The following is a 72,089-nucleotide window of genomic DNA, read 5'->3' as shown; positions in this document are numbered from 1 at the left end:
GCTGGTGAGGAACTGCGTTCCTTTGGAGGAGAAGAGGCGCTCTGCTTTTTAGAGTTTCCAGTTTTTCTGCTTTGTTTTTTTCCCTATCTTTGTCGTTTTATCTACTTTTGGTCTTTGATGATGGTGATGTACAGATGGGTTTTTGGTGTGGATGTCCTTCCTGTTTGTTAGTTTTCCTTCTAACAGACAGGACCCTCAGCTGCAAGTCTGTTGGAATACCCTGCCATGTGAGGTGTCAGTGTGCCCTTGCTGGGGAGTGCCTCCCAGTTAGGCTGCTTGGGGGTCAGGGGTCAGGGACCCACTTGAGGAGGCTGTCTGCCCTTTCTCAGATCTCCAGCTGAGAGAGGGAGCTGAGAGAGGGGTACCGGGAGAACCACTGCTGTCTTCAAAGCTGTCTGACAGGGACATTTAAGTCTGCAGAGGTTACTGCTGTCTTTTTTTTTGTCTGTGCCCTGTCCCCAGAGATGGAGCCTACAGAGGCAGGCAGGCCTCCTTGAGCTGTGGTGGGCTCCACCACGTTCGAGCTTCCCAGCTGCTTTGTTTACCTAAGCAAGCCTGGCAATGGAGGGTGCCCCTCCCCCAGCCTTGATGCCACCTTGCAGTGTGATCTCAGACTGCTGCGCTAGCAATCAGCAAGACACCGTGGGCATAGGACCCTCCGAGCCAGGTGCGGGATATAATCTCATGCTGCACCGTTTTTTAAGCCTATCGGAAAGCGCAGTATTTGGGTGGGAGTGACCCAATTTTCCAGGTGTCGTCCATCACCCCTTTCTTTGACTAGGAAAGGGAACTTCCTGACCCCTTGCGCTTCCCAAGTGAGGCAATGCCTCGCCCTGCTTCACCTGGCGCACAGTGCATGCACCTACTGACCTGGGCCCACTGTCTGGCACTCCCTAGTGAGATGAACCCGGTACCTCACATGGAAATGCAGAAATCACCCGTCTTCTGTGTCACTCATGCTGGGAGCTGTAGACCAGACGTGTTCCTATTCAGCCATCTTGGCTCTTCCCCAGATCAGTTTTATTTAATCCTGTATATCATGACTTACTTTCCAGCCTAACTGGGGCATAACATTACAAAACAAGGAATCAAATAAAAATATTTTACTCTAAAGTATGCTTCTTTGCCATATCTTCAAATGGACCTGCAAACCTGTCCTTTGTAAGGGAAGATGTACATCTGTAAAGAATATCTATGAACATACCTAGATCTTTTTTTTTCATGTCCTCCCAATCCTGAAGAGATTAAGTCAGTCTAGCACCTTTTAAAGGTCTGCATAGGAAACATTTGTCATCTATTGTCTCTGAGGGCAGCCACTATAAGACTTCAAAAAAATCTTGGTCTCCACAATCTTTTGTCTTAACCTGAACATTTCCTTTACATCAATCCCAGGTTTTTAGGCAAACTCAACCAATTACCAATCAGAAAATGTTTAAGTTTACCTATAGCCAGGAAGCTCCCCACAACGCCACCCTGCACCACCAACACCTATGCCCACCCACCCTGTTTTGAGTTGCCCCACCTTTCTGGACCAAACCAATGTAGCTCTTAAATGTATTTGATTGATGTCTCATGCCTCTCTAAAATGTGAAGAACCAAGCTGTGCTCCAACCACCATGGAAACATGTTCTCAGGACCTCTTGAGAGCTGTGTCACAGGCCATGGTCATTGATATTTGGCTCAGAATTAATCTCTTCAAATATTTTACAGAGTTGACTCTTTTTATTGACAGCAGTACACGTGATACAGATGAGAAAATGAAGGCTCAAAGGCAAAAGACATGAGAGGTCTAGAAAGCAGCTACCTCCCCCTCAGGACTCTAACCACATCACAGGTTGGTGTCATCTGTGGCCACATTAACCAATACCCCATAGCAGGATAATATGATGTTGGGAAGAGAGGTGGTGAATATGCACCACAAAGACCCTTGAAAGGCTATCTAAGGAGTTTCAAATTTTGATAAACTTTGCTAATTGATGTAACCAATGCAAGAATATAACTAATATCCCTTCACTCTCACGCCAAAGGATTCTGGAAAGATAGTAATTCAACTGGCATTTATTCATCTCTTTTCTGTTCTCTTTGTGGCCATTCAGTTCTTCATCAGCTCAACACACACACACACACACAGAAACACACACACACAAACACACACACATTAAATACTTAGCAGGAGCTAGGTCTTATCTTTCCACTTTTTGCATTCAGCTAAAACAAAGATGAACTTTAAAAAAGAGAGATTTGTCTGTAAGGACCAAGAATCCATTCCTAGTTACAGTGGTGGTTTATCATCACTTTAGCTAATACTAGTGCTGATAAAAAGAGTCAAACTTTATAAAATGTTTGAAGAGATTTATTCTGAGTCAAATATGAGTGATCATGACACAGCCCTCAGCAGGTCTTGAGCATATGTGCCCAAGGTGGTTGGGGCACAGCTTGGTTTTATATATTTTAGAGAGGTATGAGACATCAACCAAATGCATTTAAGAAATACATTGGGTTTGTTTAGAAAGGCAGTACAACTCAAAATGGGGGCTTCCAGGCTATAGATAAATGTAAGCATTTTCTTGTGACAATTGGTTGAGTTTATCTGAAGAGCTGGGATCAAAAGAAATATTCATGTTAAGATGAAGGATTTTGGAGGCCAAGTTTTATTGTTTAGAGGAGTCTGAACTACAAACTCTGCAACAGTCATCCACAGGCAATCAACTCTTCATCCGTTTCTGCCAGCTTTCCTTGATTTTCTCCTCTGTACCAACTCAGAACCAACCAGGGAAAGTGAAATATGCACCCCAAACCAATGACATGAGAAGCCCCACTTTCAGACAGCTCACCTGAAGTTCCCCTATGCCAGCAAACTCCAAACACAGCACACCTACAGCCTTCTCCTTTTGTTCCTCAAAAGAAAGAATTTGACTTAGGAGCATAAAGCAGATAAAGAGACCAAGGCAAGTTCTAGAGCAGGAGTGGAAGTGTATTAAAAAGGCTTTAGAACAGGAAAGAAAGGAAAGAACCCTTGGAAGAGACCCAAGTGGGCGCCTGAAGTTCAAAGAGAAAAGAGGAGAAATTTTAATCGTGAACCTGGACTTTATAGGCTCCTGTCTTTCCCATGATTCTACCCTGAGGGTGGGCCTTCCACCTGCACGGTGTTCTCCTTACCTTTGGGAAATGAGCATGCGCAGTGTTTTTAGGGAATTGAATGCATGGCCATCTGAGGATTTCTTCCTTCTTCCAGTGGAGTATACCTGGAAGGTCATACTTCACCATTTTTGTCTCTTAATGTGCATGCCCAGAAAGTTGCTTCGACCTGGGGCCTGTCTTTAGTTAACTCTTTAATGTTAACAGGTATTGACCACCAGCAAATTGCCTCTTCCTGGTATTGGCTAAAAACTACCACTTTTAGATTGGCAATGCCATTATTGCCAAACCATCACCTGACTCTAATGGCGGGGGCTGGGTGGGGGGTAGGTGGCAGGGAGAGTCCTCTCCTGTCCAGCTCATGCCTAACTACCTGTAACATGTTTTCACCGTAAAGTATTTCCACTGGCCTTTGAGTCTTTCCTAAATGCAAGTGATAGCGCCAGACTCCCTTGTTGGAGCAAGCTCTCACTAAAAAGTCTGTTTGCTCTCATTTGTGAAAGAGGAAGGAAGTCTTTATTTATTTCCACAAACTTTACATTGTTTTTGATACAGATGTATATAGTGTACAGGCTGAATGCTTCACTATAGTTATTTTTGAAATGGACTAATTTTCATATTGCACTATAGCTTCGATTTAGGGGGAATAGAGAATAATCACAGTTAAGTTCTCAAAGAATAAAAGACTAATGTTTGATGATTGTTTGTTTTTACTAAAAATTCACTTTTTAATGTGTGCGATCACTTTTGCCGAAGCTCCAGTCTTGTCAATTGTTGTTGTTTTCTCTGGTATATCTAAATAGTTGTAGCAGAAGCTGTAGTCAGCAAGACAAAGAGTGAGCATGGGTGTAAAACTCAGGAAGTTGAAGAAGTAGGCAGTGAATAGTTAGCCATTTTAACAGCCATTCAGGAAGTGAACCGTCAGCCATGGTAACAGTTGATTTTGTATAGAAACAAGGTCTGAGGTTGATGTATATAGTACCTTCCCAGAGGAAATTTAATCAATTGGAAGGTAATTTATCAGATGGTTTTGGGTAAAGATGAGATTCAGGGAAACTATACACAGCTGAATAGGAGCTTTTCTCTGTGCAATATGCTATATCTCAGTGGTGCCCACACATGATCAAGTGGTTAACTTCAGGAGTTATTCGTTTAGGGTTATTTTGTCTGGGTTTTTTTATGCTGCTGCATTATGCAATCCCAGGCATCAACCTCTGAAGGCTTGTACTCTTGTAATGTGGTGTGTTACCTGTGGGCATTTGTAAGAGAATGAATAGAAGATGAAGTACTCTACTTAGACATGTGTGACGTCTTTCTCCACCTAGGTTTCTGTGAGAAAACTAATGAAGACCTTTTGGTTCTGTCGGTTCTAAGAGACAATCCTTGCTCTCTCCAGGAATTTCACTAAAACAGGATGTGGGTGCTTTGAAGAAGCCAGTAATTGTACAGTTTAATGCACAAGCAATTTAGGCAAAAGAGTCAAGAACAAGTTGTGAATTTGACCCCTTGGAAAGGAAAAGACAGACAATGTTTCTGAAAATAAAAGCTTTTGAACATGAAGTAGATAAATTTCATGGAAGCAATCTTCTACGTTTCATGGTAATTTTCATTTCTGTTTCAACTTCTCCTTCAGATAAAATTACAGTGGAGCTTGCCTTTCTATTTAACCAGTTTCTGGATACAAAGTCCCTGAAATCTTCAAGTATTGACAGCCTTGGAAATCTCACTTACAGAAAAGGCACCTCTAAACCATATGTGTCTTGTGTTTCTTTATAAAAAGAAATCCAGTAGGCCATTAGGCCAGTATATACATGGCTAGTCATCCTACCATTTGACATTAACATGGATAAAAAAGAAAGGGCTTTGCTCAACTGCTGTTACAAAAGTCCATTGACATACTTTTGGTAAAAAATTTTGGTAAACAAGTATAGGAAGTCAGGATAATTGCTCACTGGTTTCCATCTCCTATTGGTTGGGATACACATGCAGTTTTGTTACATGAGTATATTGCAAAATGTTGGGATTTGGGCTTCTATTGAATCTATCACTCAAAGAGATACTACTCACACTATTCAGTAGGTAGTTTCTCTTTATCTCCTTCCCTCTGTCACTCTCCCTTTATAAAAGTTTTTAGTATCTGTTGTTTTCATCATCTGTGTTCATGCATACCCATTGTATACCTCGTGCTTGTAAGCGAAAACATGCAGTATTTGAATTTCTGTTTCTGCACTAATTCACTTAGACCAATGACCTCTAGCACTATTCCGTAGAACTCCACTCTACAGAGAAGCTGCTCTTGGAACTGTTCTGCTCTCTGAAGACATCCCATGATGGATTGGCAATAACCTGGAGCTTTGTCTGACTTTATTCTTCTCTTTCCTATGTCCAATTTATTTCAGTTTCACTGAGTAAGTTATTTTCCCTAACTCCTTTTCTAGACCAATCCTTCTGTTACAAATCATGACTGCATAATTCATAGCAGCTTAGCACTGATCATTTTTGGAGACCCAGAAGGTGATTATGCATTGCAATAATTGTACTGCATTTTGCAAATACATATGGTTAATGCATTGCAGGATACCATGCATAAACCAAGGTGAATTTCCAAACATCACACAAGGACCTTTAGAAATTCACCTGATGCAAGAGCAATTATGTGCTAATAACAGCAAAAACAAAATAAAAACAAAAACACACCTGTATAGTGAAAAGTCTTCATGGAAAACAAGTACTCCTGATACTAAGTTGGTAGTTTTATAGTGTAGTTCACAGACCCCTGAGAGTCTCTGAACCATTTCAGGGGTTAAGCAAAAACTATTTGGATAACAATGCGGAGATAACATTTTTCTTTTTCCCACTGGGTTTCCTTTGCATGGACAGTGCCAAAACAGTGCAGGGTGAAGCTGCAAGTACCTTAGCACAAATCGATTCAGTCATACCAAACTGTGCTAATTGCCATAGTATTGTTTCCTGCTATGCACTCATGGTATATAAAAAGCCAGTACTACCGAAGAATGTCCCTGATGCAGCACAAAATAATCTTAATTGTCTTCAACCTTAATCCTGGGGCATAGATTCAACATTTGATGTGACAAGATAAGAACTGTGCACAAAGTAGTTCTCTAGATACCAAAGTGCAATTTTGTGTGAAGGAAAGCACTGTACAGATGTGGGAAGTGTGTGCTAAATTGGCCACTTTTTAAAAGATGCACAATCTTCACTTGAAATAATGACTTTTAGATAAAATATTGTCTTTTGGACTTGAGGATTTGGTAGACATTTTCTTAAAAGTGACCAAAGTGAGTCACTCTGGTCTCTTTCAATGTATTCTAAACATATATTCCAAAGATAAATCCCAGACAGTAATTGTCAATGATAATCTTGGACAGCTTTCCAATACTTAAAGACTTTTCTGAGGAGATGTGTGGGATATTGACCAGTAAGATATTTTTAATACTACCTAATAAATTGTGCGAATATTTGGATGACCTAAATAAATTTACTGAAACAATATTTTGTAAATAAATAAGGCATCATGATACAAAATTATGCATAGCTAAAAGACCAAGTTTTCAATATATATTTATTGTTTTATGCTGTTCAACTGAAGCTAAGACACCCATTTGAAGCACATGATATATTCATGGATTTTAACACAACAGTGTTTTAAAAAATAATGAATACTGATGACAGATTCCAAATTTCAAGTAATGTTTAATAAACTTCTCTTTCTAGATTTTGGGCATAGTATCAAAGAAGAATATCCACAATCATCTGAAAAGTTATTTAAAGATTCCTCCCTTTTCCAAATACATATCTGCACAAGACTGGGTTTCATTCATAGGGTGTAACCAAAACAACAAATGACAGAAGTTCTGTGCAGAAGCAGTTATTAGAATCCCACCATTTTCTATTATGCTATTCTATTAAAAAGATTTGCAAGAGTGTGAACCAATAGCACCCTTCTAATTTTTTTAATTTATTTTGTAAAATGTGTTTATTTTTCCGCATATCTGTTACTTATGCCATGACATAGCATTACTCAATCTATATTACAGAAATGTCTAAGTTTCAATTTCCAAGATGGTAAATAACAATAAATAAAATCTCTGAGCATCTTGCAAAGCTCTTCAGGCTTCTTGATGCTCCTTAGGTATATAAAGGGGTTCTGAGATTAATACCTTCAAGCTTTAAAATAGTAATCCTGAAACAGAGAGGATCATTAAAATCAACATGGTAGCTTTATATGTATGTTACCTCTGGCCCCAAGTTTTGAAAATTCTCACCCTGGGGAGTGATTGAAGCCATATGTCACTGCCCTTGCTGTGTTAAATTTAGTCACCATAGTATTTACAGGCATGATTCATGGGATAAGCTTTACAAATAAAATAGGAATTTCATAGTGTATCATCCTTTATTAAAATATCAGAGAAGTCACTAATTTATGTTTTTTACACTACTGGTTTTTAAATTTACTAACATAAGTGGACATGGGTATTGTTTGGAAAACTATAAATAATCTTTTGTTGCTGTTTCTTCATGGAACTTGGTTGCTATTTTATGTTTTTAACAGGACAGGGATCCGTCTTTTGTGTAATAGCACAAGTGGGCCTAGAGTCATTTTACTTGGATCCAGTGCTCAGAATATTATGTGTTCTTTTTCCTTTTTGTCTGTACTTGATTTACTTGGTCAGGCATAAAACTCAAATGTTGTTTATTAAGCTAGTTATAACTAAACAAGAACAGCTTGTTAAGTGCTGTCTATACAATTAAAGAAAAAAGAGTACATTTAAAAGATATCATTTCTCTTTTTATTATTATACTTGAAGATTTGCGTTACATGTGCACAATGTAGAGGTTAGTTACATATGTATACATGTGCAATGTTAGTGTGCTGCACCCAGTAACTCATCATTTAACATTAGATATATCTCCAAATGCTATCCCTCCCTCGTTCCCCCACCCCACAACAGGCCTCGGTGTGTGATGTTTCCCTTCCTGTGTCCATGTGTTCTCATTGTTCATTTCTTTATAATTCCTGTGTTATTCATCTTCTTGTGTGAAATTAAATAAATTGAGGAATAACATGAGCATTTTTTGTTCATAATCTAGAAAAATCACTTAAAAATAACAGTGGCAAGGAGAGAAGGTAAAATGATTTAGGATAGATTTACAAAGGAAAGGATTTACAATAAGTGTCTTGACAAAACAGAAATGCATTCTGGAAAAGAATTCACCAAGATTCAATTTGATTGAAAAATCTTTGTGCACCTGTGATGTATTCTACCACAGGTAGACTATGATTGAGAGATGCATAGAATATGGTAGTTTTCTTTTTTTTTGCAAGAATTTCAAGTCTAGAGTAAGGATTAGGAAGTTGGAGACTATTGCACATAATTTGAAATATTCTAGAAGTTTTTCCATAACATGACTAGAGGAGCATTGCCCTATGGAAATCAGTAGAAAGGGTGTTAGACAAGATTAGCAGCAACAAAAAATAAACAGGTAGTAAACACCATAGGAAATGAAACTTTGTGAAGGAAGGAGTAATATCATCTCAGCAGTGATTGCAGGGAACCATGAGCATTGTAAGGAAGAGGGAAAGTGAGTAAAGTTGGTCTATAATTTTCAGGAGACACTCTGAAGAGGCAGAAACAGAAGAGATACTTGGGTCTTAGAATAGATTTTGAGGGTATCACACATGTTAATCTTTGATATCAGGATTCATAAAGGCTCCCGAATCACTTTTATATTTTAAGCAATTTCGACCAATATCCAATTACAAACCTGCAAAGCACTTTAAGTCTACCTGCTTTTCATCAATAGGAAATGCAATTCCTGTGGCATGTTCTTGGCCTGACAGTTGTTGGTGGGTAAGAAAGACCCCTGAAATCTTCTTAAAGAAGATGGGTGATCTTCCCTGAGAGGCCATTTCCATGGTCACTCGTGGCATTTTATTATAAAAGAGTATGGCTTTCAACAATCACAGAGTGTATACCCAGTAATGGGATGGCTAGGTCAAATGGTATTTCTAGTTCTAGATCTTTGAGGAATCCCACACCAACTTCCACAATGGTTGAACTAGTTTACAGTCCCACCAACAGTGTAAAAGTGTTCCTATTTCTCCACATCCTCTCCAGCACCTGTTGTTTCCTGACTTTTTAATGATTGCCATTCTAACTGGTGTGAGATGGTATCTTATTGTGGTTTTGATTTGCATTTCTCTGATGGCCAGTGATGATGAGCATTTTTTCATGTGTTTTATGGCTGCATAAATGTCTTCTTTTAAGAAGCTTCTGTTCATATCCTTCACCCACTTTTCGATGGGGATGTTTGTCTTTTTCTTGTAAATTAGTTTGAGTTCATTGTAGATTCTGGATATTAGCCATTTGTCAGGTGAGTAGACTGCAAAAATTTTCTCCCATTCTGTAGGTTGCCTGTTCACTCTGATGGTGGTTTCTTCTGCTGTGCAGAAGCTCTTTAGTTTAATTAGATCCCATTTGTCAATTTTGGCTTTTGTTGCCATTGCTTTTGGCGTTTTAGACATGAAGTCTTTGCCCATGCCTATGTCCTGAATGGTATTGCCTAGGTTTTCTTCTAGGGTTTTTATGGTTTTAGGTCTAACATGTAAGTCTTTAATCCATCTTGAATTAATTGCTGTTTAAGGTGTAAGGAAGGGATCTAGTTTCAGCTTTCTACATATGGCTAGCCAGTTTTCTCAGCACGATTTATTAAACAGGGAATCCTTTCCCCATTGCTTGTTTTTCTCAGTTTTGTCAAAGATCAGATAGTTGTAGATATGTGGCATTATTTCTGAGGGCTCTGTTCTGTTCCATTGGTCTATATCTCTGTTTTGGTAGCAGTACCATGCTGTTTTGGTTACTATCGTCTTGTAGTATAGTTTGAAGTCAGGTAGTGTGATGCCTCCAGCTTTGTTCTTTTGGCTTAGGACTGACTTGGCAATGTGGACTCTTTTTTGGTTCCATATATACTTTAAAGTAGTTTTTTCCAATTCTATGAAGAAAGTCATTGGTAGCTTGATGGGGATAGCATTGAATCTGTAAATTACCTTGGGCAGTATGGCCATTTTCAAGATATTGATTCTTCCTACCCATGAGCATGGAATGTTCTACCATCTGTTTGTATTGTATACTCTTTTATTTCATTGAGCAGTGGGTATATACCCAAAGGATTATAAATCATATTCCTATAAAGACACATGCAATGCACATGTATGTTTGTTGCGACACTATTCACAATAGCAAAGACTTGGAACCAACCCAAATGTCCAACAATGATAGACTGGATTAAGAAAATGTGGCACATATACACCATGGAATACTATGCAGCCATAAAACATGATGAGTTCATGTCATTTGTAGGGACATGGATGAAGCTGGAAACCATCATTCTCAGCGAACTATCGCAAGGACAAAAAACCAGACACCGCTTGTTCTCACTTGTAGGTGGGAATTGACCAATGAGAACACATGTACACAGGAAGGTGACCATCACACACCAGGGACTGTTGTGGGGTGGGGGGCATATGGAAAGCATTAGGAGATATACCTAATGCTAATTGAAGAGTTAATAGGTGCAGCACACCAACATGGCACATGTATACATATGTAACAAACCTGCACGTTGTGCACATGTACCCTAAAACTTAAAGTATAATAATAATAATAAAGACAATCACAGAGAGTGGAATGTTGACAAGAGTTACAAAACCAATTTCCATCCAGTTTTTACCTGGAGGAACTTCGTGGAATATGGTTAATTGTGATGAGGTTGTCTATCAAGTCCAGAAAACCCATCTACTCTTGCCAGGTGAATTGGTGAACTTCAGATTCAGAGCCAGGGTTTCTATTGGTGCCGTCATTCCAGAAAGTCATTATAGCTAAACTCGCCTCGGGTTTTGGCGGGTAGACTCTGCCAGTGAAAAAGTCTCAAAGATGATATTTTTATGCCTCAGAATCACAAGGATTTTATAGTGTCCTGCCATTCTTTTAGATGTGATATTCCAGACCGGGAATCTGCAGCACAGACACATGGGATTTTTTTGTTTATGATTTGCTGGATTTTATTAAGTTGATGCAAAAGTTATTTCAGTTTTTACCATTAGAAGTAATGACCAAAACCGCAATCAATTTTCCACAAGCTTATTACTCATCGATTTATATTATAATTATGTTGTCATTTTTGGGACAGAAAACATACTTTATAAAAATAAAGGATTGCTATTTTCTAATTAACTGTAAGGAATATCTCATTTTTTCTTGGGTTTGATACACATTGTTCTATAATAAATGATATTATTGTTTGGAAGATATAGCCTTTATCATTGAAAGAGACAAAACAATATAAAATAAAACACACACATATACACACACACAAACACACTCCCCAAAATAAAGTATAATCTACCTCACAAAATGTTTAGAAAGTCAGGCTAATGCAGATATTCCTTTAATTCAAAGTTTTTAAAAAACTTTAGGGAAGAATAATAAAAGAAAAGTACCCAATGTGCCAACAAATTTATTTATAAAGGGGAAATGAATTATTTCTTAGGAATGTATAAACTTCCAAAATTAATCTACACAATATAGAAAATTTTAATAAGCTTAAAAAGTCTGTCATTATAAACGCCAGTGAACGGGTTTATGGGCGGGTTTGTCGCTGATTTACCGGTGTCCTTATTTGATTCCTAATTCTAGTTCAATATATACTAGTATTTCTGAAAGTACCACAGAGTGCTGGTCGACCAGCAGTATCAGCCTCACCGGGGAGCATGTTAGAAATGACGGCCCCCAGGACCCATTTGGTGATGATTGAGTTGAAGAGCATTGGTGATGGGAGCAGAAATCTATAATTTTAAAAACTTTCTAGGTGCCTTGTGCATGCTAAAGTTTGAGAAGCGGTGATTTTAAATATTCTAGAAATAGAAAATATTTAAATTATCCAAATTCATTTTAAACATGAGTATAACATTAATGAAAATTGAATGGTTAAGATTTAAAAAAACTAAAGTAATTTTTATTATGAACACACATGAAAAATTCTGAATAAAATACTCGCAGTCATTATGCAGGTCTAGCTCCAAAGAATAATGTATTACAATCAAGTAAAATTTATTCCATAAATGATAAGAGTCTCAACATGAGAAATTACAACAGTATAACTGATGATTAAAAAAATTGAAAGAGAAAAAACACATAACTATATTAATAGGTGTCAGACAAGTGTTTGATAGTTAAAACAGCCTGTAAAAATAAAAAATCTAAGTGAAACAGATACAGAAAGCAGCTGTGTAAATATGATAAATATTATTTAACCATAACAATCATCAGTCTAATAGGAAGATTCTAGAAAATTTATTTTACAGTTAAATACAGAAATGAGATATTAGCTGTCATCACTATTATCAATATTTAGAAAACAAAACACAAAAGAAGAAGGTAAAATTTATGTCAAGATTAGAACATGAGTCAAAATTATTCAGTCAGAATATTTTTGGAAACTAATATAAAGTAACTAGAATTAAGTAAACCTTGTCACGTTGAATTAGCAACATCAGCACAAATTAAATACATAAGTCAATAGTTTTTATCCCATGATGATAATAATATCTTTTAAATATTAAAAAATACCAACTCATAATGTTGAAAATGATTAATTCATGGAAAGTATTCTAATAAAAAATATTTAGAATTTATATTCAAAAAACTGTACAATCTTGTTAAGTACAAAATATAAAACCTGAACGTCTGTAGAAATAGTTCATTATCCTGGGTTTGAATATGACATTGAAGAAGACATTGATTACATATTCTTAATGTTTCACTAAGAATCTTAATTAGCTTAATCTCAATAGCAAAATATCTTGTGAAAAATAATAGTGTCTGTACAACGATATATGTGGGTGTGTGCTGCTGTACCTGTCTACATGTGTGTAATTCACCAGAAATGGACACTTACCATGAAGTCCCTGCTAATTAAAGCAGATAATATTCGTGAAGAAATGGATAAATATATTAATTAAACTACAGAGATTACTGATCTATGTGTGTGTTTACACATTCATACAGGTATAAACTTATGAAATAAACAAAAATACATCTTAAATATACATATATATAACCAAGGTAACAGTATAATTCATTGGAAACAAGCTGTTATGATTGATTTCTTTGATAACTACCTCTATTATGAAAAAAATTCTTTATGTCTGCATTGTTACAGGCAATCATATTTACAAGCAAATTACACAAGGGTTTGATTATAAATGAAAATATATATACTATTATGAGAAAATTGAACAGATAAATTGTTGACTCTGGAGACACCTTTTCACCTTTCCTTTTGTTATGTAAACTAATTTGTAGTCACTTTTCTTATATTTATAGTCATTTTGTTTTGGGCCTTTTGTTGTTAGCGGAAGGTGTTTTTACTGCTACATTGGACAAGAAAAGATGTCTACTAAGCTACCAACACCACAGGATTTCAAGCCCTCAATTTTGTACTCAACAAGCTGTATATTATATTTTGAGAAGTCAGAAATGCAAGTTATTGACATGTAGTTACTTACATACACATTTGTGGTGGCTGGCAACTGTAGTCTCAGATCCTGCAGAGGCTGAGGCAGGAGAAAGGCATGAACCCGGGAGGTGGAGCTTGCAGTGAGCCGAGATCGCGGCACTGCACTCCACCCTGAGCGACAGAGCGAGACTCCGTCCCACACACACATAAAAAAAAAAAAAGAATATTAAAGAGAGACAACACTTTAATAGCAATTGATGCACGAAAAACACGGTAAAAAGAACGTTCAATTTTTCTTGCTCTCTGAAAAGGTCCAGGCCATGTGATTTGTGCCTGTTGCATAAAACAGCACAAAATAAAGAAGTCATGGGGATAGAGTCTAATAAAACGATATGTAATCAGCACAAAAAAACAAACAAACAAAAAACAAGCAGCAGGAAAAACAATTACAACTTTACATAATAAAATAAATACAACTTTACATAATAAAATTTACAACTTTGCATAATTAAAAAAAGTGTTCAGATAACTATAAAATGCAGACATGTTAGATTTGCTGCCAGGAGAAGGGAAGGTGAATAAAAGAATGAGAAATTAAAAGGAAAAAAGAGGCCGGGCGCGGTGGCTCACACAACTAATACTTATAGGATTAGGAATAGCCACTGCTACAGAAACCGGAATAGTTAGTTTATCTACTTCATTATCCTACTACCATACACTCTCAAAGGACTTCTCAGACAGTTTTCAAGAAATAAAATCTGTCCTTACTCTACAATCTCAAATAGGCTCTTTGGCAGCAGTGACTCTTCAAATCCATTGAGGCCTAGACCTCACTGCTGAAAAAAGCTGAAAAAAGGAGGACTCTGTCTTCTTGAGGGAAGAGTGTCATTTTTACACTAACCAGTTCAGGGATAGTACAAGATGCTGCCTGGCATTTACAGGAAAAGGCTTCTGAAAACAGACAACACCTTTCAAACTCTTTTTTAAATTATTATTTTACTTTAAGTTCCAGGGTACATGTGCACCTCGTGCAGGTTTATTACATATGCACACATGTGCCATGTTGGTGTGCTGCACCGATTAACTCGTCATTTACTTTAGTTATATCTCCTAATGCTTTCCATAACCCCTCCCCCCACCCCATGACAGGCCCGGTGTGTGATGTTCTCCTTCCTGTGTCCAAGTCTTCTCATTGTTCAATTCCCACCTATGAGTGAGAACATGTGGTGTTTGGTTTTATGTCCTTGCAATAGTTTGCTGAGAATTATGGTTTCCAGCTTCATCCATGTCCCTACAAATGACATAAACTCATCATTTTTTATGGCTGCATAGTATTCCATGGTGTATATGTGCCACATTTTCTTAACCCAGTGTATCATTGACGGACATTTGGGTTGGGTCCAAGTCTTTGCTATTGTGAATAGTGCCCCAATAAACATACATGTGCATGTGTCTTTATAGCAACATGATTTATAATCCTTTGGGTATATACCCAGTAATGGGATGGCTGGGTCAAATGGTATTTCTAGTTCTAGATCCCTGAGGAATTGCCATACTGACTTCCACAATGGTTGAACTAGTTTACAGTCACATCAACAGTGTAAAATTGTTCCTATTTCTCCAGAACCTCTCCAGCACTTGTTGTTTCCTTTTTCATGATCGCCATTCTAACTGCTGTGAGATGGTATCTCATTGTGGTTTTGAGTTGCATTTCTCTGATGGCCAGTGATGAGCTTTTTTCATGTGTCTGTTGCCTGCATAAATGTCTTCTTTTGAGAAGTGTCTGTTCATATCCTTCGCCCACTTTTTGATGGGATTGCTTGATTTTTTTCTTGTAAATTTGTTCGGGTTCATTGTAGATTCTGGATATTAGCCCTTTGTCAGATGAGTAGATTGCAAAAATGTTCTCCCATTCTATAGGTTGCCTGTTCTCTGATGGTAGTTTCTTTTGCTATGCAGAAGCTTTTTAGTTAGATTAGATCCCATTTGTCAATGTTGTCTTTTGTTGCCATTGCTTTTGGTGTTTTAGACATGAAGTCCTTGCCCATGACTATGTCCTGAATGGTATTGCGTAGGTTTTCTTCTAGGGTTTTTATGGCTTTAGGTCTAACATTTAAATCTTTAATTAATCTTGAATTAATTGTAGTGTAAGGCATAAGGAAGGGATCCAGTTTCAGCTTTCTACATATGGATAACAAGTTTTCCCAGCATCATTTATTAGATAGGGAATCTTTTCCCCATTTCTTGTTTTTGTCAGGTTTGTCAAAGTTCAGATGGTTGTAGATGTGTGGCATTATCTCTGAGGGTTCTATTCTGTTCCATCGGTCTATATCTCTGTTTTGGTACCAGTACCATGCTGTTTTGTTTACTGTAGCCCCTTGTAGTACACTTTGAAGTCAGGTAGTGTGATGCCTCCAGCTTTGTTCTTCTGGCTTAAGATTGTCTTGGCAATGTGAGCTCTTTTTTGGTTCTATATGAATTTCAAAGTAGTTTTTTCCAATTCTATGAAGAAAGTCTTTGGTAGCTTGATGGGGATGGCATTGAATCTATAAATTACTTTGGGCATTATGGCCATTTTCATGATATTGATTCTTCCTATCCATGAGCATGTAATCTTCTTCCATTTGTTTGTGTCCTCATTTGTTTCATTGAGCAGTGGTTAGTAGTTCTCCTTGAAGAGGTCATTCACATCCCTTGTAAGATGCTAGATAATCTATTCTCTTTGAAGCAATTGTGAATTTGAATTCACTCATAATTTCACTGTTTGTCTGTTATTGGTGTATAAGAAGGCTTGTGATTTTTTCACATTGATTTTGTATCCTGAGTCTTTGCTGAAGTTGCTTATCTGCTTAAGGAGATTTTGGGCTGAGATGATGGGGTTTTCTAAATATACAACCATGTCATCTACAAATAGGGACAATTTGACTTCCTTTTTTCCTAATTGATCACCTTTTATTTCTTTCTCCTTCTTGATTGCCCTGTCCAGAACTTCCACCACTATGTTGAAAAGGAGTGGTGAGAGATGGCATCACTGTCTTGTGCCAGTTTTCAAAGGGAATGCTTCCAGTGTTTGCCCATGCAGTATCATATTGGCTGTGGGTTTGTCGTAAATAGCTCTTGTTATTTTGAGATACATCCCATGAATACCTAATTTATCGACAGTTTTTGGCATGAAGGGCTGTTGAATTTTGTCAAAGGCCTTTTCTGCATCTATTGAGATAATCACGTGGTTTTTGTCTTTGGTTCTGTTTATATGCTGGATTACATTTATTGATTTGCATATGTTGAACCAGCCTTGCATCCCAGGGGTGAAGTCCACTTGATCACGGTGGATAAGCTTTTTGATGTGCTCCTGGATTTGGTTTGCCAGTATTTTATTGAGGATGTTTGCATCAAGATTCATCAGGGATATTGTTCTAATATTGTTTTATTTTGTTGTGTCTCTGATAGGCTTTGGTATCAGGATGATGCTGGCATCATAAAATGAGTTAGAGAGGATTCCCTGTTTTTCTATTGATTGGAATGGTTTCAGGAGGAATGGTTCCAGCTCCTCTTTGTACCTCTGGTGGAATTTGGCTGTGAATCCAACTGGTCCTGGACTTTTTTGGTTGGTAACTTATTAATTATTGCCTCAATTTCAGAGCCTGTTATTGGTCTATTCAGGTATTCAACTTCTTCCTGGTTTAGTCTTGGGAGGGTGTATGTGTCGAGGAATTTATCCATTTCTTCTAGATTTTCTAGTTTATTTATGCAGAGGTGTTTATTGTGTTCTCTGATGGTAGTTTGTATTTCTGTGGGATTGGTGGCGATATACCCTTTATCATTTTTTATTGCGTCTATTTGATTCCTCTCTCTTGTCTTCTTTATTAGTCTTGCTAGAAGTCTATTAATTTTGTTGATCTTTTCAAAAAACCAGCTCCTGGATTCATTGAGTATTTGAAGGATTTTTGGTGTCTCTATTTCCTTCAGTTCTGCTCTGATCTTAGTTATTTCTCACCTTCTGCTAGCTTTTGAATGTGTTTGCTCTTGCTTCTCTAGGTCTTTTAATTGTGATGTTAGGATGTGAATTTTAGATCTTTCCTACTTTCTTTATCGGCATTTAGTGCTACAAATTTCCCTCTTCACACTGCTTTAATTTCAGATATTCTGGTATGTTGTGCCTTGGTTCTCATTGGTTTCAAAGAACATATTTATTTCTGCCTTCAGTTCATTAGGTACTCAGTAGTCATTGAGGAGCAGGTTGTTCTGTTTCCATGTAGTTGAACGGCTTTTAGTGAGTTTCTTAATCCTGAGTTCTAGTTTGATTACACTGTGGTCTGAGAGATAGTTTCTTATAATTTCTCTTCTATTACATTTGCTGAGGAGTGCTTCACTTCCAACTATGTGGTCAATTTTGGAATAAGTCCAATGTGGTGCTGGGAAGAATGTATATTCTGTTGATTTGGGGTGGAGAGTTCTATAGATGTCTATTAGGTCTGCTTGATGCGGAGCTGAGTTCAATTCCTGGATATCCTTGTTAACTTTCTGTCTTGTTGATCTGTCTAATGTTGAGAGTGGGGTGATAATGTCTCCCATTATTATTGTGTGGGAGTCTAAGTCTCTTTGTAGGTCTCTAAGGACTTTATGTATCTGGGTGCTCCTGTATTGGGTGCATATATATTTAGGATAGTTAATCCTTCTTGTTGAATTTATCCTTTTACCATTATGCAATGGACTCTTTGTCCTTTTGATCTTTGTTTGTTTAAAGTCTGTTTTATTAGAGACTGGGATTGCAACCTCTGCCTTTCTTTGTTTTCCATTTGCTTGGTGGATCTTCCTCCATCCCTTTATTGTGAGCCTATGTTTGTCTCTGCATGTGAGATGGATTTCCTGAATACAGCACACTGATGGGTCTTGACTCTTTATCCAATTTGCCAGTCTGTGTCTTCTAATAGGAGCATTTAGCCCATTTACATTTAAGGTTAATATTGTTATGTGTGAATTTGTTCCTGTCATTATGATGTTAGCTGGTTATTTTCCTCATTAGTTGATGCGCTTTCTTCCTACCATCAATGGTCTTTACAATTTGTCATGTGTTTTCAGTGGCTGGTACAACTTGTTCTTTTTCATGTTTAGTGCTTCCTTCAGGGGCTCTTTTAGGCAGGCCTGGTGGTGACAAAATCTCTCAGCATTTACTTATCTGTAAAGGATTTGGTTTCTCCTTCACTTATGAAGCTGAGTTTGGCTGGATATGAAATTCTGGGTTGAAAATTCTTTGCTTTAGGAATGTTGAATATTGGCCCCCACTCTCTTCTGGTTTGTAGAGTTTCTGTCAAGAGGTCTGCTGTTAGTTTGATTGGCTTCCCTTTGTGGGTAACCTGACCTTTCTCTCTGGCTACCCTTAACATTTTTTCCTTCATTTCAAATTTGGTGAATCTGACAATTATGTGTCTTGGAGTTGCTCTTCTTGAGGAGTATCTTTGTGGTGTTCTCTGTATTTCCTGAATTTGAATGTTGGCCTGCCTTGCTAGGTTGGGGAAGTTCTCCTGGAGAACTTCCTGCAGAGAGTTTTCAAGCTTGGTTCCATTGTCCCCATCACTTTCAGGTACATCAATCAGATGTACGTTTGGTCTTTTCATATAGTTCCATATTTCTTGTAGGCTTTGTTCATTTATTTTTACTCTTTTTTTCTCTAAACTTCTCTTCTCACTTCATTTCATTCATTTGATCTTCAATCCCTGATACCCTTTCTTCCAGTTGATTGAATCGGCTACTGAAACTTATGCATTCATCATGTACTTCTCATGCCATGGTTTTCAGCTCCATCAGGTCATTTAAGGACTTCTCTACACTGGTTATTCTAGTTAGCCATTCATCTAATCTTTTTTCCAGGTTTTTAGCTTATTTGTGATGGGTTTGAACTTCCTCCTTTAGCTCAGAGAAGTTTGATTGTCTGAAGTCTTCTCCTCTCAACTCATTGAAGTCATTCTCCTTCCAGCTTTGTTCCATTGCTGGCAAGGAGCTGCATTCCTTTGGAGGGGGAGAGGTGCTCTAATCTTTATTATTTTCAGCTTTTCTGCTCTGTTTTTTTGCCATCTTTGCAGTTTTATCTACCTTTGGTCTTTGATGATGGTGATGTACAGATGTGGTTTTGGTGTGGATGTCCCTTCTGTTTGTTAGTTTTCCTTCTAATAGTCAGGACCCTCAGCTGCAGGTCTGTTGGATTTGCTGGAAGTCCATTCCAGACGCTGTTTGCCTGGGTATCAGCAGCAGAGGCTGCAGAACAGTGAATATTGCTGAAGAGAAAATGTTGCTGCCTGATCGTTCCTCTGGAAGGTTCATCTCAGGAGGGTATCTGGCTGTGTGAGGTGTCATTCTGCCCCTACTGATGGGTGCCTCCCAGTTAGCATTCTCGGGGGTCAGGGGCCCACTTGAAGATGCAGTCTGTCCATTCTCAGATCTCAAACTCCATGCTGGGAGAACAACTACTCTCTTCAAAGCTGTCAAACAGGAATATTTAAGTCTACCGAGGTTTCTGCTGCCTTTTGTTTGGCTATGCCCTGCCCCCAGAGGTGGAGTCTACAGAGGTAGGCAGGCCTCCTTGAGCTGCTGTAGGCTCCAACAAGTTCAAGCTTCCTGGCCACTTCGTTTATCTACTCAAGCTTCAGCAATGGCGGACACTCCTCCCCCAGACTCACTGCCACCTTGCTGTTCGATCTCAGACTGCTGTGCTAGCAATGACTAGGCTCTGTGGGCTTGGGAACCTCCAAGCCATGCATGGTATATAATCTCCTGGTGTGCCATTTGCTAAGACCATTGGAAAAGTACAGTATTAGGGTGGGAGTGAACCGATTTTCCAGGTGCCATCTGTAACCCCTTCTCTTGGCCGAGAAAGGGAATTCCCTGACCCCTTGCACTTCCTGGGTAAGGCAATGCCTTGCTTTGCTTTGGCTCATGCTTGGTGGGCTGTACCCACTGTCCTGCCCCCACTGTCTGACAAGCCCCAGTGAGATGAACCCAGTACCTCAGTTGGAAATGCAGAAATCACCCATCTTCTGCATTGCTCATGCTGGTTGCTGTAGACTGGAGCTGTTCCTATTCAGCTACCTTGGAACCACCTCCCCTGAAACTCTTATACCAACCTCTGGAGTTGAGTGATATGGCTTCTCCCCTTTCTAGGTCCTATGACAGCTGTCTTGGTATTACTTGCCTTAGGGACCTCTATTTTTAATCTCATTGTCAAATTTGTTTCTTCCAGGATTGATGCCGTCCATCTACAAGATGGTCTTACAAATGGAACCCCAAATGAGTTCAATTCATAACTTCTACCAAGGACCCCTGGACAGGTCTGACCTGCTGGCTCTTTGAGTGGCCTAGGGAGTTCCCATCTGGAGGATGCTACAATTGCAGGGACCCTTTTTCACCCTTGTCCAGCAGGAAGTAGTTACAGCTCTCATCACCAGTCCCCAACAGCAGTTGTGGTGTCCTATGAAGAGGGGATATTGAGAGAAGGGGCCAGCTGGACTTCCTGGGTCGACTGGGGACTTGGGGAAATTTTCTGTTTTACAAGAGGATTGTAAAATACACCATTTAGGAGCTTTCCTGTCTTTCAGGAGGATTGCAAAATGCACCAATCAGCACTCTGTAAAATGCACTAATCAGCATGCTGTAAAAGTCACCAATCAGCGCTCTGTAAAATACACCAATCAGTAGGATTCTAAAAGTAGCCAATTGTGGGGAGGATCAAAAAAAGAGCACTCTGATAGGATGGAAATGGAATATGGGAAGGGCCAGTAAGGGAATAATAGCTGAGCACCCCAGCCATCGGTGACAACCCACTAGGGTCCCCTTTCATGCTATGGAAGCTTTGTCCTTTTGCTCTTCACAATAAACCTTGCTACTGCTCACTCTTTGGGTCTGTGCCATCTCTAAGAACTGTAACACTCACCTCAAAGGTCTGTGGCTCCATTCTTGAAGTCAGGGAGACCACGAACCCACCAGCAGCAACCAACTCCAGACACACTGTCATCCCTTAATCTACCGTTTTCCTTGGAGTGACATCATTCACTGTTTTCCCTGGACATCTCCCTGTCATATCATCATCATTTTTTTTTTAACCTAGATTGACTCAGTCACCTTTTACTGTTTTCCCTGAAGTGATTTTTTGGTCAACTGTTTTCCTTGAACTTATTTGGTCATGGACTCTTTTGCCTAGACTGACTGTGTCATAGACTGTTTTCCCTGGCATGATTCAGCACTCAACTGTTTACCCTGGACAGATTGCTCATCAACTCTTTTTCCTGGATTAACTCAGCATTGCCTGAGTTCCCTGAATTGACTCAGTACTCAGTTCCTTTTCCTGGTTTGACTATGTACTCATTTCCCTAGACTGACTCAGTGCTCAACTCATTTCCCTGGACTAACTCAGCATGTCCTCAACTGTGTGCCCTGGACTGTGTGGTACTGGACTACTGCTTGGATTGAGTCAGTCGTGGACTGTGTTTCCCAGACCATGGGCATCCTTGGCTGTCATCCACCCTCATCAACTGTTTTCCTTGGAGAGACTATGTCTTTCACTATTTTCCACAGTGAGGGCATCTTCATGCCATCCTGTTATCAGTGCTTTCCGTAGACTGGTTCTGGATCTCTGGAAATGTTTTACTGATCTCTGGAATGACTCACGAGCACTATTTTCACTGGTATGATGTGGTCACTGCTTTTTTTTCCTTTTCTTTCCTTTTCTTTTTTTTTAATGAACTGAGGAGACCACACGCTGCCACTTAATCAGCTATTTACCTTGTTGTGACCTTGTCAGAGGTTGTGTTCCCTGGGATGAAGTCATCAACCTGTGTTTTCCTCATCAGTGTTTTCCCTGGAGTGACCTGGTCATCTACTTTTTCCCTGAACTGATGAAGTAATAGGCTCTTTTTCCTGGAATCACTGAGTCATCAACTGTTTTCCCTGGACTGACTCAGTTGTTGACTATGTTACCTGGGGTGACTCAGTCATTGATTGTTTTTCCGGAACTACTCCCTTTCACCACCTCAGTCATCTTAGAAGGCAGATTGTTGGAAATAAAAACATATTTTTCTCTTCATAAATATATACATAAAAATGTATTTACACATATCCATATACACATGTTTATCTAAGCCTCCTTCTGGAAGATTTTGGTTTCAGACTATCTAAGGATGCATAACAATGTCTCCCAAAGCTCACGTGTGGCAAAACTTTTCATTTTTCCCCCAATATGATAGGGGAGGAATGGTGTCTGTGTTTCTTGTTATGCTCGATTTTTTGTTTGTTTGTTTTGTGTGTGTGTGTGTGTGCGCGTGTGTGTGTGTGTGTGTGTGTGTTTCTTGAGATGGAGTCTCCTGTCATGCAGGCTGGAGTGCAGTGGTGTGGTCTTGGCTCATTGCAACCTCTGCCCCCTGGGTTCAAGCATTCTCCAGCCTCAGCCTCTGAAGTAGCTGGGATTAACTGCATGGGCCACCATGCCCAGCTAATTTTTGAATTTTTCATAGAGACAGGGTTTCTCCATGTTGGTCTGGCTGGTCTTGAACTCTTGACTTCAGGTGATCCACCTTCCTTGGCCTCCCCAAGTGCCGGGATTACTGGCATGAGCCACTGTGCCAGGCCATTGTGTTCATTTTTACAATCTTTTTGTTTTTTTTGGACTTGTTCTTCTTGAAGGTTTTGAAGAGTTTTCCTTCTATTTTCGGTGTTTTTTAATGCATGAACATTAGCCCGTCTATCTATGAGGCTACTTATGCAATTCTGTGCTGAGAACACTTACTGAGGAATGCATCCTTAGGTCATTTGGTCCTTGTGAAATCATCCTAGAGTGCACAAACCCACGCCCACAAGGCCCAGCTCACAGTGCACCTGGGCTGTATTGTGTAGCCTGTTGTTCCTGGCTACCCTGTCATCACCCTGAATACTCTAGGAAACTGTATCACATGTTACACATGATATTTGTATACCTAAACATATCCACAACTAGGTAAGTTGTGCTATAAATATGGTATTATAATCTCATGGGACCGCCATCAAATATGTGGACTGTCATTGACTGAAATATTCTTATGTGGAGCAACTCTGTATTTCTCATAACTTTTTAATTGCATTTTTTGCTTAGCAAATTTTTAGAAAATTATATATTAAAGTTTTTTTTGTTTGTTTGTTTTGTTTTGTTTTGTTTTTTGAGATGGAGTTTCATTTTTCTTGCCTATGCTAGAGGGCAATAGCATGACCTCAACTCACTGCAACCTCTGCCACCCAGGTTCAAGTGATTCTCCTGCCTCAGCCTCCTGAGTAGCTGGGATTAAAGGCACGCACCACCATGCCTGGCTATTTTTTTTTTTTTAGCAGAGATGGGGTTTTACTATGCTGGCCAGGCTGGTCTCAAATTCCTGACCCCAGTTGATCTGCCCACCTCGGCCTTCCTATATTCAAGGTTTATATATACTTGATTGCATTTGGATTTTGTGTGGTAATTAGCAGCCTTTTCCCCACACTGAGATTATAGAAGAATTATTTCATTTTTCTTCTAATACTTACATGGCTGTATGTATGCTTTTATTCATACACCTAAGCATGTATGTGCATGTATCTTTAGACACTTCATTTAGAGTTTATTGCTGTGTACAAATGAAGTATGGATCTAAATTTATCATTTTCCATGTTGTCCCAATATTTATTTTAAAATCCATTATTCCAGACACTGTTGTGCACCTGTAGTCCCAGCTACTTAGGAGGCTGAGGCAGCAGAATGGCTTGAGCCCAGGAGTTCAAGACCCATTTAAGCAACATATTTAGACCCCATTTCTAAATTTAAAAAAATAAAATAAAGTAGCCAGATGTAGTGGCACATGTCTATAGTCTCAAATACTTGAGAGGCTGAGAGACAGGAGGATTACTTGAGTCTGGAAACCAAGGCTTCAGTGAGCCGTGATGGAGCCACTGCACTCCAGCCTGGGAAAAACCGTGAGATCCTGTCTCAAAAAATAAATAAACAAATAAATAAATAAATAAATAAATAAACAAACCAACCCATTATTGCCCAATAGTTTGAGATACCACCTTAAATATATACTAAACTTCCTTCTGTACTTCTACATGCTTCTAGATGTTCTTTTATATTCCTCTAGTCTTTTTGTGGGTGTGTGTGTTTTCATGCATCTGTAACATATTATTTTCATTATAGATGGTTAATAATGTCTTTAAAATATGAACGGGCTTGACCCTACTAAGGATTTTTCTGGCTATTCTTGCCTTCTGGTTATGCCACATGAACTTAAATGTCAACCAGTCTTAAGACAATTTGTAATTTTCAAAAACTTTGATAACATTAATTTTGTAAATTTATCCAAGTAGAATTTACTTCTTTATATTTTTGAGCCATCATATTCTATGATGTTTTTCCTTTTTTCAAACTGCTTTTATTTCTTCCAGAGGACTTTAAATGTTTTTAAAATTATAGAGTTTGCACAGTTCTTATTATGTCTATTCCTAAGTAGTACATGATCTTCTTTGGTGCAATTCTACATGAGCTTTTCTCTAATATTAAATACTCTGTAAGTTTTTTTTTCAGGTGTATGTTGATGACTTATATATGCTACATATGTTGCTAATTTTACTAAATTATTTTATTTTGTGAAATAATTTGAACATTAATTCTTTAAAGCTTTCCAGATATCTGAAAAATAATCGCAATTAATTTTTTTCTAGATCTTCTGCCTCTAATTGGTTTATTTTATTTCCTTGTTTAGAAAACACCTTCAGCGTAATGTTGAATGGCAGTGGAGATATGTTACATTCTTGCTTGCATTTCTAGCATGAATCCCACTTGGTCGTGGCATTTTTTTTTTTTTTTCAGTGTAGTCTTGGAGTCTGACAATATTTTATTGGCCATGTGTGGTTGTTCAGGCCTGTAACTTCAGCATTTTGGGAGGCTGAGGTGAGTGAATCACCTGAGGTCAGGAGTTCAAGACCAGCCTGGCCAACATGATGAAACTCCTTCTCTACAAAAAATACAAAAATTAGCTGGGTGTGGTGGCAGGCACCTGTAATCCCATCTACTTGGGAGGCTGAGGCACAGAAATCACTTGAATGCAGGAGGCGGAGTTTGCAGTCAGCCAAGATTGTGACACTGCACTGCAGCCTGGGTGACAGAGGGAGACTCTGACTTGAAAAAGAAAAAAAAAAAATGAAAAAAGAAACTATTTTATTTAGTACTTAAGCATCAGTATTTATAACTGATATTGATCTGGAATATTCTCTCATTATTCACACACATACATTTTGAGTTAGCATTTAAGTTTAATATTATGAATTTTAAATGTTTGAAAACAATACAGTTTTCAGTTGTGTATAAGTTTGACATATTAAAAATTCTTAAATTATTCATATAAATGTACCTGTGTTTTCATGTCATACTGACATTAAAGCTATTATCCATTTAATAGTATATGATAGAATTTTTCTTCAGGAATTAAGAATTTTACATTCTTGTTCCCTCCTCCCTGAATTATTAGTTATATTTCATATGTGTCAAAGATTTTTAGCCTCAATGTAATAGATTTTTTGAAACTATATTAATTATAATAATATTGTTTACTATATTCATGATATGTAGAAATTAAAATTAACTTTTTGATTATGAAAATAGTAGCACAATTTTTAACATTTTTATGTTAACATTTTTTATTCTGTTTTCATTGTATTTCTATTAATTATAATTTATCAAAAAATATGTCACATATTTATAAGCAAAAATATGTCACATATTTATAAGCAATAAATATGTCTTGAAACATAATATTTTATAGGGGACAATTAAGAGCAAAAACAATAGCAAGAAACTGTATGTAAATCTTTAAACATCCAGTTGTGCACAAATTATTTGTGTGACTACAGGACTCAGTGGCACTGTCCCAGCCAGCCACAGACTCACAGCTTCCACCATTGTTATTTAATCTGGAGTAAAATCACTATTCACAGATGGCAAATCACCATCAGGAATGGAAAGGCTATAGAACCTTTTTCTAAAACTTAACACATTAGGAACTCACACTTGCCTGGGACATTATTTAAGCTCTGAAGAACATGCTTATCACACAGACATTCCATTCATATGAGATTTTAAAAATGTAATTGCATCATAGAGGGATTTTATTGACTCTTAGGAATAACTATACATATAAACAAAGTACACTTCACAAATACAAAAATGTAGCTTATTAGAATGGAATTTAAATAATGGAATTATTCCAATCACTAGACGATTATTAAATTAAACATACTTACTGCAAATATATTACTATCAGAGAAAAGGGACTGCAAGGCAGATCTCATTAATAGGGGCAGAGAGGCACTACATAACACATGAAAAGGCATTTTATTCCTCAGGAAATTATAAAAAGATTCTTAACTTGTATGTAAATTTAATGTTTTTCAAAAGAAATAAATTACAAGAACAAGAAGATATTTTACAAATTCACAACTCAAAGGACATGGAGTCAAAAAATTAAATAATGCAAGAAGGAAAGAGGCAATATAAATGAAGTTTTGTTATACTATTGAAAATAAAAAATTCTGTTTTAAAAAATGTATGCCCTGGTGGGATGTACTGAGGACACAACATCACATGCATAACTTCAAGCTAATCATGAGAACTCTTAAGTCAACACAAACTGAAAGACATTCTACAAAATACCTAACCACTACTCACCAAAAGTATCAAGGACATGAATGACAAAGAAATAAATCAGAGTAAAATAAGGAAACACAAATTGTAGGGGAATAAAGATATACAAAAATAAAATGCAATAAGGGATTAGATCCTAGAAATTAAGAAACCATTAGGGGAAAACTAGTGAAATGTTAAAGTCTGTGGTTTAATTAATAAATAGTGTCCATTGTCAAAAATCAGGACATTATTGTTAGTGTCATGATTTTGACAATTATTCTATGGTTATATAATTTGTTACTATTCAGGGAAGTTAGATGAGGAGTATATGTGAACTTTCTGTAGTTTCAAACTTTTTCAAAATGCAGTGTTTTTAAAAGATATTGATGATTTTAATATAAAAATGAATATATTTGCTATGGCAAATCTTGACACTGTAAAGTTGCAAGAATCATAAAGATAACATTCTCTACCACAATAAAATAAAATTTGAAATCAAATGAAAATATAATTAAAATACCTTATTTTTCAAAATTAAAATATAATGATAAATATTTATGGATAAAAAGGAATAAGTAGTGAGAATGAGAAAATAATTAGGACTAAGTAAATGTATTGCATATGAAAATTAGTAAATTTAAATAAAACAAAATTAGAGGGAAATGTATAGACAAAAATGATTATGTTAGAAAAAGAAAAGCAAAGGAAAGAAAGAAAGGAAAGAAGGAAAGAAAACAAAACTTAATGAAATAACGATCCCACTTAAGAGTATAGAAAATGAACAGTAAAATCATGAAGGTAAGATTAGAAATTAAGGGAATATGAAAACCCTCTCCATTCCCTCAGAGACCTCACAGGAAATGAGAGACCAATGTACAATCAAATTACTTCACTAAATGGTGATTTGTACCACCTCTGATGTCTACATACATGAAGGATGTGAATAGTCCCAACTTTTAACTCAGGGTCGTGTAATGTGAGGTGTTTATGTGGTCATGTAATCAGTCCATGGGAACTCCAGGAACCACCTTTTTTTTTTTTTTCTTTTTTGACATGTAGGTCACCAAAACATGAATTAGAACACTTTTGGCTTCAAGAGATAGACATAAATTTTTGCTATCTGAAGACCCAAGTGGAAACTTATTGGAAAGATTATTAGGTTTCTCATTAGAAACTGAAAAAGTTGAAGGAAAAGAAAACCAAACATGAACAACCAAGAGTCTCAGGAACAAGGATAACTCTGAGACCTCACCGGAAGAAGATTGAGCACCTCCTAAAAATTAGCCACAAACAAAACTCAGCTTCTAAAAATCCCAGCCTTGGGATCTCAATCCCAAAAGTCTATTTCCTGAATGCATGTGACAGTGGTCCAACCTGAATGACCTCTGCAGCCTTGGGTCTATCGGCTATAGCCAAGAGACCAAGTGCTCATGCAATTCGAGTGTAGCCACTTAGGCCAACCTTTCTAATAAGCCATGTCCAGAGAAGAGGAAAGGAGGAGACTAAACCCAGTGACCCTGAATATTGTTTCTGCCAGTTTCAGATGCCAACAGCAACATGGTCATCAGAGTGCTCATTGACATTTACGAGAAAGGCACTTGTATGTCTTCCAGTCAGCTGTAGAAATTAAAGCATTCATGTAAGCCATAGAGAATTGGAAATGTGAGAACTTCTTAATGTAAACTAAAGAGGGTGATAAGGAAGAGATATTTACAGTCAATCCACCCCTTGCTTTCATACTATTACTGCTTCTAAAATATTATATGTGAGCAATGGTAAGAGAGAAAATGAGGAAACACAAAGAAGGTTGGAGATATTTGCTATGAAGGATGATTCAGTAATTGTCATCAAGTAAGTGAGGGTTTACTGTGAGGAGAAGGCTGGCCAACTTAATCTTCTTAGAACAAGAATAAATGGATTTAAATAACAACAAGGTAAGGTTAGGTTAGAAATTTTAAAAGATGTCTTGGCAATAAAAGTTATTAAGCATTAACCAAGGATTCTTCGTCATAAAAGGTGGGAATACTTCATTTTAAAAATCACTTAAGTCATCATTTTTTATATAAAATTGATTGTTATCAGAAGGTATTTAGATAGAAAAGAATCACCAAGGGAAACAAACCATTTTTACAGTTGTGTTTGAGAGCTTGGGAATTAGGCAATCTCATAGTGTCCAAAGAATGATAAACAATTGATAAGATCAGTTTTAAGTCATCTGTTTTTTTAAATAGAATTGAAAGATAATGAAGTTCACTAAAGTTGATCACTTTATGTCTTGGAATTTATGTCATGGGTCTGCTCCTAGATAAGAAAACACTCTTAATGAAGTGCCTTGGGTTGTTGAAATCACTTGGAGGAATTTCAAGTCAGATATGCTTACCTATTTACTGGAGGACCCTGAATATTGTTTCTGCCAGTTTCAAATATCAACAGAAACATGGTCATCAGAGCCCTCATTAACATTTACTAGAAAGGCATTTGTATTTCTTCCAATCAGCCGTAGAAATTTAAGCATGCATGCAAGCTTTAGAAAACAGGAAATATGAGAAGTTCTTAATGGAAACTAAAGAAAAATAAAAACAAATAAAGTATTATCATGTACTGGCAACATGTTAGTAATGACAGATATAAAAATGCTTGTACTTAAGTATTCAATTTTTTCAGTTTATCGTCATCAAACTCCTTTTATGAAAGCATTAGGTATTGATTTTTTAAAACCCTATCACTCATAACCTTTATGGTCATCAATTGTTAATTTTACTTAAGTAAACTTAAGTAAACTTAAGAAATTTTTAAGTAAACTTAAGAAATTTTACTTAAGCAAACAAGAAAAATTCATTTTCAAAGGGGATACTCTATGGAATACCATCTTTTATTGGTTATTGGAGTAATATAGGTTAAAATAGAGTGAAAGATGTTGATAAGGCAGCATTGGTGTTGTCAGAATAAATTCATCTGTTTCCAAACTGTGTTCTTTACATAGAGATCTCTACATGGCAATATTTTAAAATAATTCTTCCCAATTAAGCACAGTACAAAAGTACATGTTCATTACTTTTTGTGTCTTTGTGTTGCTGCTATTATTATTGCTAGGAAAATGGGAAAAGTTATTTTGTATTATATCATTAGAACCAAGTAAAACAAAGTGTATGTACAATGGAGTAACTGGGGACTAGTGAAAAGTTACCATGTGGAATAAAACACACACACACACACCACGCACACATATACACACACACACAATCCATTCTCTCTTTCTGTGGAACCATCTATTTTCCATTGACTGTCACCCATGTACAAGGAGCTTTCCAAGTCGCAACTACAAACAAACACACAATTAAAATGAAATATACATTTAAAAAAATAAAAAACATATAAAAAGAGATAACTGATGTTGGCAAGGATGCGAAGAAAAGGAAACCCTTGTATGCCACTGGCAGGAATGTAAATTAGCACAGACATTATGGAGAACAGTGTGGATATTTCTAAAAAATATTAAAAATAGAAATACTAATCTGACATTAGAGCAGTAATCCCACTTCTGGGTATACATCCAAAGGAAAGGAAATCAGATTCATATACAGACCTCTAGATGGCAATGCCTTTTCAATAATACTCCTCAATTTAATAGAGTACAAAAGCACATGTTCATTATGTTTTAAGTTTTGTTGCTACTACAATTATTGCTAGAGAAGTGGGGTAAGAGATAGCTGCACTTCCATGTTCATTGCAATATTATTCACAATAGATTAGATGTGAAAACACAAGTGTCTATCAATGGATGAATAGACTTAAAATGTGGCATATACACACAATGCAATACTCTCCAACCTTAAAAAAATAAGGGAATTCTGTCACTTGCAGCAATATGTATAATCCTAGAGGATATTTTGTTGAGTGGAATAAACCAGAAACAGGACAAATACTGCATGTTCTCATCTGTATGTGAACTCATTAAAGCAAGAGTAGAATTGTGGTTACCAGGGCCTGGAGATGAGGAGGAGTTGAAGAGATGCTGGTCAAATAATACAAAATTTCAGTTAGACAACAGGAATAAGTTCAAGAGATCTATTGTAGTCGGGCTGACGGTAGTTAATAACACTGTATTGTCTGCTTGAAAACTGTTAAATAGATTTTAGGTGTTCTCTTTATTTTAAAAAGTGATGTGTATGTGAGGTAACGGATATGTTAATTAGCTTGATTTAGCCATTCCACAATGTCTATACATATATTGAAACATCATAACGGATACCATAAATTCATGCAATTTTTATTTGTTAATTTAAAGGAATAAGTAATGGATAAGTAGAGGAAGTTCAGTTTGATGTTAAAAATCCAGACCTGTAGCCTGGCTGTGTAGTATACTGGCCGAATTTGAGTGTGTTATTTGTTTCCTGACAGGCTAAACTGTGATATTTACTATGTTCTCTAAATATCTATACTCACAAAATGGCTTTTCCCAATCTACATTGAATGTCATGCCATATATTGAATGTCTCCTGCTGGACTCTGCAGGAAATTGAGTCTGGGAGGCAGATTTTTTCTTATTCTCTCAATTTCCAAGCCACTGTTTTTGGTGCCATAATTGCTAAGGTTCACTTGTTTCCTATCTGTAAATCTCATCTTACCAAGAACTTCAGCTGAAGACCCAGGGGAGATCCTGAACTTTGGCTGTGTAGCACTCACAGTGCAGGGTTAGAAGAATGAGTGATATCCTTGCACCGTTCCAGCTAGCTGATTCATGGAGGCTAAGAGATGCTGTGAACATCTTCCCCAAGTCTGGAAACAGCTAGATGCACATAGGAAAGCAGAATCCCAGTGGGTTTTGTGAGGTTTCTTGATGAAGTACCTTAGCACAGCCAACTTTTAGGAGCTGTGGTCCAAAGAAGTTTCGTTGAAACTCAGAACATGGATCACCTTTGCTTGGTTCATAGAATCAGAACAATTAATACTGCAGCCCAGATTAAGCTTTCAGCCCACTATTTTCTCAACAAATATGTGACACCTGAAGTTAGATGACACAGTTGCTGCTCCATGGATCAAAGTAGATATGTATATCTACATATAGATAATATGTATTTGTGTGTGTGTGTTTTAACTTCCCTGAAAGAAGCCATTACCCATGACTCTGAGGCAAGGCTTAGAATGCACATCATTTATCTAAGAGGTGATTCTTCCCAAGGAGAACTTGGAGAGATGACACTAGGAAGGGAGAAAAGACAGTAAATCAGTAAATGTGATGTCTAAAAGCGGGCACCTTTGCAGAGGACAAGGGTCCAGTCTCTCAAGAGACTGTAGAACATGCCTCAAAGTTGACCAAAGTTGAGGGGCTGCAGAGCTGGGATATGCTATGCCAACTCCAGCCCTCATTGACTGAGGTTCAGTGGCAAACTGACTGCCTAGTGTTTCTAGTCCGTGCCTCCCGGAGTCAGAAAATGCCCATGAAGAATGATGACATTATTAAGTAGGCAATACTAATAACTGCTACACTCTTTTTTTTTTTTTTTTGACAAGTTCTCAGTCTGTCACCCAGGCTGGAGTGCAGTGGCATGATCATAGCTCACTGCAGCCTCCACCTCCTGGGCTCAGATGATCCTCCCACCTCCAACATTATTAGGGGAGCTTATACAATCAGGTCATATCCTTCCAAACCTGGGCATATTTGGACCCAGGGTTTGAAATACTACATTATTTCTCCTAGTATGAAATGTTTGCTTCAAACCAGCTTGAGTTTCTTGTGTTACATCTTTTGATGGATAAAATTCCTTGCAGTCACTCATTATTCTTTCCGGTGCAAGTCTGGGTAAAATGGCTGGGTGAGAGCAGACCCTCAAATTGGCAGCAATTGGTGTGTGCACATCCCCACAGCTGGATTCTTCCAACTTAGATGGGAATGCTTAATTTTTGCTCTAGTTTGTACAAAATCTATAATAGCTGTAAAGCTCAAACGGAAGTGATCTAAGTCTGATGTCTGATGTTCTTTTCTTTTATGGCTACATGAATTTATGACATATCTATATACATAAATGCATGCATAGGAGAGTTCTACCAAAGAACAGCAGTAAGAATCTCCATGTCTTTTCATTAAATTTAAAAAAAAAAAATGTGTTCAGTTCACCACCCCACTCCCTTGAATGATTCTCCCCAGAAAAGTGACAATACATGGTAATTGTCTAATATGTACAGGACTAAAGGCATTATGCAATGACACTTCCCTAACTCTAGAGCCAAAAAACTTTCAGCATCTCTGGACTGATCGTTCTCCAGCTTTGCACTAAAGTGATAAAAGGATTGCAGTCTCCATCAGATGTCACATCCCATATGTAACGAACAAAAGACTAAACTTCTCATAACACAAACCAACCTGAAAGACAAACCAAGATGAATGCATGTAAGAAAAATCTGTGCAAAAGCCTGTTTTTTCTTAACACCTGGATTATAGCATGTGACCTGTTTTGGGGCATTTTAATAATGGAAATTTTTCCCAAATTCCAGAGAAGAATTTTAATTTTGGAAATGCAAAAGAAATGTAGTAAAATTCAACAATAGTAATGATTTCAAACTTTGAAACTTCATCAATATTTATGAAATTGGATTACAGTCATTTACAGATGATACAATCATCATTTGAAGCTACCATCTGTGAATTAATTTCAAAGATTAAAGGTATGTGATAGTCATGATGTTTTGGTATTTAATTATCTCTTACCTGGGTCTAAATGCCAGAGTTATAATCACATTGCAAAATGAATCCTAAAATAATAAACTGGCATTTATTTCATATCATATTCACACTTTAAGTTGTGAGTTAATTGAAAGTATGTGAAGTTAACATATTTGACAATTTGATATGTATGTTAAAATATAACTCTAAAATGCATTTTGCTGAAGCAATGTTGAACACATAATGTGGAGATTTTCAAAATCTTGATATTTAAATCAAAGTGCTCACCATGGCTTCTGAACACGGCAGAGTGAATGGTTAATGATTTTACTACACTTGGTATAATAACAAAACTGGATACAGTAGCTTATCAAATACATTTTAGCACAGCCCAAATAAATAAAAAGAATATTTTCAATGTTAATCACTTGTGTGTGAGAGAACAGAAGACATATTTGTTTCTGTATGGCCAGCCACAATGTGTAGCATACACAGTGAATACTTAATACATGATTGTGAAGTGGAGAAAAAAGGCTTACATGTATATTTAAGCAGTGAATTTGATGATCAGAGGCAATTATTTGAAAAGCATTATACCAAAACTTTCAATCAAGATGTAAAATGATAATAATTATAGCCTTCTCTCTCCATTCCAAACATGGACCTGTCCTGTTATTCCATTATACATGTTGAGAATTGAGGAGAGATCACTGAATTTAGTCATCAGGCAGTTGTTGGTGACACTAGGAAGAGTTTCATGGGCTAGAACAAGAAAGCAGATGTCTGAGGGTGGCAGAGTAAACATTAATTGGAGAGCTTTAGCATTTTGGGTCTGGTGGAATTCAACAACTTTTGGGCAAAGATGGTTAAAAAACATTTTCAAAAAATATATAAAAACAATATATTTTTATGAAATAAATAAGGAAGAATGACTATCTCATTAAGTAAATCTAAATAATATTTTAGTTTTATGAGAAAAGTCATCACCCTAATGAATCATTGAGCTGTCCCTTTGGCATTCTTGAATGCAAGTATAGGGATTCCCAACTCAATATAATGAGTTTTCTGTGTTATCCCATATGGGATTTATCTTTCCCAAACCTGACTCTCAGTACATAATAATCCTCATGCTCCCAACCCCAAACACAGACAAAGATATTTTTATAGTCTGAATACACAGAACAACACAGGAGGTAAATATTCAGAACATACACAGAATGCACAGTTCTTCTGAATTGTCCAGAGCCCTACAACACTAGGGGCTGGATGCAGGTTTCTGAGGGCACCTGTTCACCTTAGACACTGGTCATGGTCTCTAGAATGAGGGTCAGAAATTGCATCTACCTGGCCCTGCTTCGTATATATACACATATATATATATGTCTATGCCTCAAGCTTTTTGGATCACAGCCACATCCATTGGTTTCAATGTTGCCTACATCTGTTCGTATACTTCAGAGGCAGGGCTCAGTAGGCAAATCTGAGACTATATGGCCCACAAAGCCAAAATATATTTACTATCTGACCCTTTACAGAAATGGTTGCCGATGTCTGGTCCAGATTCTTGAATGTTTTAGATTAAGTGTTTTTGTTTGTTTGTTTCTAAAAAATAAGATATATCAGGTAAAGTTATCTCATTTTATTCTTTAATATTTTATAGTACAAATATTTGAAAATGCTCACTATTAAATGATTAGAATAAAGGTAATCTCACACCACTAGGAATTCACTAGGAAGTTAAAATAAGTCACGTGCATCTTCCAGAAATACAAGGATATGAAGAAAGATTTGATTCTAAGGATATTTGTTGCAATATTATTGATAATAAAAGATTAGAAACAACAGTATATTTAAGCTAACTAAAATATAGTTTGTTCCTTATACCCTCCTGTTCCTGTCACCAAGTCCCAGGTAAGAGAAAAGATTGTCCTGTTTGCCACTCTGTGGCAGGGGATAGGCCCTTTCTAAGTTCAAAATGGAGCCACTGAGACAAGGCTGAGATCATTAGCAGGAAGTGAATGAAGTTTTCAGTAATAATAGAAGGAATTTACATAATAGAAAACATCTTATAATCACTGACTGTGCTAACACTCACCTGTCCAAAGCCAAAGGCCCCTTGCTGGCCCAATGCCTTATCAATAACCTTGCCTGTATCCCAATAGCAAGAAGTTCCTCATTTTCCAACAACTGAAAATATTTCATGCAGTTGTTATTACTTAGAGTGTGACTGAGACTGAACTCTTGTGCCAAAGAAAAATGTTTTCCCTTACCTCATCTCAGACCATTTCCGTGAGTCTTTTTTTAAAATTTTTATTTATTATTATTATTTTTGAGATGGAGTCTCGTTCTGTCGCCCAGGCTGGAGTACAGTGATGCGATCTTGGCTCACTGCAAGCTCCGCCTCCTGGGTTCACATCATTTTCCTGCCTCAACCTCCTGAGTAGCTGGGACTACAGGTACCCACCACCATGCCCCATCCTGGCCTAATTTTTCGTATTTTTAGTAGAGACGGGTTTCACCGTGTTAGCCAGGATGGTCTCGATGTCCTGACCTCATGATCCGCCCACGCGGGCCTCCTAAGGTGCTTGGATTACAGGCTTGAGCCAGCATGCCCGGCCGAGTTTTTTTTGTTGTTTGTTTTTGTTTTTGTTTTGTTTTGTTTTGAGGCAGAGACTCACTCTGTTGCCCAGGCTGGAGTGCAGTGGCACGATCTCAGCTCACTTCAACTTTCACCATCCAAATTCAAGTAACTCTCCTTCCTTAACTCCTCAAATAGCCGGGATAACAGGCATGTGACACCACATCTGGCTAATTTTTATATTTTTAGTAGAGACGGGATTTTGCCATGTTGGCCAGACTGGTCTCAAACTCCTGACCTCAAGTGAGGTCACCCATATTGCTGGGGCAATTGGGGTGTAAATTGACACAACTATTTGAACAACAATGTGTCTCTTGTAAAGTTGAATAGTCACAAACAAATGACTCCATAATACTTTACTCGTAAGAGGAATACACCTCACTTAAATGCTTGCACAGGTGCAATATGTAAAACAATGTTTAAACCAGCATTGCTTATAATAGCTAAAACTTCGAAAAACTCAAATGTTTGTCAAGAGGAATAGGATAAATAAAATACATATGTATGGGGTGAAATATTTTACAGCAATGAAAATAAGTGAACTGTCCCTACATGAACAAGATAGATGACTGTAAAACTGACAAATGCAAAAAGAAAATCATAGAAGAGTACATGTTATATGATATTTTCACAAAACTCACCTGCCTCGGCTCCCCAGAGTGCTTGGATTACAGGCATGAGGCACTGCAACCAGCCTCCCTTGAGTCTTAATTCATGGTTCAGGAGGAACCACTTCTCAGAATGATTGAGAATGGATATAACTATTGCCTTCAGGGTTAGCTCTACATCTTTGTGAAAGTATGTGGTCATGCTCAAAGCCAGTTGCAACATTCCATCTGTAGATAGCCCTTTCTCAATATCTGGACCATAAAGCTTTAGAAATGCTCTGCCTAAAATATCAACCCAGGTCTGGGTTGGGTGGTATTAAGTCCAGTGTAGTTATTTATCAAAGATTAAAATACATGGATGTTCAGTTTTATAGTGACCACCTTGCTTTAGAGACAAAAACACTCATAACAGAGTTGGATTTTAGGTTAAATTTTAAAAAAAATGAATTAAACTTTAGAAAATCTGGTTTTAGGAGAAGTGATGTTGGGCAGAGTTATTGGTTACCTTTGTTGCTGCTGTTACCTAAAAGCTGATGATGACAGTCTCCATGTATTTTTCTCACTTCCACCCCTTAATGTGGTATCTATCCTAAAGCTGGCATAGCTCAGAGGACATACAGCATTATCCCTATTCTCTATTTACTCTTTGTTTCCTTGAAGTATTGAGATTAACTCCCCTCTATGAAGAAATCTACTCAAAGCCATATGCAGTATTCCATCCATGCCCACAATACCTTTCTCCTGGAGGGCAGACACTTCTAGTGGTGTCATTCAAACTGGACAAATATTGGTTCAAGGTTACTTGACTGGTGCAAGGTCAAGCGATGAGTGAAACAGGGTTTTGGAAGATTAGGTGGTATGGCTAAAATCAAGAGATAACTGCAGGTCATAATTTTTTAAAGGTAACTTGGTAAATTTTCAGTTATAAAATAATAAATGTTTAATGTAAGTAATGTCTTTTTTTACCATATAGCTTTGGTGGTTCATTCTCCTTCCCATGTCCCTCCCCTTCTCTCCCTCTTCCTTCTCTTATTCTTCCTCTTCCTCCTCCTTCCTCTTCCCATCTTTACTTGTCCTTCTTCTTCTTGTCCTTTTCTGTCCTCTTCTCTTCCTCCTCCTTCTTCTTCCTAATATTATTTTAATATTTTTAAAATCAAGTAGTAGTAGTTTCAGATTTTTACCTTAGGCATCAAAGACAATAGAGATGTTGATAAATTTAAACAATTTATTACCAAAAAAGAATTTACCACCAAACGCAAATTATCAGCAAAAACCCAACCTGCATAGAAAAGGGATTAAGATGATCATGGTCTGGCAGAAAGAAAGCTATAAAGAAACTTAATGATCTTCAAATCCACGTAGAACTGTGCTCAGCTATATTTTTATCTCAGCTGAAAACAGTGTGTGTGGGGTGAGGGAAGGGAAGTGGCCTAAGACACCAACTAGCTGAAAGAGGAAGAAAAGTTTCTTTTGATACAGTTAGTTTTAATATTCTGAAACAGACTCCTGCTGAAGCTGATAGAACTGCCTTCCCTGAATATCTTTAAGAACAAGCTGACAATTTTCTGTCTCCTTGAAAGGGTTCTAAAAGTAAAATGCTGGAAAAATGAAAGTGAAATAGGAAATCTCCAAGGATTCAGAACTGCGATTCATTTCTGGAAATGTTTGAAGATCCTCAAATTAATTGTGCAGACTCATAAGTATTTTTGAAGTATGTGCTGTGCCCACTGTGCTGCTGGTTATGAATTGCACTAGACACTGTGGAAAGAGGAAGGATGAGTAACTATTAATACATCTCCTTGGACATTATAAAACAGGCGGGAGAGAGATTTATGTACATAAGAAGGCGTCATTTAAGGCAGAAGACATGGAGTACCAAAGGAGAAGGGCCAATAAAAGTCAAGTGAAGCGGGAGTGTTTATACGAGATGTACTGGTGTAGTATCACATATAGTAGCAGACACAGGAATTACAGATGCCAACCCGGTGAACAATACAACAGTTAAATAAGCAAAAGCTCTGGGCTATCCTACAAGAGATTTTGTGGGATGTATAAGATCCACTCTGGAATAGGAGGACATTCTGAGGACATCTGATGGAAGCTGCTGTTTGCAGAAAACATTTATTATTTTTAAAATCACATTGGTAGTTTATTAGTCTGTTTTCATGCTGCTAATTAATACATACCTGAGACTGGGTAATTTATAAAGAAAGAGAGACTCACAGTTCCACATGGCTGAGAAGGCCTCACAATCATGGCACAAGGCGAAAGGTACTTACATGGCAGCAGGGAAGAGAGAAAATGGGAGCCAAGCAAAATGTTCCCATCAAATTTCATGAGACTTATTCACCACCATAAGATTGGTATGGGAGAAACCATCACTATGATTCAATTATCTCCAACCAAGTCCCTCCTACAACATGTGGGAGTTATGGGACCTACAATTCAAGATGAGATTTGGGTGGAGACACAGCCAAACCATGTCAGACAGCATACAACTTCTTAAATCTTTTTAAATAAACTTTCAACTCATTTTGATAATTTTTAAAATAAATTTTCAAATAGTTTTAGATTTACAGAAATATTGTGAATATATTACAGAGAGTTTCCATGTTCCCCACACTCAATTCCCCTTATTATTAACATCTTCCACTGGTACAGTAAATTTGTCACACTTAGTAAACCAAGGTAGCTATGTTATTATTAACACAAGTCCATAGTTTCTTCCATATTTCCGTATTTTTATCTAATGCCCCATTCAGAATACCGCATTACATTTAGCTTTTATGTCTCCTCGGCTGTGACAGTGTCTCCTTCTATTTATTTTTCATATTTTTGACAGTTTTGAGAAATACTGAGTATTTTGCAGAATGTCTGTTAATTTGAGTTTGTCTGATGTTTTCATTATGATTCAACAATGGCTGTAGGTTTTGGAGAGGAAGACCATAAACGTACAATGCCATGTTGATCACATCTCATCAAAGGTACATGCTGTCAACATGACTTATCACTGTGGAGGTTGACCTTAATCAGTCTCAGGTTTCTCCACTCTGAAGTTACTTTTCCCACCTTCTCCTACTTTACTAAGTTACTAAGCACAGCTGACGCTTAATGTGTGGGAAGCAATTTTTCACCTTCCTGAGGATGGAGTTTCTACATCAATTACTGGAATTCTTCTGCACAGGAGATTTGCGCTTCTCTCTCTACACATTTGCTTATTTATTCAATAATTTATTTATATCAGTACAGATTCACAACATATAACTTTGATACTCAAAACTTGATGTGAGCGTCTCTCCATTCTGATATCCAAAATAACTGTCACATGTCTTTTGGATACAAACCTTCAAAAAACTTTCCAAATATTATATCGGTAGACTGTTTTGTCTATGGTGTTTATTTGGTGGATCGGTCACCTTAATAAGTTTATATGTGCATACGATGGAAACAATCCCATTCTACCCATGGAAGCATGTTTTATTAAGAGCGAATGCCTCACTCATTTTTCTGAAATTTTCAAGTTTCAGCTTCATAAGTTTCTAATTTGGTGAGAATGCCTTCTGGATGCTGCTAAGAAATTTGGTAAATTGAGTTTCCAAAGGGGACCCTGAGTTCCTTCAAAGAATTGGGTCCTGATGAATGAACAGTAATAAAGCATTTGCATCAGTACTGTGTTCATCTAAAATTATTAAAGCTTAAAATTGCACGTGGCCCTACAGATGGGATGTGGTTAAAATGGAGCATTTCCCTAGTATGTATCTGGTGAAACAAAAGGCTTTTGTTTGTAATTGTTAATGTGGAGGATGGGAAAGTTTCTCTTAGCAATTAAACCATTAGGAACATGAAAAACCCTCCCAAATCATCACATGTTTAAGCTGAATACTGAAAGAAGTCTCTAAGTGTGATGGCTTATTTTCTTACCCCAGGTATGCATTTTTAAAGGGCATCCTAGGGAAGAAATCTGTGTGATAGCATGATATGCAGAGACAAATGGCTGCGTTTCCAAATTTCTGTAACCCTATGTTTTTACATGAGACAGATCTCTCCTAACACCAATAGAAGCAAGATATTTCATTTTAGTAAAACTCTCCAGCAAAAATGTATTTTTTAATATTGCAACTCTAAGTGTGTTCTCTGATACTTAGCACAGTGATGTTTTTGTTGTTAGACTATGTGGGAGACTCATTGCCCAGAGCTAGCTGAAAGACCTAAGGATAAACTAGTACACATAGTTCAGAAAGATTTACTATTCTTTACTTAGCCTGGAAAAAAACCATTTCTGTGGATTTCTTGAGGGTCATCCTTCTTCCCCTGAATGCTTTATTGAAAAAGCAATTTTGTGGACTCATATTTTGCATAAAGTGTCAGAAAGTGATATGAGGGCCTTGCCTTCTGTTTTAGTAGGGTTCCATTGAAAATGGTCTCATCCTATACACAGATGCACAAAAATATGCTTTTTATATGTTTAAAAGTAAATCTAATCTTACTTTTTTTTAGCATTGAGGTCTTGCTCTGTTATCCAGGCTGGAGTGCAGTGGCACGATCATGGCTTGCTGCAGCCTTGACCTTCAGGGCTCAAGTGATTCTCCCACTTTAGCCTCCTAAGTAGCCACCACACCCGGCTAATTTTTCTCACTTCATTAGGAGTAAGGAATACCATAAATTTTCAACCCACCAATTCAGAGTATGACAATTTCTTCCACTTAGTCTCTTGAGTGACTTGACTCCTGGATCAATACTCAGTTATTCATTTTTTATTGCCATATACTTCTCACCCTGTTAATATCCATGTGTATAGGCAATATACAATGACCTTAGGATGCTAGGAAGAAAGGAGTCTTAAAATCCTGTGGGTGCTATGAATCCTTACTGTTCTATGCCACAGAGGGACCTGTAGAGTCTGGTTCCTGGACTGGCTTAGATCTTTCCAATCTATCCTGCTGGGGGAATGTGCCAGTATTCTATCCTGAAGCTCACAGCACCAGCCAAGTATCACTGGTTTCCAAATTTGCATATAGCAACTTTCCCTTCCATATTGATCTCCTAATCATCATTCCTGTGTCTCCACATTCACATATACATCAAGTTTCCAGTCCACTACATGTCATAGAATAGCTCAAGTGAGGTATAATTCCCACCCTCCAACCCAACAAGCCCTCAGATAACATGTACCCACTCCTCTCAAACTACGAGAGATCATAAGCCTTTGCAAGACTTGGTTTTCTCTTCGAGCCTTATCATCTCCCCAACAGAAATAAGAGACACAGGTGCTAATTTTTTTTACAGCATCTTCATGCCATTCTAATGTTTATGTATCCCTAACCCATAGCAACTGGGGAAAATAAGGATCCTGCTCCGTAATCACCACACTGTCTCTCCATCTTCCCATTCTTGACTCAGTGTGCACCATGAGAGAAGTTACAGGCTTTCCACTTCATTTACTCTCTGGCGTAGACTTCAGCCACATTCCATCTTCCTTCAAGATGGTGCCAGGAAGCCAATTCAGCCTTTGTAGAACTGGAGACAATTGAAAACAAAACTATTGTGCTTATTACTCCTATTTGACCTAGTAAGAGTCCAAAGAGAGTCACTGCATGAAGTAACAATCCTCAGCTTTCTAACCAATTTTATCTTCTCTTCCCTCTTTCTTTTGCATTTAATAAGAGCATTGTCATAGCAATTTGCACCAACTGGCACAATGGAATGATATTCCATGCTGTTCCTAACACCTGCAGAAGAAACTCTTCCCATGACAGCAGTCAAATAGGCTTGCATCACAGGTTAATTCAAGTCAAAGGATTTGATTCAAGACCAAGGTTGGTAGCAGATTATTTGTTCCATTTTCAGGGGCCTGTGGCTTATTCTATTCTGATCAGCCACAATATCTCAGTTTAGGGGCAGCTGGGCATGGATGTTTTGTATAGAAGCACAGAAGGATTTCTGACAGAATTATAGACCACTCTCTGAGTCAGCCCAATATTACAGTGTGATAAAAAGAAAAATGAATCAGAAAGCTTCCTGATAGAAAGGCAATGACACTCTGTGGGTCTATCAAGCAGAGGATGGTGCATTGAGTTCTGCAACTCCTATCCAGATGTACAGTCCATTTGATGGCATGTAAATGTTTTAAAGACTCTAGCCTGCCACAGTCATCACATCTACCTTCTTGATAATGCCTATAAGCAGCACCGTGATGTTGGACAGAAAAAAGAGGAAGTAGAGCCTGGCCATCTCATTCTCATTACAACTCTCTGAATCTGCCAGAGGACAGATGGATGACTGCAGGGTCACAAAGCAATTAGTAATTGCTTTGTTAAATTGTTTTCTTTTTTGCAAAATCAGAGAGGGTGCCTAAAAGGAAAAGACAAGCTGTAGCTGCTCACAGGGAAACACATCTGAATCATCCTCAGAGCAGAGCTGGTGAAGAGTGATGGGGATGGGTAATTAAGTAGCCCTGAGGCATGGCACGTGGATGATTGACTACTGAGAGTGAGGTGCATTATCTGCATGAAAAGGGTTGAGGTGAGAGGGAAGAGATGGTTTCATGGAGCTCAAACATAGGGTGAGAGGGAGGGGAGTGGAAAACCTCTCCAGGTGGCAGCAATTCTAGTTGTGTGCCAGGGCAACTGGTCCACTCACATCTACAGTTTCTTCATGTGCAAACTCGGAATGGTTATTGCTAAATCTTACCATGCCCAGTAGGATTAGCACCAAATTCTCATTACAAAACACAGCTCTAGACAAGAGGTAGATTCTCAGTGAGGATGGTGCCTTCATTTGCTATAAAACTTTCATTTGCTATCTTCTTTTTTTCTTTTTCCAAAAATCGTTCTCCTTTGAATATCAGTTGATGGGATCTAGCTGTTCATGATTTAGTAATCCACTCTTAGTCAAGTAGTGGGTATGTAGGGATAAATTTACTTGATACAAAAAAAAAAAAAAAAAGAAACAAAAGAAACTTTGAGGCTGTTTTCCAGCTTTGTCCCACTGGATGCACCTTATGAATTATTTAAATCCTCAGAGTCTCTGTTCCTTGAACTATAAAATAAAGATGTTCCATAAGACTTTGTAAAAATTAAGAGGTAGCACATGTAAACCCCAGTACATATATGTATACACTCAGGTAATATTACTTCATTTCATTGACTTTTGTCAAATTTTCATCAAAATAGAATTTATGTTATGCTACATCAGTCACAATAAATAGCTTTCTATTGCTTTTGACTGTGGTGAAGGTGTCTTGTGATTATCTGTTTGGAAAAAACTTTCCAAATATCCTCCCTGGATGTTGACCTTTGGCGTAGGTTCCTATCATGCCAAACTGTCCTCCTCTCAAAATATTTCAATCCTAATCTATCGCATTGTAGTTTCCCTCAGAGGTTCTTAGATTTATGTAATCTTTATGCTGGCCCAGTGTATTGTCTGACACTACCAACTGATAGCGTATCTGTCTAGCTTTTGAATAAAATATCTTCTGCCATTGCTTAGTCCAATCTTGAGTGCCACCTCACTGATGGGTACACCTGCATGCCTTTGTGTTCATATTGTTATTATTTACTCCCTGTGTTTTGGCACACCCATATCTAAGGCTACAACTGTGCTTCCTTCTTTCTTTCCAGTGTTTTTGTTTATTCATTGTATGCTTCTGAGAGCAACTGAGCATTTCCCTTACTTCTTCATTGCCCCATAACCTTTTTTGCCTGCCAGAAACATGCCGTCTCATCTTTCATTTTATATTGCACATGGTTTGCCAGCTTTCCAAAAAAAGAATGAGGCTGTAGGTGCAATGATCTCCCCGTGATGTGCCTAATTTCTCGGTTATAGTCATCTGTGCAAGCTTATAATAGCCTTCCAATTTTCACCTCCAGCTAGAGAAACAGGTGTGAATGTGAGGGGTGTGCATGTGTGTGTGTGTGTTTTGAGCCACAGTTTCTTTACATCTCTGTTCTCAATATTTTCATTGCCTGTGCCCTGTAGAGTGAAACCCTACTAGGGAGATACTTCTAGAACTTGTACTTGTTCTTCTGTTTCAATTAATCTGCATTTAAATTATAGCAAGGCAATTTGTAATGACCTATATAGTAGAGTGTCACAGTACAACTCCTTTGAAGTGTTTGTGTCTACAGGATGGTATTCTTAAACAGTATGAATTAAGTGACAATGTGGTCTTAATGAAAAATACGCTACAGAAAGAAAGCATTTTCTAGAGTAATGTTCCCTTTTAGCTACTTAAATGCCAAGGCCATGCAGGAGGCTTCAGTTGCTTAAAAAGTTGCAATTGTGTGGGCTTCATTCTGTAGCACATGCTGATTCCAGTGGCAAAAATCAGTACATTTTAAAGAGAGACAGATTTTGATGATTTTCCAACAGAAACATTTCTTTTTTTTTTTCCTCCACACCTTAGTTTTCAGATCACTAGAATTATTAAAAAGGGATTTTTTTAATAGCATGTACCATGGCAGGATGCAGTGGCTCACACATGTAATCCCAGCACTTTCAGAAGACAAGGTGGGAAGGCCACTTGAGGCTAGTAATTCGAGATCACCTGGGCATCTCTACAGCAAGTACCAAAAACACTAGCCAGACGTAGTGATGTGCGCTGTAGCCCAAGCTACTCAGGAGGCTGAGGAGGGAGAATCTCCTAAGCCCAGGAGTTTTAGGATGCTGTGGACAATGAATGCACCTCTGCACTCTGGCCTGGGCAATAGAGCAAGATCCTGTCCCACCTAAAAAAAAAAAGAAAAAGAAAAGAGCATGTGCTTTATCTCAAGGGGTGAAACACTTGATGCTTGGGTTACACTTATTTTTGTTCTATATTGATTTGCTTTTGCTTATTTGGTGAGAATAACAATGATGACATTGTTACTCAAAATTTAGACCTTAAAGAAGAAGCCATGGCCTCATCAGGGAGTTTTTTACAAATGCAGATTATTGGTAACCTGTTGCAGATAAAAACTTGAACTTTTACAAGAAGAGAGCTACCAAATGAGTACCCACCAGATGAGAACCTGAACTTTTACAACATCCCCAGGTAATCTGCACACATCTAAAACTTTAAGAAGCACTACACTTCAAGGGGCATGACAAGAAGGAAAACTATCATATTTTGCAAATTTTAGCCAATTATTTTTAAATTTTGCAACATACTTAAAATGGTCTTATGGGATTTAATAAGAGATTTTGATAGAGTTGTCCTAGCGAGTCCATGGGATTGTTTAAAAGTCCTCCTTTTCCAGGCTAATGTGCAGTAAAGATTAAGAATGTTTTTATTACTATCCAGAAGAAATTAAAATGTATCCTTAGATTTTATAAAATATAAAATATAAAAATTATATACACATACACACATAAATTTTTGCAGGGAATTTGCTATGGTGAATGTATTTTCTCTAAAATTCAGGTGTTATTAATGTGATAGTATTGAAAAGCAGGGCTTTTAAAAGGTGGCTGTGCCTTGAGGGCTCCTCCCTCACGAGTAGTATTAAGGCCCTTATATAAGAAGATATAGGTACCATTCAGCTCACTTGCACTTCTGCCTTTTGCCATATGAGAACGCAGTGATCCTTCCTTCTGGAAGATGCAGCCCTCACCAGGCAACTGAACCTATTGGTCCCTTGATCGGGTACTTCCCAGCCTCCAGAATTGTGAGAAAATACATTTCTGCTCTTTATAAATTATCCATCCTCTGGTACTTTGGTAAAACAACACAGAATAAACTAAGAGAGAACCCCCCCCAAAAATCATCAACGGTTAGAACTAAAATTTCAGCTAGTATAAAACTACACAGATTGACTGGATTTGAAAATCTTTGCAAAAAGAGCACAAACACTATTCTGACAAGAAACCATTATAAATTTAAATCTAAGGATTTTTTTTTTTCTCTCTCTCACAAGAGCCATCCCAGCATCCTATGCCTAAGGGTGTTCACACCTAGTCACATGAAGAACTGTGAAGGGCCTGAGATTTTACTTTACATGCAAGCTTACTAGTTCACTTGCCACAATGTCATAGGTGCTAGCTGAAGATATGAGACTTCTGGGCTGAAGTAGATGCTGTTAAATGGACTCCTACAAATGTAGTGGATATGTTATGGAAGAGGCGTCCAACGCTTAAGGATCCTGGTGGATAGGGGTTGAATCTGTGTCCCTGTACAAATCTTATGTTAAAATGTAACCCTCAGTGTTAGAAGAGGAGCCTTGGAAGAGGTGAATGGACTATGGGGACAGTTTCTAATGCTGTAGCACCATCTCCCTACCGCTCTTCTTGTGATAGAGTTATCAACAGATCTGGTCATTTAAATGTGTGTAGCACCTCCCCCATCTCTCTTGCTCCTGCTCCTGCTCCTGCTCCAGCCATGTAAGACATGCCAGAAAGCCCTCCACATTCCGCCATTACTGCAAATTTCTTGAGGCCTCTCTAGAGGCAGAGCGGATGGCAAACACCATGCTTCCTCTACACCCTGCAGAACTGTGAGCCAATTAAACCCCTTTTCTTTATAAATTACCCAGACTCAGATATTTCTTTATAACAGTGCAAGAACGGACTAATGCAGTAACAGACATTCCAACCTTTTGCTGTGGAGGAAGACGCTACTGTTGATCTTTCCAAAGCTGATTGCAATACAACCATCCTTGAAAAGACGATCTGAAGCAAACAGTAGATAACATTTCCCGTCAAGACACAGTGAAGCAAGACAGACTCAATGGCAGCTGTTGCCAAAGAAGCAGCACAAGATGTTTTCATTAACGAATGTGATGGCACTTCCGCTGGGTGTTACTACATAAGATTTCAGTTAGCTGAACATTGTTTCCCTGCTGACTTCATTTAAAAGATCAGGGATGCATTCTAATAGTAAGTAGAGTTAACACTTTTATCTAATAAAATCCTCTTTTGTGAAAGTTTTGCTTAAAGTTAATTATTTCACGGAAAATACATAACTATCGTATTCTCTTTATTGAGAATATATTAAGAATAAGAAAACAGATTTAGACGGAGATGGTGCAGTCACTGGCAGAGTACTGATTTTAAAATCCTATTTGACCAGAGACAAGAATGTGCCATGATACTGAGTACTACTATAGTGGCTTCATCTTCACAGTAGCACACTACAGGGCGAAAAACAATAGCATCCAAAAGTTATGAAACATGTGAATTGCTGGGATCAGTAATAATTTCAATACGTTAGGTCATATAAATGTAAAAATAGAAAAACTTAGAAAATAGTATTATAGTCAAAATTAATAAAAAGTGGGTTATATTTTTCAACAGGCCTTCTTCACAAATAGTTTTTTATGCATGCCTTGTAGACACCAATTTAAGTATAAATGAACAGTCTTCCATAATTTCTTTATAAATCATCTTTAAAATATTGAAGTGTGTTCAGAATGCATTGATATGGAATAAAAATAAATGATAGTAAATAGGAATGATTATACATCTTAATAAAATATTAATTGAAAATATAGTAAAATGTAAGTCATTGACCATAAAATTATCTGCCTCACACACAGATCTACTGTTTGACATAAGACAGAAACAACAAAACAATTAATGTGCTTTCTGGAGTAATAATTTGCCAGATACTTCACCGTGCTTTTTATTTAAATGGCCCCATTAATTTTAACAAATACCCTGGCACCAGTTCTATTGTAGCCATCCCCATTTTATGTTCAACAAACCAAGGCTTAGTGTTCCTGTAGTTCACAACAGTTCACAATAACTTCAGCAAGCTTCTGAATGCAGCCCCAGCCAAGCTCTACTTATCTGTTCTTTTCTTAATTAAAATAAATAAATAACAACTTAAAATTTTATAGTCAAGTACATTTCCAATTTTATAGACAAAGTAATTATCATTATTGCACTTAGGTATACCTGAAAACATCTCTTTGTGTGTGTGTTATTGTTTGTTTGTTTGTTTTACAGTGGAATGAAAAATAATTAGTTAAGAAGATAGTAACTAAAAATTGTGCCATCTCGTGTTCACTTAACATTAAAGTGTGTCTATGGTCTCTTGGATTTTTCAATCTACATACAGGTAACAGAAACATATGCACATCTTTACCAGTTAACTAACTTTATGAAAGCAAAAATCTAAAAATGTGTGCTATCTCATGTTAAATCAACAAATGTTATGCTTTGTGTTTCATTCCAATCTTCTTACACATTTTACAGCTGCAATCTTGCCTGCCATGGATAAAATTTTGTATTTATTTTTGTTGCTGAATTGACACAAACATTTTCGATGTTATTATACAAATTTAGGGATTATGATTTTAATGGCTGTATGATATTTCTATCAGTTGAAAAAATAGGTTTTTCATACATTTACTTAGTAACACTCAAGTTGTTTTTAACTCTCCTTTTCTTTCTTTTAGATTACTTCCCAATATGTATCTTTAAAAACAATACTAAACAGTAATACTGTCTAGTCTAGTAATACTATGACTAGAATAATTGCATTGTGATGCTTTTAATATCAAACTCCTTAAAAAAGGCATTTGTTTTAACATGTTATCCTTTACATGGTACCGGGTAGCTAAGTGCTTTATAGATGGTGTGTTTTATGGCCTATTTGATCAGTTGAACTATCCTACATCTGCAGAAGGGAACTGGATAGTGGCCCAAATCCTTGAATCATCAAAGGGATCAACTTAGCACTCTGCAGAAATATGCAGATGATGCTATGTGGAGAAATAGTAGGGAAGGGCTTTTTATGAATTTTATTCCATGCAGCGGCTTATATTTTATTCTCTGTATTTTCTTCATAGGTCTGAAAAAGTGTTTTACGGAAGGAAAAAAAATAAACTTGGTTGGCGTGTTTACTAAGGCATAGAAACCACGTAAACATGTAAAACAAATAAAGAGAAAGTATGTTTGTTATGCAGAATTATAAGAGCTAAAATGAAAAGACTAGAAAATAATAATTATCAAGAAGTTTTATTAATATTATTTTTTAAAATAAAAGAGCTTTCAGTACTGGTTCAAACTCTTTAAGCATAGCTCTATATGAGTAAAAAAAATGATGTGAATATATACATGATCCTCAATTTTGATGTGTATCTGTATGCATATACATATATATCTTGCAGGATAGATTTATGAATGTAGAAGTAAAATAGGGTTTTGACATGAATGTGGAGTATTCAAGGCTAGGCACAATGGCTCACACCTGTAATCCCAGCACTTTAGGAGGATGAGGTGGGAGGATCACTTAAGGCCAGGAGGTCAAGACCAGGCTGTGAAATATAGTGAGATCTTGTCTATAAAAAAGTAAAGTAAAATATTAGCTAGGCATGGTAGCACACACTCCTAGTTCCAGCTACTAGAGAGGCTGAGGTGTGAAGATTGTTTGAGCCCAGGAGGTTGAGGCTGTGGTGAGCCATGATAAGATAACTGAACTCCAGCCTGGGAAACATAGCCTAAGACAAAATTCAACAACCCTTCATGCTAAAAACTCTCAATAAATTAGGTATTGATGGGACGTATCTCAAAATAATAAGAGCTATCTATGACAAAACCACAGCCAATATCATACTGAATGGGTAAAAACTGGAAGCATTCCCTTTGAAAACTGGCACAAGACAGGGATGCCCTCTCTCACCACTCATATTCAACATAGTGTTGGAAGTTCTGGCCAGGGCAATTAGGCAGGAGAAGGAAATAAAGGGTATTCAATTAGGAAAAGAGGAAGTCAAATTGTCCCTGTTTGTAGATGACATGATTGTATATCTAGAAAACCCGCTTTTCTCAGCCCAAAACCTCCTTAAGCTGATAAGCAACTTCAGTAAACTCTCAGGATAAAAAATCAATGTGCAAAAATCACAAGCATTCTTATACACCAATAACAGACAGAGAGCCAAATCACGAGTGAACTCCCATTCACAATTGCTTCAAAGAGAATAAAATGCCTAGGAATCCAACTTACAAGGGACGTGAAGGACCTCTTCAAGGAGAACTACAAACCACTGCTCAATGAAATAAAAGAGGATACAAACAAATGGAAGAACATTCCATGCTCATGGGTAGGAAGAATCAATGTTGTGAAAATGGCCATACTGCCCAAGGTAATTTATAGATTCAATGCCATCCACATCCAGCTACCAATGACTTTCTTCACAGAATTGGAAAAAAAATACTTTAAAGTTCATATGGAACCAAAAAAGAGCCCGCATCACCAAGTCAATCCTAAGCCAAAAGAACAAAGCTGCAGGCATCACGCTACCTGACTTTAAACTATACTACAAGGCTACATACAGTAACCAAAACAGCATGGTACTGGTACCAAAACAGAGATATAGATCAGTGGAACAGAACACAGCCCTCAGAAATAACACTGCATATCTACAACTATCGGATGTTCGACAAACCTGAGAAAAATAAGCAATGGGGAAATGATTCTCTATTTAATAAATGGTGCCAGGAAAACTGGCTAGCCATATGTTGAAAGCTGAAACTGGATCCCTTCCTTACACCTTTTACAAAAATTAATTCAAGATGGATTAAGACTTAAACGTTAGACCCAAAACCATAAAAACCCTAGAAGAAAACCTAGGCATTACCATTCAGGACATAGGCATGAGCAAGAACTTCATGTCTAAAACAATAAAAGCAATGGCAACAAAAGCCAAAATTGACAAATGGGATCTAATTAAACTAAAGAGCTTCTGCACAGCCAAAGAAACTACCATCAGAGTGAACAGGCAACCTACAAAATGGGAGACAATTTTCGCAACCTACTCATCTGACAAAGGGCTAATTCCAGAATCTACAATGAACTCAAACAAATTTACAAGAAAAAAACAAACCCATCAAAAAGTGGGCGAAGGACATGAACAGACACTTCTCAAAAGAAGATATTTATGCATCTAAAAAAAAGCATGAAAAAATGCTGAACATCACTGGCCATCAGAGAAATGAAAATCAAAACCACAATGAGATACCCTCTTACACCAGTTAGAATGGCAATCATTAAGAAGTCAGGAAACAACAGGTGCTGGAGAGGATGTGGAGAAATAGGAACACTTTTACACTGTTGGTGGGACTGTAAACTAGTTCAACCATTGTGGAAGTCAGTGTGGGGATTCCTCAGGGATCTAGAACTAGAAATACCATTTGACCCAGACATCCCATTACTGGGTATATACCCAAAGGACTATAAATCATGCTGCTATAAAGACACATGCACACGTATGTTTATTGTGGCACTATTCACAATAGCAAAGACTTGGAACCAACCCAAATGTCCAACAATAATAGACTGGATTAAGAAAATGTGGCACATATACACCATGGAATACTTTGCAGCCATAAAAAATGATGAGTTCATGTCCTTTGTAGGGACATGGATGAAATTGGAAATCATCATTCTCAGTTAAACTATTGCAAGAACAAAAAGCCAAACACCGCATATTCTCACTCATAGGTGGGAACTGAACAATGAGATCACATGGACACAGGAAGGGGAACATCACACTCTGGGGACTGTTGTGGAGTGGGGGCAGGGGGGAGGGATAGCATTAGGGATATATCTGATGCTAAATGACGAGTTAATGGGTGCAGCACACCAGTATGGCACATATATTCATATGTTACTAACCTGCACATTGTGCACATGTACCGTAAAGCTTAAAGTATAATAATAATAAAATAAAAAATAAAAAGAAAAAGAAAAAAAGAAAAAACAGAGTAGTTCAAGAGTAGAGGGTTTCCTCTGCCTTCTCCCCCTCTGAAGGAGATTCATGAGACCCTCATATCTATTGAGCAGGTAGTATAAAAATATTTCATCTTCATTTGTATGAGTTTGTAGAATTTTTTAAATGTAGGAATTTAATTGCCTTGCAAAGGAGCACACAGTCAGGATCAGAACTTGCTTCTGAACCCAAAGCCCAGAGTCTTGCATCATATTATGCTACCTCTTGCCACTGGGGACCTTCCTCAGTCTTTCCCAGGGGATGGAATTGCTGCCCAAGAACAACTTTCTAATAAACAAAATGACTGCAGAGCTGGAATATTTTTCCCATCATTTCAGCCAATGTATTGATTCTGGAGGGCGATCAGATAAGAGATAGCAACCTATGTGAATGGAAGAGGTCACTGAGAAGCAGGACGAGTTAAACTACAGTTGGCTTCCAAACACAGACACTGGTCCCTGTTCCCATTCTCATTTGTGATTCTGCTCAGTGACAGATCTGCATTACCCTAAGGGTGGAGCTTTGGAATTGCAATTTTTCTGAAGATCCCCAGCTAAACTGGGATGTCCTGCCAGGTTTGGGAATGATTCCCAAAGTGCAGTTCAATCATATTTCCATACTAAGAGGGATGTCCTTACCCTTGAACAGACATGTGTGGAGAGCTTGAATTATTTACACACAGGAACAGAAGCAGAATCAAAGCCTTTTGAGGCTAAGAAATTCACGGGAAAAAGTTCAGGCCCCGAAAACACGACAGCTCAACCTCATCTTGTCACTCACATTTACTGGCTCTGGGGCCTTGCACAAGCTCTGGAACTTCTGGACTGTTAGTTCTGCCCTCCTCACCAGACTACCATGTGACTTCTTGCTTCTCAGCAGAATCTTCTCCCAGCTTGTGCAAAAATCTTGTGCAAGAGAACAGCAATATTTTTTAACCAAATTTCACTTCAGAATGCACAATTCCTTCAGCATAAGCTTTTCTGATGTTAACCATGTAAAAGCTAGTTATTGGCATACTTTGCGACATTAGCAAACATTTTGGAGGCTATCAGTTGTTTATAATTGTGAAATAGTTACATAATTATTGATTAATTTAATAATGCACATATTTATGTCACATAATAAAATGTGTGTGTGTTTGCGGGGCACTGTTTGTTAGGTTCACATTTAGCTTAAATTAACTTTTTTAAAATAAAAAATGGTTTGCTATCCATATGCATTTCAAAAGGTGTTCCATCTCTTTCTTTACCCACAATTGTTTGTGCAGGAAGAAGTAGGTGTCCTTTATTGAACCATCCTAAATACACCTTTTAAACTTTGAACTCTCAAACTCTGTAGACTTGGCTCTCATCTCATGAATTACAACAAGGACATGGCTCTCATTTTAGGACTGTCAACTTAAAGATGTCAACAGGATATGTGGACAACTTAGGTACCTGAGCAAACATTAGCAATGGATAAATTCCAGGCAAATAGCCAAATGATCTCTCGAAATTCCAGAGCTCCAGATGTTGCTTTTCTTTCTTTCTTTGTTTTGGTTTGTTTGGTTGGTTTGGTTTGGTTTTGACACAGAGTCTCACTGTGTCACTCAAGCTGGAGTTCGGTGATGTGATTTCGGCCCACTTCAACCTCTGCCTCCTGCCTCAGCCTCCTGAGTAGCTCAGATTACAGATGCACGCCATCACACCTGGCTATTTTTTGTATAGATACTGCTTTTCGAGTTTCAGTGGCACTTCCAGAGGAATTCTGATATAGGCAGATGCTGCAGTTCTGAGATTACAAGGCTAAAAATGTCTCAGATGGCCTGAAGACTGAAGAGGAGGAGGCTTGACTTGCTTATTGGGGGAGGAAATTTCATGCACCAAGAAGAAAGGGCAGCAAGTGAGATGAAGTTGTAAAGATGCCAAATCCCAGAGTCTTCTCACCCTCATGTATAAATGATGGCTGGTGTTAATGACAGGGAGCCACATGGAAGTGCCTAGAGGAGGAAGGGTGGCTTGGGAAGGAAAATACACAGCAGCCCCCATCCAAGACACCAATCCACACTCTGAGTTTAGAAGAAGCTCTATACATTACAGGTACAAACCATTTTAAAAGATGTTATTTCACATGAAACTGCAAGGCAAACCCTACAGACACCACATTGCAACACAAAAATGACATTGAGTTTGTCATAAGCAGTTAACTTGAAGCAAATACAAATAACACATTTAATGCAGTGGGGTGACTTCACAATACAGAATCTTCTCACTTGTTCTTAAGAACCTATAATCTCAGCACTTTGGGAGGCCAAAGCAGGTGTATCACTTGAGGTCAGGAGTTTGAGATTAGCCTGGGCAATATGATGAAACCCCATCTCTACTTTAAAAAAATACAAAAATTAGCCAAGCATGGTGGTGGGTGCCTGTAGTTCCAACTACTTGGGAGGCTGAGGCAGGAGAATTGCTTGAACCCAGGAGGTGGAGGCTACAGTGAGCAGAGATCACCCACTGCACTCCAGCATGAGTGACAACGCAAGACTCCATCTCAGGAATAAAAAAAAAAAAGAACGAGCAAGTGACGGACTCACTAGCATAAGACATTCTTACACCATGTCCTTATAGAATCAGCATCAGTTTTGTTTCCATCAGTTTGGTCATGTATTTTAAAAAAAGGAAAAATAACAAAAAGAATCTGTGCTAAAAACTCACACAGAATTATTGTGTAATTCTACCAAATCTTTCTGTCATCACAGGAAGAAACATCCAGAAAGTTCTCAAGATTCCTACACATCTCAGTTACACATCTACATGTAACTGCACACCACACATTCTGTTATATCCACCCATTTGGCAATAGTAAGTTGAAATCCTAGTATCCCTCCAAAGGCTGTTTTGTTGCCTTTGCTTTAAAGCAATAAAACCAACCTGTGTTATTTGTATAAGGAGTGATCTTGTTCTGTCACACTGTTTATTTATTTATATATTCCTTTACATATTTTATGTACCTATGGAGAAATGTTGTTGCACTGTAAGTAGTTTAGCCCCTCTTAAGTCAAAATTTCACTGAATACCTTCCCCTGACCATTGCTGGTTGGATTAGTAAACACAGCAGCTGCAAAGGGGATGCCAATAGGTAAGGAGTAGGAGCCAGGAATTAAGCAAGTATTTGTTCAAAACACAGAATCATGAGATTTAAGTTAAATTAAGAGCACAGCAAGGATATATGTTCCCTCACTGTGACAGAAATAAATACCTGACACACTATAAACTGATAATGCTCCATGGTAAAATGTTATTACAACTAAACAGCCCTTTCACTAGCAACCTGTTGAATTTCTCAGAGAAGAAACAGACAAAATGTCATTGTTATTTGTTCCTTCATATCCTTCATATGTATACTAAAGATCTCAAAATAGTTTGAAATATTACTGCTAAATAAAGATGACAGTAACAATGGGAAAAAAAAATCTATGTTCTAAAAATTCACCTAAGCTTTTATTAACACTTGGGGGAAGAAAACATAGAAAAAGGAATGATAACAAATGTCTTGAATGCAGTTACCTTCTTTATCTCAGTACAGGCATTTTTTTTCACATTATATTATGAAGGTTTTATTATAAACATTGGACCAGAACTTTAATGCCTTCCATCACAGTACAAAAGGGTTAAGTACAGTATGTGTGACTTAGAGGACTTTCCTATTGTTTGCTTGTCTTTTAAATGTTTCAATAAACAATGCTGCTTTATAAGAATGTCCTCAAATACAGGGTTTGGAATGCTAAGAATCACATGTAAAACAAATAAGATCATTTCCTGGATGTGCTCTGAGCAGCTTCATGCCTTTTCACAATACAGTGTCTTCTAAGGTTCTTGCTCCACGATTTAAGCAATGAACACAATTGCTTGGTCCTGGCTTGTCATCCTCAGGAGGATGGCTTGGGCCCACGAGTTCAAGGTTGCTGTGAGCTATGTGGCGCCACCGCACTCCATCCTAGGGAACAGAGTGGGAAACTGTTTCAAAAACAAATAAACAAACAATCAAAAGATGTTGCCCCTGTGATGTCACCCTATCTCCACCTAAACAAGCAGTTGATTCCTTGAAGCACCTGTCATCTTAGCATCTCACAACAGGATGTGTAAGCCTCAACCTCAGAATTCAGAAGTTTTTACTTCATGGCCCAACTTGCCCTGTGTACATTCCAAAGAAACAAAGCAAAGCAAAGCAAACCTTGAGCATATCTTTCACTCTTGCCATTTAGACAGAATTTCAGTAGCTTTTTCATACCCCTTTCCCTACTCATAACTATTGAAAAAAAAGAGGCCAGGCGCGGTGGCTCACGCCTGTAATCCCAGCACTTTGGGAGGCCGAGGTGGGCAGATTACGAGGTTAGGAGATGGAGGCCATCCTGGCTAATATGGTGAAACCCTGTCTCTACTAAAAAAATACAAAAAAAAAAATTAGCCAGGCCCCGTGGCGGGCGCCTGTAGTCCCAGCTACTCTGGAGGCTGAGGCAGGAGAATGGCGTGAACCCGGGAGGTGGGGCTTGCAGTGAGGCGAGATCGCGCCACTGCACTCCAGCCTGGGAGACAGAGAGAGACTCCGTCTCAAAAACAAAACAAAACAAAACAAAACAAAAAACAAAACGAAACAAAAAAACCGTTGGTCATCTAATCCACAAAAAAAGGCTGAATTTAACTGGAGCCATTTCACTAAGATAATGGTTACTTGAAAATCTGTCCAAAGCTGCTGTGGACTGAAAACTTTCCTTCTATACATAAAGATTACCAGAACATGTTAAAAAAAAATCAAGAACACTCTTTCTAGGGGATGTATATATATGTACTAAGAATACATATGGCTATACAAATTTAAGAAAGATATCCTGTGAGCTTTTCATGCTCCCAAGTTTTGACTAAAGAACACAAGGATAAGTTTACGTTACAGTCTACATTTATGCTTACAAAACCAGGTAGAACCTGAGGTAAGAAGTTCAAATTGTTATTTGTAAGTCCAGAATGAAGTGAATCTCTCAGTATATTTCCATTTCCAGTGAAACAATGACTTGGTGTAATTCAACCGTTGTGATAAAAAAACAAAATCCATGGTTGTTTCTCAGGATTATATAAAAAATAAGTGGTGCAGCTATTTTAGAATTTCCAAAATATGCTTAGATTTAAATATTATGTCATTTTAGAACTTTGAGCCTCTGAAACCTTAATTGGTAGCATTAAAAAGAGATCAAGGAAGACAAGAGAAAAAAAGAAAAATAAAAAATAAAAGACAATAAAACTGCATTAATAGGGTAGTTGAATTCAATTTCAAGATCCACCTCTCCACCCACATATGTGTATATAGGCATATGTAATATATATGACAATGATGTCATCTATGAGAATCATATATCTATAGCTATATCTATATAGATACATATATCTGTAGTTCTGCTGTGTGTATAGCACATTGCTTCATTCACTGAGCAATTTCAAAGGAACATAACCTAGGAAAGCTATTTTGAATTTATCAATTTAGTAAGTCATCTTATAGCTAGATTCCAAATTTATGAAAACTGTGTTGGAATCCAAATTAATCACTAGAAAACGTGTTGTCATTTGGAAAAGTGTGGTGTTATAAAGGTGAACAGGCCACCTAAAAAACCCTGTTGATTATTGTTCTTGAAGTAGTTTCCTCCTCATTCATTCTCTTATTTTTCAGCAAATTCCACTGACTTCTGAAAGTTTTGGAGAAGGAAGTTCATACACAACTCTCATCATGTTGACTAGGAGGTCAAGTGACTTAAATATGGGATAGAACTGATAAATAGCTATTTGGCTATTCACAGAGACATTATCATATTAAAACGCTCACCTAGGACTGGCAAAAAACAGGATTTGCCTTCTACACACCCATATAAATAACAAAATCCAATAACTCTGCACATTTGTTGTGCTAGGTAAATGAAGTATTGAAAAGTTAAAAAAGTTCATCATTTGCCTTATCATTCCAATAAGAAAAACTCATAATCTCCACTATTAAGTGGCAGAGTCTACTAAAAATAGCCCCACAATGAAAATGCTATGTAATATGGGTCTTTATATGTGGAATAATATTATTCTATAAAAGGATCTTAAATTATTATGTGTGCAACAATGTTTAGTGTCACATCACAAATTATGTAATGAGAAATGAGAAAACCTAGACAAAATGAGGTCCAACAGAAATCATTTTTCCAAACTTAACCACACTTTATCTTTTGTTTCATATTTTGAGAGTCCAGTTGTCTATGGCTTTCACACCTCAACTCCTTTTCTAAACACAACTCCAATTCCTCTTAAAGATACCAGTAAGATGAAATCAAGTGTATTTTCAATTTAGACCTTGTTATTTTTGTTTGTTTAAAAAAATAAGTACAATCAAGGGTGCTTTGTGTCAAATCTCATGTTAGATGCATTTTTTAAAACATGATACGTCCTACAGGGCCAAAGGTATTTAACAGGATTAAGAGACCTATTATTTGGAAGAGAAAACATTAGAGATCAAAACCATCATGAGATGTGTTTGCTTCATGGCTGTGATTATGATCAATTTGCATAAAATGAATACTTTTTTGGCTTCATGTTTTGTGGGAAGCATATGTGTCTTAAATATCTATAAATTTTGTTTCTGTTATAGATGAAAAGGAAAAGAGAGAAAAGGGGAAGATCATTGTAAGACTAAGTGTCTAGTAGGTAGGGTCAGTTTGGAGTTCTTCTAATGGATGTCTATGTTCCTGTAACAATCTTGACTCTTCCAAAAAATAGAGTTGGGAAGAAGACAACCGGGAAAAGGAATGACCTGTGTCTCTAGCTTTCATATACACATTCAATAAAATACACAATTGTGTCCTCTGAAATAACTATAGAAACCTGTCCAACTAATTTGTATTAATTTTTCATTCCATCTTTAGGATCTGGTAGCCTTACAATTGAGGAGTGTTGAAGAATATTACACAGTATTTTACTAATCACTGTAATTTCTTCTATTTCTAAACCTTAATGGCTTTATAAAACTATCTCTTCAAGTTAAATCCTGAATGCATCCCTGTGTTATGCAGTGTGAGCCTCAAATTACATGAGAAATGTTCAAATTAATGATGTTCAAATGTTAAATTGATCTGTCAGGGCTCAGTGAAGCCATGAAACTAGTCTAGTAAGTTGGACCTTCTCCTTTCCTGGGATATTTTAAATCCCTTAAAGGCTCCTAATTTCAACATATAATATGTATACTACATCATAAACAACTTCCACCTTTCTGTACCAGTTAAATGGTATCATAAGTTCTGTTATTAAAGAGTCCAGTATGTAGAGAAAAATATTTTATAAAGTCAAGGATAGTATTTTACAGTGGTAGAATTCAAGTTTCATTTTTCCTGAACTATGTTTTAGATTTTTCATTTCTCTTACTAAACCGAAGAGCATCTGTTTTGTAAAATACATCAGATACTTTGAATCACTTTGGCTTCTACTGATAGTTTAGACTTTGGTTTACACCACCAATTGCTCTTGCTACTTCCTCTGCCTGTTTGCAATTTCCTTGTTTATTCCTTATGAAGTTTATTTCAAAATGTTGCTTGCTGAGACCTCTGAAGGCTCATTAAGCATGAAGGTCATAGATGTTTTAACGAAAATTTAAACATGCTGCTTGGTAGCATAGCTGTGACTGATGGGCACTGGGTAAACAAAGGACTCACCCAAACCCAGGATCAAGTCTCTGCCATATGAATCATCCCTGCTTATTTTTACAAACTGTACCATTCTGATGTCTTACATCACTAGTGCTTCTCCTAACAAACATACTGGGGAATCTAAAATACAACCGATGACAACCATCCAAAACAGGTGTAAATACTTGGCATTTCAAGAAGGCTTCACTGAGAAGCTCAGCTTAATTACGGAGAAGCAATTGTGAAGATGGAAATAAATGGTCACACTTCCCTGATGTTTCTCGAGACCCTAACAATTATGTAAATATAATTTCTGCACATTTATTGTGTCTAATATTCTTGATTTTGGTTTTTCAGAAAAAACTATTAACCATAGATAAGTACACACACACACACAGAGTCAGCTGAGATGGAACACAGACTTCATTATTATTTTATTTTGGAGATAAAGTCTCACTCTGTCTGACAAAGTCTCCCTCTGTTGCCCAGGCTGGAATTCAGTGGCATGATCTCAGCTCACTGCAACCTCTACCTCCTGGGTTCAGGCAATTCTTATGCTGCAGCAGCTTGAGTAGCTGCGACTACAGGCCTGTGCTACCACACCCCACTGATTTTTGTATTTTTAGTAGAAAAAGGGTTTCACCATGCTGGCCAGGATGGTCTCAATATCTTGACCTTGTGATCCACCCCCCTTGGCCTCCCAAAGTGCTGGGATTATGGCATGAACCACTGTGCTTGGCCAACACAGGTGTATTATAATAAACAGTTAATTCCAGCCAACAGAAATTTTTCATCATTGATCCACATAAGAAAAAATTTTAACGTATGACTTTTAACTGCATAAATACATTATGTTTTGTCTAGTTGTAACTGTCAATATAATAAATATGTGAATCAAAACATTCTATATATTTTTATGTCGACATTAGTATAATGCCTACACTAAAAAGGTAGCTTATTTTTAAAATTTGCCAACTTCATTGAGTAATTTTAATTGAGCATAGTGAGCAGTATGTTTATTTAGAACCATTTTATTTTATTTGTCAACATTATTTAGTCCTTTTTAACTGCAAATACTATTAATCAACCCAAATTCTGAGAAGTAGGCCATAACTTGCCACAGATTATTAAAAAAAAAATTTATGTGGGATTCCATCAGCCAAAGAACTTCTAATAATGACTTTGTCTTACTATTATTTTTGTTATGATTACCATTATTTTCCACAGAAGAAGAGATAGAAAGATGCCATAGCTCTGATTATTTGAATTTGAGCAAGCCCAGCTGTAAAATTATGCTGCTTTGCTTTGCATTGTGTTTGGAAATTGTGAGAGACTCAAGCTCGTTCCAGTAGACTTGGTGGACAAGAAAAAGGCGTTGCTGTTTCTCCTGTTTGAGAACTTGTATGCAAGAATAATGACTCAGGCTGACACTTGCTCATGTTCATTATGCATGTTTCCATATCTGGATGCATCCCTGATAGGATTGCATAGACAAGCCTACCAGTAACTAGTGCGGTCTATAGACTAGCCTACCCATATCTAGTGTAGGCTATAGACTAGCTTACCCTTATCAAGTATAGTCTATAGACTGGATTACCCATATTCAGTTTATTCTGTAGACTAGCATACCTATCTCTACCCAGTGTAGTCTATACACCTGCTTACTAGTACCCAATGTAGTATATAGAATAGATTACCCATATCCTCTGTAGTCTATAGACAGGTTTACCCAAAGCAAATATAGCCTATAGACTAGATTACCCATATCCACTGTAGTCTACAGGCAAGTTTATCCATATCAAGTATAAGGTATAGAATGCACTACCCACATCCAGTTTAGTTTATAGAGTAGCTTACTCAAACCCAGTGAAGTTTGTAGACCAGCTTACCCATACGAGTGTAGTCTATAAACTAGCTTACCCATAGCCAGTAGAGCCAATAGGCTAGCTTTTCCATGCCCAAAGTAGTGTATAGTGTATAACCGTACTCAGTGTAGTCTATAGACTACCTTACTCATACCCAGTATAGCCTATAGACTAGCTTACCCATACCTGGTGCTGTCTATAGAGTAGCTTACCCATCTCCAGTATAACCAATAAACTAGCTTACAGATAGGCAATGTATGGTATAGTGTAGCTTAACTATGCATAATGTAGCCTATAGACTAGGTTATCCATACACAGTGTAGTCTGTAGACTAGTTTACCTAGAACACAAATATGCAAAATATTTGTTTATCGAATTGTAATTTCTCTAGGGCATCTAATTATTAAAAAAAATCATTCTATACAACAAATAATTGTATTAAAGGAAGATTAAAATGACACACATATGTAACCCTAAGCCTCTCTGTTTTAAATGTTATTTGGATACTCCTTGGTCTGCAGGGATCATCTAAACACAGGTCTGCCTCATTTTGTTGTGCTTCACAGATATTGTGAAGGTTTGTGGCAACCCTGCATTCAAACATGCTATACATAATTTCTCTAACACCATGTGCCCACTTTGTGTCTCTCTGTCATATTTTGGTATTTCTCCCAAACTCTTTCATTATTATTGTATTTCTTATGATTATTATACTTGTCCTGGTGATCTGTGTCAGTAATCTTTGTCATTACCATTGTAATTGTTTTGGGGTGCCGCACATCACACCCTTATAAGTTGGCAAACTTTATTGATAAATTTGTGTTCCGACTGCTCCACCAGCTGGCAATTCCCCATTTCTCTTCCTCTCTTTAGGCCTCCCTATTACCTGAGTCACCCAGTTAACCCGTACAATGGCCAAGTGTTCACATGAAAGACATGGTCTCTCCCTTTAAATCACAAACTAGAAATGATCATGAGGAAGGTATGTCAAAAGCCAAGAGAGGGCAGAAGCTAGGTTTTTTGCACAAAATAGCCAAGTGGTGAATGCAAAGAAAAAAATCTTAAAGGAAATGAAAAGTGCTACTTCGTGAACAAATGAATGCTAAGAAAGTTAAACAGCCTTATTGCTAACATGGAGAAAGTTCCAGTGGTTTGGAGAAGATCAAACCAGCCACAATAGTCTCTTAAACTAACTAATACAGAGCAAGGCCTTATCTCTTTTCAATTCTATGAAGGCTGAGAGAGGTGAGACAGCTGTGGAAGAAAAGTTGGAAGCCAGTGCAGGTTGGTTAATGAAGATTAAGAAGCCACTTCTATAACATCAGAGTACAAAATGAAACAGGAAGTGCTGATCTAGAACTGCAGCAAGTTATCCAGAAGGCCTAGCTAAGATCATTAATGAAGGTGGCTACATTATACAACATATAAATAAGTTGCCATCTAAGACTTTCATAGCTGGGTAGGAGAAGTCAATGTAAGCATTCAAAGTTTCAAAGGACAGGATAATTTGTGTTAGGGGATAATGCATCTGGTGACTTTAAGTTGAAGCCAATGCTCATTTATTATTTCAAAAATCCAAGGGCCCTTAGGAATGATGCTAAATCTTCACTGCCTGTGCTCTAGAAATGGAAAAACAAAGCCTGGATGGCAGCACATCTGTTTATAGCATTGTTTACTGAATAATTTGAGGCCACTGTTGAGACCTACTCCTCAGGGAAGGAATTCTTTTCAACATTAACTGTTCATTGACAATGAATCTGGTCACCCAAGAGCTCTCATGGAGATGTATAAAGAGATTAGTGTTGTTTTGTGCTTCTTAGCTCAATTCATTCTGTAGCCCTCAAATCAAGGAGTCATTTTGACATTCAAGTCTTATTACTTGAGAAACACATCTCGTAATTTATATTTGTCATAGATAATGATTCCTCTGATGGATCTGGGCAAAGTCAACTAAAAACCTTCTGGAAAGGATTTATTATTCCAGATGTCATTAAGAACATTTATGATTTGTGGGAGGAGTTTAAAGGATTAACATTAATAGGAGCTTGGGAGATGTTGATTCCAAGCCTCATAGATGACTTTGATAGTTTCAAGACTTCAGGGGAGAAAATAACTGCAGATGTGGCAGAAATAGTAAGAGTAGAAGAAAAAGAAGTGAAGCCTGAAGATGTGACTTAATGACTGCAAGGTCATGACTAAATTGAGAGGATGAGGAGTTGCTTTTTGTGAATGAGCAAAGAAAATTATTTCTTGAGAAGGAATATACTGGTGAAAATTCTGTGAACGTGGTTGATATAACAAAAAATCTAATATATTACATAAACTCTATTGATAAAGCAGTGGCAGGGTTTCAGAGGATTGAGTCCAATTTTAAAAGATGTTCTACTTGTGGGTAAAACTGCTATTAAACAGCATCTCATGCTACAGATAAATCTTTTATGAAAGGAAGAGTCAACCAATGTCACAAATTTCATTGTTGTCTTATTTTAAGAAATTGACACAACCATCCCCACCTTCAGCAACCACCACCATAGTCAGTCTGCAGCCATCAACACTGAGGCAAGAACCTCCACCAGCAAAAAGATTATAAATTTTTGAAGTCTCAGATGATTGTTAGCATTTTTTAGCAATAATATATTTTAATTTAGGTATGTGTATTTTTAGACACATATACTTAATGGACTACAGTACAATGTGAACATAACTCATATACTCATTGGGAATCCAAAATATTTGTGTGACTTGCTATTATTGTGCTACTTCCTTTATTGTGGTGATCTGGAACAAACCCACAATATCTCTGGAATATACCTATAGAAGCCTCTTGGCCTCTCTTCCAAGACAGTTGACACCTTTGCCAACATCTACATTTTCCAGTAGATGTGGAATTTGGCAACTTGCCTCCTTTTGAGAGTTGAGGCCAGCTAGACTTCTTGGGTTGACTGGGGACTTGGGAAACTCTCCTGTCTTACAAGAGGATTGTAAAATGCACCAATCAGTGCTGTGTAAAATGCTTCAATCAGTGTTCTGTAAAATGCACCAATCATCACTCTGTAAAATGCACCAATCAGCAGGATTCTAAAAGAAGCCAATCATGGGGAAGATTGAAAAAAGGTCACTCTGATAGGACAGAAAGAGAACATGGGAGTAGACAATAAGGGAATAAAAGCTGGCCACACCTGTCAGCAGCAGCAACCCACTCAAGTCGCCTTCCACACTGTAGAAGTTTTGTCCTTTCACTCTTCACAATAAGATTTGCTACCACTTACTCTTTGGGTCTGTGCCATCTTTAAGAGCTATAACACTCACTATGAAGGTCTGCGGCTCCATCCTTGAAGTCAGCGAGACCACAAAACCACTGGAAGGAACCAACTGTATACACATCTACCATCAGACCCCTTTTGCTTGCTATTCTGTCCTATTTTTCCTTAGAATTCAGGGGCTAAACACTGGGAAACTGTCGGAGAGTTAAAAGTGGCTAGCGCAGCTGCTAGACTAAAGACACAGGTGTCAGGTTTTCTGGAAAAGGGCTTTCTAACAACCCGCGACCCTTTGGAGTAGGGAGCATTGGTTTTCCTGGAACCAGCTTCTGCTTTTCCTGCACTGCCGGGCTGATCTGAGGGTTGACAGAGAGGAAAGCCATTCAGACCCAGGGGTCCCAACAAAATGTTGGTTGACCCTGCAGCCATGAGCGGAGCTCTCAAAGTTATGTCACCCAAGCAAGGCTCACCGATCCATCCTATCTATCATGACCCTTGCCTTCTGGGTCCTAATGCCTGTCAGACAAACTTCTTGCCTCTCTTCTCCAAGGCTGGTCCTGCTTCTAAAAACCACTTCCTGCCCCTGGTGCTCTTCTAGTTTATCCCATAAGGATGATTTCTAATATAAATTTCAGGACTCTGTTCCCCTCTTTAGGTACCTGGGCTCACCAATCAGAAAGAGCCAAATTCTTCAATGGGAAATAGGTGCCCTGGGGCACATAATTTTTCCCCAAAGCCCCATCAGGGGGGCAGTATCTGGAATTTTAGGATCCCTCCTCAGACTAGCAGGCCTAACAAAGGCTATTCCCAAAGCGAAGATACGGGGAGCTTCAGAAATTATAGACTTAAAAATTGGGGGGATAGCCTATCTATTTATATGATGAGTGGTGAGGACAAAAGGCACCACTCCTCCAACCCTAGAGATCTCTTCCCTCCCTCGAGATATAGCCCTACATTCCATTTTGAGGCATATAATCTTTATAGGACGAGGGTAAGGTACCAATAACAATAGGAAAAAGTGCTTAGGACTCTAACAGGTTTTTGAGAACGCATTGGTGAGGGCCACTAAATCTGACTTTTCTTGGTCCTCTTTGTGGTCTAAGAGGAAAGGCAAGGGTTCAAGTTTTCAATAATTGTCCATAAGAGCCACTAAATCTGACCTTCTTTGGTCCTCTTTGTGGTCTAGGAGGAAAACAAGTGTCTCTGCTGCTACTTCAGTGAGCACAACTATTCTGAACAGCAGGGTCCAAGGACCATTGCATGTTCTTGGACAGGGGGGAAAAAAAACAGGCCAAAACCATAGGCAGTTTTTTTCTTTCAGATGGAAAATACTCAGGCATAAATAAGCTCACCAATGAAATGCATCCTAAGCCACTGGGGCCAATTTGACCCACAAACCCTGACAAAGAAGCAGATTATGTCTTTCTGCACTATGGCCTGGCCCCAATATTTTCTCTCTGATAGGGAAAAATGGCCACCTGAGGGAAATATAAATTACATTAGTATCCTGCAGCTTGACCATTTCTGGAAGAGGGAAGGCAAATGGAGTGAAATACCTTATGTCCAAGCTTTCTTTTCATTGAAGGATAATCCACTACTATGCAAAGCTTGCAATTTACATTCCACAGGAGGACCTCTCATCTTACCTCCATATCCTAGCCTCCCTACAGCTCCCCTTCCTATTGATAGTGAGCCTCCTCTAATCTCCCCCACCCAGAAGAAAACAAGGAAATAAATCTCGAAGGGAAAACAAACCCCTCCTGTCTATCAGTTATGTCCCCTTCACACTGTAGGGGGAGGGTAATTTTACCCAAACCAGGTACATGTCCTCTTCTCCATCTCTGATTTAAAGCAGATCAGGGTAGACCTGGAGAAGTTTTCAGATGATCCAGATATATATATAGATGTCCTTCAGGGTCTAGGGCAAACATTCATCCTCACTTGGAGAGATGTCATCCTATCGTTATATCAAACCCTAGCCTTTAAGTAAAAGAATGTGGCTTTAGCTGCAGCCTGAGACTGGAGATACCTGGTATCTTAGTCAAATAAGTGGTAGAATGACAGCTGAAGAGAGGGACAAGTTCCCTTCCACTCAGCAAGCCATCTCCAATATGGTTCCCCACTTGGACCTAGACTCATATCATGGGGAATGGAGTTGCAAACATCTGTTGACCTGTGTTCTAGAACTTACATAATTATTCAATTATGTCCACCATAACTCAGGGAAAGAAAGAAAATCCTACTGCCTTCCTTGAGCAGCTATGGGAGGCCTTAAGAAAATATACTCCCCAGTCCCCCAACTCCCTTGAGGGTCAAGTGATCCTAAAAGATAAGTTAATTACCCAGTCAGCTGCAGATATCAACAGAAAGCTCCAAAAGCTAGCCCTGGGCCCTGAACAAAATTTGGAGGCATTCTTAAACCTTGTAACCTTGGTGTTCTATAATAGGGACCAACAAGGACAGGTGAAAAGAAAAAAGTGAGATAAGAGAAAGGCCACAGCCTTAGTCATGGCCCTCAGAGAAAAAAACATTGGTGGTTAAGAGAAGACAGAAAATGGAGCAGGCCAATCACCCAGTATAGCTTGTTATTAGTGTGATTTCCAAGAATACTTTAAAAAAGATTCTCCAATGAGAAACAAGCCATGCCCTCACCCATATCCACTATGCCAAGGCAATCACTGGAAGACACACTGCCCCAGAGGACAAAGGTTCTTAGGGCCAGTAGCCCTCAACCAGATAATCCAACAGGACTGAGGGTGCCCAACTCATGCCATCACACTCACTGAGCCCCGGGTAAGTTTAACCATTGAGGGCCAGAGAATTGATTTCCTCCTGGATATTGGAGTGGCCTTCTCAGTGTTAATCTCCTGCCCTAGACAGCTGTCCTCAAGGTCTCTTACCATGTGAGGAATCCTGGGACAGCCTGTTACCAGGTATTTCTCCCACCTCCTCAGCTGTAATTGGGAGACTTTCCCCTTTTCACATAAATTTCTTGTTATACCTGAAAGTCCCACACCTTTATTAGGGAGGGATATATTAGCCAAAGCTGGAGCTATTGTCTGCATAAATTTGGGGAACAAGTTAACCATTTTTTGTTCCATACTGGAGGAGGGAATCAACCCTTAACTCAGGGCATTGGAAGGACAATACAGAAAAAAAAACAAACAAAAAAATGCCAGCCCAGTTCAAATCAGGCTAAAAGACCCCACCACTTTTCCTTATCAAAGGCAATATCCCTTAAGGCCTGAAACTCATAAAGGATTACAGAAGATAGTTAGACATTTAAAAGTTCAAGTCTTAGTAAGAAAATGCAGCAGTTCCTGCAACACCCCAATTCTAGGAGTATAAAAACTGAATGGACAGTGAAGACTAGTGCAAGATCATAGAGCCATCCATGAGGCAGTAATTCCTCTATATCCAGCTGTACCCAACCCCTATACTCTGTTCTCTTAAATACCAGAGGAAGCAGAATGTTTCACTGTTCTGGACCTCAAGAATGCCTACTTCTGCATTCCATTGCACTCTGACTACCAGTTTCTCTTTGCCTTTGAGGATCCCACAGCACACCTCCCAACTTACTGGGCAATCGTGCCTCAAGGTTTTAGGGACAGCCCTCATTATTTGGTCAGGCACTGGCCCAAGATCTAGGTCACTTCTCAATTTCAGGCACTCTGATCCCTTTGTATGAGGATGATTTACTTTTGGCTACCAGTTTGAAAGCCTCATACCAGCAGGCTACCCTAGATATCTTGAACTTTCTAGCTAATCAAGAGTACAAAGCATTTAAATTGATGGCCCAGCTCTACCTACAAGTCAAATATCAAGGCATAATCTTAGCCAACTGAACCAGGGCCCTCAGTAAAAAGTGAATACAGCCTATACTGACTTGTCCTTGCCCTAAAACATTAAAATTGTTGCAGGGTTCCTTGGGATCACAAGCTTTTGCCAACTATGGATCCCCAGATACAGGGAGATAGCCAGGCCACTTTATACTCTAATCAAGGAGACCCAGAGGACAAATACTCATCCAGTAGAAAGGGAACCAGAGGCAGAAACAGCCTTAAACAAAACCTTAAAGCAGGCCCTCGTACAAGCACCAGTCTTATGCCTTTCCACAGGACAAAACTTCTCTTTATATGTAACATAGATAGTAGCAATAACTCTTGGAGCCATTACTCAAATGTGTGGGACAACCCCACAACCAGTGACATACCTAAGTAAGGAAATTAATGTAGTAGCAAAAGGCTGTCCTCACTGTTCATGGGTAGTTTTGGCTGTGGCTGTCTTAGTATCAGAGGCTATCAAAATAATACAAGGAAAGGATCTCAGTGTCTGGACTCCTCATGATGTAAATTGCATACTAGGTGCCAAAGGAAATATATGGTATGGCTATCAGAAAACCACCTGCTTAGATGCCAGGCACTACTTTTGAGGGACCGGTGCTTCAAATACGCATGTGTATGTGACCCTCAACCCTGCTACTTTTCTCCCAGAGGATGGGGAACCAGTCGAGCATGACTGCCAACAAACTGTAGCCCAGAATTATTTCACCCGAGAAGATCTCTTAGAAGTCCCCTTAGCTAATCCTGACCTTGACCTATATACCGATGTAAGTTCATTTGCGGAGAACGTGATATCAAGGGCAGGTTATGCCATAGTTAGTGTTGTAACAGTACTTGAAAGTAAGCCCCTTCCCCCATGGACAAGAACCCAGTTAGCAGAGCTAGTGGCACTTACCCGAGCCTTAGAACTGGGAAAGGGGAAAAAAAAGTTTATACAAATAGCAAGTATGCTTATCTAATCCTACATGCCCATGCTGCAATATGGAAAGAAAGGGAATTCCTAACCTCTGGGGGAAACCCATTAAATATCACAAGGAAATCATAGAGTTATTGCACACAGTGCAAAAACCCAAAGAGGTGGCAGTCTTACACTGCTGAAACCATCAAAAGGTGAAGGAGAAAAAACAGAAGGAAAATGTCAGGCAGACACTGAGGCCAAAATTGCTGCCAGGTGAAACCTTCCTTTGAAAATACCTATAGAAGGACCCTTGGTATGGAACAACCCTCTCCAAGAGATTAAGCCCCAGTATTCCCTGACTGAAACAGAACGGGGACTTTCATGGGTGAATAGTTTTCTTCCCTCAGGGTAGTTAATGTCAGAAGAGTGAAAGTTACTCATACCCAAAGCCAGTCAGTGGGAAATGCTTAAGATTCTCCAGCAAATTTTTTATATCAGTATTGAGAACACTCATCAAATGGCCAAATCCCTATTTAAAGGGCCAAATATCCTCTGGACCATCCAGCAAGAAGTCAAAGCCTGTGAGGTGTGCCAAAAGAATAATCCCTTGGTCCATCATAAGGCCACTCTAGGGAAACAAAGAATATGGCACTATCCTGGAGACAACTGGCAGTTAGACTTCACCCATATGCCTAAGTCAAAGGGATTTCAATACTTGTTGATCTGTGTTGATACCTTGACAAATTGGATCGAAGCCTTCCACTGCAAGGCAGAGAAGATTCAGGAAGTGGTTAAAGTCCTAATTCATGAAATAATTCCTAGATATGGGCTTCCCCAAAGCTTAGAAAGCAATAATTGTCTGGCTTTTAAAGCCATGGTAATTCAGGGAATTTCCAGGGCACTAGGGATACAAGATCACCTTCCCTGTGCCTGAAGGCAACAATCCTCAGGGAAGTTTGAGAAGGCAAATTAAACACTCAAGAGGCACTTCCCTGCTTAACAAACAGTCTGGGTTTTGCAATTGCAAACATACTCCCTGCATGACCATTCATCCCTGGAACCCCTGCAGCAGCTCCTGCACCATTAATGAATGCCTTCTCATCCCCTCTTTCAATTACTCTCTTGAATGGTTCCTGGTAGATACAAAACGTTTTTTTCTCCAATGCAAAAATAGAACACAATATGCTCCCAACACCCCTTTCCAGCCACTCACTGGAGCTACTTTGGCAAGTACTCTAGGAGTATGGGAAAATGAAAACAACAAATTCACACATCTTTTTAACATACACAGCCAGTTCTATCTACCCAGCCAAAGCATATTCTTCTTATATGAAACTTCAACCTACATATGCCTCCCCACCAACTGGACAGAAACCTGCACCTTAGTCTTCCTAAGTCCCAATATTGACATTGCCCCAGGAAATGAGACCCTATCATTGCCCCTCAAAACTCAAGTTTGTCAGTGCAGGCTCATGCAACAAATATGCCTACTTATAAGGTTAGGAATTGCCACTGCTAAAAGAATTGGAATAACCAATTCATCTACTTCATTATCCTATTACCACAGACTTTCAAAGGATTTCTCAGACAGTTTTCAA

Source organism: Pan troglodytes, chromosome Y (assembly GCF_028858775.2).
Source record: "Pan troglodytes isolate AG18354 chromosome Y, NHGRI_mPanTro3-v2.0_pri, whole genome shotgun sequence".
Taxonomy (NCBI): domain Eukaryota; kingdom Metazoa; phylum Chordata; class Mammalia; order Primates; family Hominidae; genus Pan; species Pan troglodytes.
This window is presented reverse-complemented; position numbering follows the sequence as displayed.